The sequence below is a fragment of the Lacerta agilis genome, chromosome 5 (genome assembly GCF_009819535.1).
Source record: "Lacerta agilis isolate rLacAgi1 chromosome 5, rLacAgi1.pri, whole genome shotgun sequence".
NCBI lineage: Eukaryota > Metazoa > Chordata > Lepidosauria > Squamata > Lacertidae > Lacerta > Lacerta agilis.
This window is the reverse complement of record NC_046316.1, coordinates 33,586,377-33,647,564: the sequence shown is the minus strand read 5'-3', so window position 1 is coordinate 33,647,564 and position 61,188 is coordinate 33,586,377. Positions and strand designations below refer to the sequence as shown.

Genomic DNA, 61,188 nt, shown 5'->3' with positions numbered 1-61,188 from the left:
TTTCAACAGAACTACTCCATTTACATAAAACATCATAGAAAATCTAAGAAAAAAATGCTTTTATTGCATACCCCATGTCTTCCACACGGAGGCTTGCCTTATTCAAGAACCCCAAATCATGGTGCCAGCATTCTCGGTGTATCCCTTGTCAAGGCGTCCAGACTCTGATAACCACATGATAACAAATGCAGAATCAGTACTCTTTCCTAGTCTGTGTGAGGAATCTTGAAAAATCTATTCATCTGTAATGATGCTATACATCTATCCTGATTTTTAAAAATTACACTTTACATTTGGTGCTGTAGGCAGCTGCCTTAGGTTTGTATCAAACTACCACATTTAGGAACTAAATGGGACAGGTATTTGCATATGAAACAGGGATGGGTAAAAAACCAAAAACCTATGGTTTATTGTCTGAGCTCTGCTTCTCTAGGTTCTGCTTCTCTGCCAAGACATTCCCTGGCACAGGGCCAGCTGTTTAGCCACTCTGTTTAAGAAAAAATAGTTTTGCACAGACTTGTTCCAAATTGAGTTAATGTTTGTGAGAAGGATTGTAATTCCTTGTGAAGTTTCAACCAATCATAACCTTTTACCAATAACTTTATTTGTAGACTTTAAATGTCACCCCTTAGAATCCCAGCTCCATTACAGATGGGGTCATGATATCTGAAAAATAAATCTGTAGAAGCTACTGAAGATTCAGACGTTTCAATATTGCTTTGCATCTGAGCGGGAGAATTAAATGACGAGACATCACTCATTCTGCTTACAAGTTTTATTTACATAGGAATAGTTACTAGTGGTCTTGAATGAAGGCAAAATACCTTCTATTTACAATTTATATACATGTGTATACTTGAAAAGTAAGAAAACTGTACAAGAGAACCCAAATAGAGGACATACACGGGAACCAAGTAAGTAATACATACATAAGAAAAGAAAGACATTTTAACTTCAAATTGTATGTTGTAAGTAATATAAAGTGTAGTTTTAAATCTGATAACGATACATAAATATTCCAACATACTGCAACCCAAATCTTTAAAACCGGGTTCTGCAACTTCTTTTAACACTTGACAGCTGAAGTAGTCTCTCTTTTCTTTCAATTTTTTAATGCAATGATAAATTTCCACTTCATTTCCACGTACAGGGACCAGGTACAAAAAAAAATCATAATGCATTTTATTTACATTAATACTATCAAAATGGATTTAGAAAGAACAAGCATTAGCTGCTCAGAGTTTAAGAGGTATCCTTTCCATCTCCCTCCAGTTCAAATGTCATTTTTAAAATGTTTTGGAGTGTGAAGGAAGTTAAAGAGCTTCCATAGATCACATTTACAGTACAGTGCTGATGTTAGATGTGACTGACAGTATGGATTTAGGGTATTAATTATTGTACACACTGCAATTCAAAACTATTCCATTTTGCATTTAAGTGAGAAAGGTTTTAATATACAGGGACTCAAACTTTCACATTAACATTGCTTAAAATGTGCAAAAGCATTTGTCACTAGCTTATTAATTATACTAGTGTTTATCATCAAGTATAAGTCACTTTGATTTAAAAAATAAATCAAGAACTGATCTGATTTTCGTGGAATAGGAATCCAATTTTTCTGTAATGTAAGCAAGCTACCTACCAAGTACTCCAGGAAGCAAAATTCCAGAAACCCATCAGTTGCTTATACAAGCACACAGTTAAAATAGTTATCTTAACCACTGCCACCTTTAGGCCAAAAGACTTTTTGCCAATGACTTTGCGGCAAGACTTGATGCAGCATACTCTGTTCCACCTTACGTACATTCATTTAACCGAAGAGTGAAGCTGCAGTTTAAAAGGAGTCTAGCAAGACATATATAAGCCTCCTATTATCTGGCATGTATACCAAAGCAAAAAACTTATTTGGTCCTAAGAATTTCACTGGTTAATTTTGGAGGTATTTGTACCAAAATGTTTGGTTCCGGTAGCAGTTTTGGGCCTTACTTTTTAAACGCCTGCTTTCCTCCCAAAAGTGCCTTTGTGATCATCATAAAAAAGGTATCCCTAAAAATTTAAAGTACCAACAAAAGTTATTACAAATTTTTATTGCATTCAACTTTAAATATTAAATATGCATTAGCCACTTTCTCAGTTTCGTAAGTTTTTATTGTTTTGCTTCCTGTGAAAAGGGCTCCTCCCACAAAAAGCTCTTTAATACTGGCAACAGGGTGAACATTTCATCAAATTCCACCACTGTACTCAGTCAAATACTGTCTCTTCCCAAGCTGTTTCTTCTTAGTGGTTTTCATTGATAAGATGTTTAGAATCCTTTAACAAGCAAGTGGTTTCTTTATTATTTCCAATAAACTTGAAATTAACTTTTTAGTGCTGGGACTATGGTTCTTGTCTCCTTCTTTGCTATCCTTCATTAATGATGCAACACCTGCAAATTGATTTTAAGGTAAGTGTTAAAAATCAGACACTATTCAATTTCTCACTAACTTTTATAATACTGATTCCTCATTGCAGGTTCTTTGCATCCATCATAATCACTGAAGATTATTTCATTCCCACTCCATCTCTTTCCCCCCAAGTAACCCAATATAAAAAGTATCAATCCCCAAGTGATTAATGGAAAATAGGGAATGAAAAAGCACCATGACAATTGAAAAATGGTCTGCCTTAGAAACACATGAAGCCCGTCTTTCTGCTCTCCAGTCAACAAGGGTTATCCACAATTTAAAACAACACAGCTAATTTTCCATTTTAGTCTACAGAAGGGTTTAATATGGAAAGATACACTGTTCATTTTACACCACCTGCTCTTTTGGGACTCTTGTAGAGCAGGAGGCACACAAAGAAGGGCCTTAGATGATGACTGCGGGGTCAAGAATTTACAACAGAAATATTGCTGCACACTGTAGCACCATGGGGTTAAAATATAATGCTTTGAGTTTAAGGAAGTGTAGCTAAAGGTATTTCTCATTTAACAAGAGTTCAGTACACCACCCATGAAGTAGCAGAACCCTGCAGGGGCCTTGAACGGTTTCTCTCATCATGACAGCATGCCCCATTCCCTCCTGAAAATGACAGGTAGGCAAGTTGTACTGCCTCCCCATGCAGACCCAGCACATCTTGCAGGAACACACCAGGGCACTCATGAGACCTTCCCAGAACCTGCTAAGCAAGGTGGGAGATTTTTAAGGGGCTTGCCGATCAGAAGGTCAGCTGTTCAAATCCCTGCGACGGGGTGAGCTCCCGTTGCTCGGTCCCTGCTTCTGCCAACCTAGCAGTTCCAAAGCACGTCAAGTGCAAGTAGATAAATAGGTACCGCTCTGGCGGGAAGGTAAACGGCATTTCTGTGCGCTGCTCTGGTTTGCCAGAAGTGGCTTAGTCATGCTGGCCACATGACCCGGAAGCTGTATGCCGGCTCCGTTGGCCAGTAAAGCGAGATGAGCGCCGCAACCTCAGAGTTGTTTGCAACTGGACCTAATGGTCAGGGGTCCCTTTACCTTTTTACCTTGGTTACCAGCCTCTGGAAAGACATTGCAAGGCTCCCGAGATCTTGCGTGGGGTGCAAGGCCCACTCAGCACGCCAGCTTGGACAGATAGAGATGGGGGGTGGGGTCCTGTTCCAGGGGCACTCCTGATTTTATGTGATTTTGCCTTTGCACACAGATCCCCAGAGCCTATCCCCCATGTAAGCTGTGTGCTTACTGTATTTCTGCTGATGGTTTAATATTATTTTATGTGTGAATGTATATATATATATATAGAGAGAGTGAGTCTGTTCATATATTTTAATTCTTTACTGCGTTTATTCTCGCTAAGCTGTCCTAGGCGACATGTTTTTGAGGGCAGAAAATCAACAGTTAACGTGAGCCAATTTATTTATAATAAAATTAACACTTACCTGAGCCCATTTTTTGTTACTATTCTGCATCTGAATAGATGTAATACAAGTAAAGAAGTTCTCCGATGTGATGTCTTCAGGTAGCTTTGTTAGAAACTGTGCTATATGAATGAGTCCATCTGCAGAGGATCTCTTCATATAGCCAAGAATTCCTAATCCAGTTCTGAACAAAAATTCTTCTCCGTCTCTACAAAAGACATCCCAGACGCGACAGGCCAGATCAAGGGGTAGTGACTTGCTGTACAGGGTGAAGATCCTGGGGGGTGGGTTTTTTTTTTTAAATCAGAAGTATCAGGAACGTGAGGACAAAGTACATGCCATCAATTTTGTGCAGTGAACTTTGAGCTCCTTCACTGTCAGAGGTATTTTATTTAGAAGTCCATTAATACTTTGGATCTGGGAAAAACACACCAGTAGGTATCCCACTCACACAAGCTGACTCTGCAAAATTTCACTGATCTGCCCCCTCCCAATCCACTGCAGCCCCACGTACCAGGCTTTTCCAGGCTGAGGGAGCATGGTACAAGAAGCTGCGAGAGAGAAGGAGGGGTGGGAAAGCTATACTGCATGAGCAGACATTCACTCACGTAAGTTTGTTTAGACACCGAAAGTCTCAGCTAGATGGGAATTATGTTCCCAACTTGCCCCAACAACTGCTCACCGCCCCGCCCCCACCCACACAGAATGGAGAAATTTCTACAGAGCGCCCATTATCTGTATTATCAAACTTCAGCTGCAAGTTTATCCATTTAACAGGGAAAGCAAAACAGACCTATTCAACCAATCTTCCAACTTACCAGTCTATCAAGTATATGTCAGGGGTAAGTTTGTAGGATTTAAAATGATGAAACAATTTGGGGAGGTTTTCTTCAAAAAATACTTCAAATGCTGCAAAGTACTTCAGCATCTGTAAAGGAAAAAAGAGGGGGGAAACTAAGAAAGTCTAGTTCAGGGGGACGGAACCCACGGGGTGCCATAAATAATGAAGCCTTCAAGGAAGCTATACCCCTCTACAGGACATATTCTGCTGGTTTTAGTGAAGCGCAGCATACATCATTTAAATAGTAAAACTTCCAGTGCAGTGGCTATGACAACTGTAGTATCTGTACTTCTCCAGCAACAAATTTAGCCAACTACACTTACAGTGCAGACAGCAGAAAAATGAGTTAGTCTCTTTTTCCTTGCTTTCTTTCCATCCTGGCAAAACAAGAGATTGGCTGTAGGGTAATCATTAGCCCATTGTTTCCAGAAAATGAATTATAGGAGAGGAAGCTACAAGAACAGAATTCTGAAAGGGGATGGTAAATTTTAACAAAAGAAATAGTTGCCGATTTAATTCCAGAGACACAAGTACCCCTGCTAGTGGCAAGTATGAATGCAAAGCACTGTTCCTTAGGAAAGTAGAAATTCTACTGGGTGTAGACTGACACCCATTTCCTGCCTGTTAAAAAGATTCTAGTAGTCACAAAATGGTTTAAGTGAAATAGTAACAGTAAGTTACGAGACGCTGGAAATTGTATATACCATGCTGTGATCCACACGGAAAAAGGCCAACTGGCATGGCTTGTTCAGGAGGTTTGCAAAGGCAATGAACGCATCTGCCTCTTCCAGATTGAGAATAAGGACTGCAGCAATGAAGGACATTCCCTGCACCTTCAAAAAACAAAAGCAGCGAAAGTGCATTAAGTAAACAGTCTCATTTTTATATTAAGGTAGGGATCTATCTATAAGCTACAGTATTAGTAAAGACTAGAATGCAACCAAATTTATTTACAGTTGTCCCAATCACATGTCAACAGGATTTACAGACTCATCCCCGCAGGCTACAGTTGAGCCATTACCTCTAAACCAGGGCTGGGAAACATTTTCAGCTCCAGGACAGATTCTTAGCTTCCCCACCCACAACAGGCTACATCACTATGTCAGCTAACAGCAAAGAGGCTTGTCATCAGCACCAAGCAGCTAACACCGGTACCAGCAGAGTTCTGCTTTGACCATTTGCTGGTGCAGTTTGAATCCAAACCACATCTGCAAACAGACATTCATTTTCTGTATACCAGCAAAGCTGTCCAAACAGTTGGTCAGTGGAGGAAAACATCCCTTTGCTGATGCAGTTTGAATTTAAACCCAACTGTAAACATACAACTTCAAAGCGCCAATCAGCTGATCGATGCCATCAGCAATACCTCCTTGTCAAAGAGATACTGGAAGTGTACTTCAAGCTCCCAGTTGTTCCTTCGCTGTGACACCACATCTGATGTCAGGTGTGGAGCAGGCTGGCGTGTGTTGAGGAACATGGTCCTGTGAGCCAGAGTAGGACCCCTGCCAGATCCAGTTAGGCTCACTGGTTGGTGGTATCCCACCACTCCTCTAAATGCAACAGAGCAGTTGGATTATCTATCAAACTATCACCCATACATGAAGTAGCAGGCAGGATTTAAAATATAAGCAATGGATTATTGAAAGAATTAATGGTATCGGGTTTAGATAATAAAAACATATGTGTTTTAAAACAGCTAATAAAAAGGATTAATAAAATAAACATCAGTAAAGGAGGGGTAGGAAGTCAAAAAGAAGTTATGTATGTATGTATTAAAAAAAAACTATCGTTAAGTGTTTTGAAGTATCTATGGAGACGTGTGTGTGTGTGTGTGTGTGTACGCGCAAATATGAGAGACAGAACAACCTCTTCTACTGGTGCTACACAGGGAAGCTATATTGAGATAGTTTACTCAGCAAAAACTATTCCTTTAAACGTCAAGCAATATTTATATGAAACGTCATTATAATGAGAAGAACGGCAATGTTGTATGGATACTTACATATCCTACATCTGGTCTGTAACATGTATATGCTCCCAGGACACTGTGCAAAAGATCATGATAAGGGCCACCCTGAAGTGAAAACAATGGGGGGGGGAGTATATGTTAACATTTATTTTGTTTTTCTAGCTTTATTTTGAATTCAGAAGACTATTTCCACTGGGTCACAATATATTCAATCTATACAAGTTAGGCATGCCCAGAAGCTTGGCTATGTATGTGTGACAGCAGCACTGAAATTCCTACAAGTACATTTGTTCCTGACTGCATGGAACTGTAACAGCTGCAAAAGGCTAAAAAAAATCCCTCCACCCATTACCTATGAACACATGTGCAAGCGAGCATATATATTCTTCATTCTATTGTACTACCTTCAGGCAAACAAGGACCAGTGAGCTAAAGAGTCAACACTTAGGAACGCTGGCAGTCACCCCAGAGTGTGAACTTGGTTATTAGTATTCAGTTCCAAACTGTACAGACAAACTGCATTGTTTTCTCCCAATTTTCTCTGGACTACACGTACTGCTAAGAGCTGTTTCAGTGCTGACAAAATGTAACTCTGAATTCACAACAGTTGTGATCCAGAGCAAGCGTTTTAGATGCGGAGAAAGCCTTGCATACGACGAATTGTGTATTTTATTCCACCACTATCACCCTGTCCCAGATTGTGAAGAAGTTATTTTAGACAGATTCTTGGTCATTAATAGTTTCCTCCTCCTCCTCCTCTTTTTTAGTGGAGACATTGGGTCAGAGGTCACCAATATGTTGCCAACTGATACAGTGTGCCCACCTTTACCTCCTACGGCAGTGTTCCCCAACTTTGGGCCTCCAGCTGTTTTTGGACTACAACTCCATCATCCCTGAACACTGGCCTTGCTAGCTAGGGATGATGGGAGCTGTAGTCCAAAAACAGCTGGAGGCCCAAGGTTGGGGAACATGCCCTACAGCAGTGTTTTTCAACCACTGTTCCGCGGCACACTAGTGTGCCGCGAGATGTTGCCTTGTGTGCCGTGGGAAAATTGAAAAATTCAAGAGAATTACTTTATATATAGTCAATATAGACACAGAGTTAAATTTTTAACATTTTCTAATGGTGGTGTGCCTCGTGATTTTTTCATGAAACAAGTGTGCCTTTGCCCAAAAAAGGTTGAAAAACACTGCCCTACAGTACCCAGAAAGTGTCTCAGTAACCATCCCCTCAATATCCATGATACACTGTTTGCTCTTCCTGCTCAGTTCCTGCTTGGACTGACACAGCTTCCCCTAAACTGAACACACTCGCTTAAACATGTCTACATTTCCCTGGATGCCAGGATTTGACACCTACCCTCTCATCCGTTCTGAATAGAGATACAAACAGCTTCTCGTTGTAAGCAACTGCAGCAGTAGTTGATATTTGCATTCCCCCCCCCCCACTGATGAGGTGGCCGATGGGGGTGGGGCATGACAGCACCACATTGAGGGCCTTGTCCTTTCTTCTGCGCTTTTAAATGTGGCAGCGATTATGCCAAAACCCCCGACAGCAGCCACTGCAGCTCAGAAAGGTTGGCGACACTGCATTAGGTTATCATATAATGAAAATTACAGAAACTTTTTTGCAATTAGTAGTAGCAGGGGTGAGTTAACTAAACAAAACAGAAAGCCTCACACCTGAACATTCGTATTTCATCCTTTAGTACTCATATATTGGAGCTGAAATTAACTTTCGGGTTTGTAGGCTGTTCATTTAGGAATGCAAATTGGCTAAGCGAACAAAGAAGGGAAACTATCCAGACACAAAGTTTCAGGTGATGGTTGAGCAAGGCAAACTAACTCTGAGAGACAGCTCTCTGGGTTGTTGTTTTTATTATTCTGTCTAGTTGGAATGCACTTTCGGTTTCACCAGGAACAAAAGAGGAAGACCACTCAAGACTCTTGAGTAAATAGATCCTATTTTAACTCTGGGGATTAAAAAGCTTCTTTGGGTCAAGGGACCTGCTGTTTTGCTTGTTACGCTGTAAAAGCATACACAGAGATGGAACTATATAAACAAATGTGTATAAGGACTCTTCTTACGTGCATTATAGACTGGAATGCCAATACTGTACCAAAATTCCAAGTCCATAAATGTTAAGAGGGGCAGGCACTGTCGTTTTTCTATTAAAACATATGCAGAGGTCTGACATATATTTGAAAGGGGGTGGGTGAGTATATTTTACCCTTATACTACACCATTCATTTAGTTATTTGACATACTATCAAACAAGCTCTCTGAATTCTGTTTTGTAAGTATAAGCTGCCATTTTTTCATGTTTTTAAAAGCCAAACACTTAACACTTGCAGATTTGTATGCTTGTCTTTCTGCCAGAATATTGTTATTTGAACAGCCGTGGAACTGGCTTACTTTCCCAGTTGGCAGTGGTGAGCAAGCATAAACTCTAGCTGACCAGGTGATCTTTTGTTTGCAGTTATGCCGCACCCCCCAGAAACAATGGCTTAAGTCCTGTAAGACCTGCTATGTTTGCTCAGTGAATGAAGCAACAAGGTTTGCAAGCTGCTTTACATTCTATTGCTTTAGTTGGACACATCAATCAATCTCTCCCCAAATCCCAGCACTCACTCACCAGCCTGGAAAATGAATTTTAGCTTGCTTACTATAGCTGCTTTACTCCCTGCCACACTCCACCCTTGCAAGCACGTAAAGAAAGTCAAAGATCTAACTATTCGACTGCAGGGAAACAGATGCATAGACAGAACATTTGTTAACCTAGTCAGATAAAACACTCCCTCTAAGTATCATGCCAAGAAGATGAAGTTATAGAGTTTATACCTGATACACAAGTGCCTTTTCAAATTATTTTTGAGTCACACTACTATTAATGTAGCATGGAATTCTCCAGCTGCATGAATCCATGGCAGAAAATTCCATAAAAAAACAACCTTTCATTGACAGATTATTATTATTTTTAAAAAAGAAAACCAGCCACAGCGGGGGAAATGACCTCATGTTTAACATGTTTGCATCTGAACAAAGTCAAAAACATTTTACCTTCTGAAAATATAGAGGGATGGAAATGTGCGGGATATATCCAATTTTATTAGCTCCAAACTAGCCTCCCGATCAGCAACTGATACTCCAGCATCTACAGAAATTAAAGCATGCAGATTTATATATATGTATATGTCTGTAGAGTTATTTATACAGTAACGTAAGACTATGGCCATCTTCTATGTAGTCTGACTATTATTTCCAATCAGAAATTAAGAAAATACTAACTTAATTACAGAAAGCAGGAAAATGTGTAGAGAACAACAGGACAACTATTTCATTCAGCTATCATGTTAACCTATGAGTCGTGTTTGGTATACCCACAGCAAAAATAAAAGAAGGTTTTGTCTCAGATTTCCATCCTATAGTTGGCAAGGGCTTGGCAACCCAGGACAAGTATGTCAGACTATCTGAATTAGGCCTTCTACTGACCTGGGAAACAGAGTTCCTAGCCCTAAACGTCCAGGAGCTACAGACCCCTTGGACTTGCAGAGTCAAAAGCAACCGCATCCTAATCTAAATTTGGACAATACCCTGCTACTCATTAAACTGGCAATACAAAGATCCCATGGCCTTTTGACTACATGGAACCACACCATTCATTCCCTGTTTCAGAAAATAGCCAAAGATATCCACCCTTTTTGTTCCTCTGGAAAACACCTTTCAGCAGACTTCCTGTTTCCATTTAACAAAACTAATTGTTTTTAGAATTCTGGGGAAAGGACATCTCCTGAGAGCAGCCCTGCAAGCAGACACAGTGTCCAACTCATTCTGGTAGGTAACAGCTTTACTGTGCAGTAAAAGCTCTACTGCGTCCTGTATTTTTACTTTACTACACCACGGATCCTTCTCATCAGGCCTTCCTCTGTGATAGGGAAAAAACCTCAACTTCCATTAGTCTTTTCCTCCCTTTCTGCCTGTTTTGTTGTTGTTGTTGTTGTTGTTGTGTTGTTGTTGTTGTTGTTGTTTTGCTTGCTTCTTCTTCCTCTCGCTAATCCTTGCTCTGCCTCTACCTTCTCCCTTCAACTAGAACACAGTTGTGCAATTTGGGCTTGTGGCACTTGTCCTATTCTTTCTCCGTCCCTTCTCAGTAGCCTTCAACACTTGACTTGTGATTTTGGGCGTTATCATCATTTATTTTAAAACTCCCTTTTTCCGGGTTACATCCTGAAGTCTCAGTTGTTTCCACTCCTTATGGAGTGTTCCACTATTCGGACAAAGACCTAAGTTACCCAGTTTGTGCTCCTGTTTATTCTGCAAGCATGGTAGTTTCTAGGCCACACTCTTCTAGGCTGACAGCAGCCTGCTCTCCAGCACAAAGAGCTGGGGCCCATAGAGCAAACAGACTCTTCAGCACAATACTATATTCCCTCATCCATCTAGTTACAGGTAGGTAGCCATGTTGGTCTGCCATAGTCAAAACAAAATAAAAAAATTCCTTCCAGTAGCACCTTAGAGACCAACTAAGTTTGTTCTTGGTATGAGCTTTCGTGTGCATGCACACTTCTTCAGATACACCTGAAGGGCTTATTCCCCAAACATGAAATCATGTTTCAGACATCTTTAGAGACCATACTGTACTTCCCAAGCAAGCATGCTAAGATATCATCACGTCATAAATTTAGATTGGAAAAGGGCTTCTCCCCTCACCCCACTAATTCTGTACTGCTCATAAGGTTGGATCACAACTGGCCAGACTTACTCTGAACTGATATTGCCAGTTCTGTTGTTAAATTGGTATCCTCCCCACAAAACTACAAATGCAGACGATTTCTTTCTTTCTTTCTGAGCTGGACACTATTTAAAGCCTGTGACAATAAAATCTATCTTGCTTTTATTAAGCTCTTCCAGCTTCAGTTTTTATGCCAAATCCACCCGATCATAACAGTATTACATTCTCTGAAGGAAAACCCACATTTCAACGAGCAGACAATTTTAAGGTATCTGCTACTGTGCCTGAATCTCCAAACAAAGAGATTAATATTGGGATTCAACTTGCTCAGAACTATACCACATCAAACTGTAGTGTTAGTTGATGATAACGTTAGCTTTCTATGTGCAAGTATCAAACGTTTGATCCTACAATGAATGATATAGTCTCAAGAAGGCTGTGCTATATATCTGAATGTGTCATTTGGCTAATTGTGTGCATTCTACTTAGAAGAGTGTAAAAGCAGCAACAGGTATCATGGTAACCTACCTTCTGCATCATTCTCAGCACCCATCTCCCCAAAACTCTTCCATCGTTCCTTGGCTCTAGATAAGAAGATTTCATAGAGTTCTGCAAAACAGACAGCAAAATGGCGCCAAAGGGCAAATTTACAGGTAAGAACTATACAATTTTCACAGTAATCCTGTTTCTTATTATATGCAATTTAGTTATAAAAGCCAGGGGGGAAATCATACTGTGTAATATCCAGCTACTGACTCGGGACAGCTTCCCTGAAGTTAGCTTTAGCTTGAGACATGAACAAGCCTTTTGGCTGCCTGTATATCCCCCGTTGCACACACAAACAAACCACTAGGTACTCAATTCACAAATTTAACCAACTTCAAACCATGGCTTCATATTCCAGAACTGTTGAACACAGATTCCTAGTTAAGATTAACCAGGAAACAATTGTTAATGGAAACTCATGTAAAAGGGCTTCATGCTCAGCTAAAATGCTCCTTCGTGTATCTGGGTATTAATCCAAGACACGATTGTCCAAACAAGTACATAGAGATCTAGGCATGCTCCATACAAAAAATTGTGAACTGTTAGAATCTTTACGTTGTTCCAGTTCTTAAACCAGCTTTACTGATCTTTCTTGGAAGAGATTAAATTGAAACATGCTAAAATCTACTAATCAAGTGATTTCTTCCTAAAAAGAGTGAGTTTTCTTGAATATTAAAAACAGTCTCTTGAACTAAAATATTTAGTTAAGTCCCATTATTTAAAGGCTGTCTTCCCCCCATGACAAAACTATTAACAAGCTCTAGCTTTTTGAAAACTATTTGACAGCTAGAAAAAGTTGTCCCTTTCATTATCATCTTTAAATGGCTTCAATTTAAAATTGATATTGGGAGACTGTGCCAGTTTAGCTCTCCTGGGTGAAGCAAAATAGATACATTTGTGGAACTCTGAGGCATAAATTAATCTCTTCTAAAAGCAACTTCTTTCTGCATCAATAAAAGCTATTACAAACTCAGTGGAAGAAATGTTGGGTTATTTCTTGAGACCACCACCCTACTGAGATAAGAGTTTGCATGTTATAACACATACCAGGAGTGATATTCAGTTCATTTCCTACAGCAAGACTCCACACCTTCCCACGAACACTTGGCGGTAACCCTTGCCACCACAATTCTCGAACTCTCCTTGTAGAACGCCTAAAAAAGGAGAAGATGGGGGGGGGGGTTGGTAAGTACAGGTAACTTAGCTGCAATTCCTGGCATTTCCAGGTTGCCCCAGAAGCAAAGAACATCAGCAAGCTTGGGCTCCATATTGCGGAAAGTCAGTGTTTTCCCTTATGGAAGCCAGGTCACCTGAGAGGGCTATTGACACAGCTTTATCTCATTTAAGCCAACAGTGCCTTATGGTTTCTCCTAGATGCCACACCCAGGGAAACCCCCTGCCCCTGGAAGACTACAACTTCGCACTGGGTGAGCATTTAGACAAACTGCTAGTGACAACAATTTATTAAAGAGATTACTGAATAACCTCCTGTAACTGAATAGAAAAGGTAATTCTAGACTATCATGAGCCCAAATACATGTTTGAGAACAGAAAGAAAAACATTCAAGGCTTTTGAGGGATATAAAAGCCTGTGAAGCTTATATTTAATGCGTTTTCATCCTGCTCTTCAGTCAAAAGGGCTTCCATAGCAGCTAGCAAGTATCAGTAAGAAGGCTCCTGATGTTACAAAGTCATCTATACTTACATGCTCTCCCAATTAGGCAGTATTTCATTGACCCAAATCACCATAGCGCTAGCAATGTTCTCCTCTTGCTTGAAGCGTTCTTTCATTATTTTCTTCCTTCTATGTGCGTCCTTAATTTCTATTAAATCCAGAATATTCAGTAATTTTAATATTAAAATGTAATTTTCAAATCAACATTTCAAAAATGTATCAAGATAGAAAATGTTCTGGGGGTTACATTCTCCAGATTAAGTCACCTGCCAATTTTCTTGCACATCGGCGCTGTTGAGATTAGCTCTCGACAGAATATGAATCTCCCAATACTGTCAATTTCCCCATTTCCTCTTCCAAGTTTGCAAGACATAGTGGATGTCTGCAATTGTGTATATCTAGTAAGAGGAAGTAGGGCTGTACACTGACTAACCAACATCTCAAATAATGTTTGAATAAGCTATTCTAGAGGAGCTTCATAAGAAACCACTTGTTGCATGAACCATGACAAGCCAAGTTAGGACAGATGTTATTGGATGACTAATTAAATCTCAGAAAACTGGGAGAGTAATGTAATAGTGAGTTCTAAGGGAAATTAGAGTGAGCCAGCAGTTTAGAGCAAAGGCAAAATTACTGATTCCAAGTAGAATGACTGGAGTAACAAAGATTATTATTTTTTAAGCAAGAGATTACACTTTCAACTCCAACATTATCTTCCTCCCCCCCCCCAAAAAAATCCACCTTCTCAAATACCATCAGTATATAGAGGCAAAGATGAAACACAACAGCAAGTCAGTTGTTTTAGTCTCCAATCCTGTATTTTCCTATATCACATTAGAATTTGTGTTATTTATAGAATTGTAGAGTTGGAAGAGATCCCAAGGGTCATCTTGTTCAACCCCGTGCAATGCAGGAAGCTCATGGAAATCTGCCTTGCTTTCAGGACTTTCAAATGTTACTGGTTTTTGTACACAGGTATGGGTGACCTCTACAATTTCTCCAAACCCAATTAAGCCAGAGGGGTTCACTGAACCCTGGTGTTGCTACTGCCTGCTTGGGACAGGGAGAATAGGAGGGGTATGTCTTCCAAGTACCCACCACAATACAAGGCTGGTGGGGTTGTGTTTGGCAAGGTAGGTCATGAGGTCTGCAGGTTTGATGTAAAAGTGTCTATACCACACTGTACAACCTACATGTCACCTGCATACTTTCCTTATGTAAAGAATCCAATTCATGTAAGAAAAAAAAGCAATTTTATTTGACAAGCTGTTAAAACAAATTGTTGACTGCATTGACCAGCCAACATAGAAGCAAGCTGCCTTTGAGAAAATATTTTAATTGACGCTGGAGTGCTAATCTATTGCTATCATGGGTAAGCACTTGCAAGGGTGTAAGAAAGTTATGCACAAACATTAATAAACTTGCACAGCGTTATGGTTTCAACACTGGCACGAGCTCCGAGGGGTAGATAAGCAAATGTATCCTTTGTAAGGTCAAGGCCTAAAGTCTTTTAACTTGCACACAGTCTTGGTGCAGGATGACAACAGGTTTTAGGCTGAGGATAGAATCCACTAAACGCCATCTGCTGAAGTTGAAAAGGCAGTGATCACCTGCATTTCCATATACACTAACTGCACTGAATACCAGTTCAACAGCGTAACATACACAAATGGCACATATCTAAATTGTGACCCTCTCTAGCAGAACATAAGCTACCAGGCTACTGCTTTGGCTTTTTCTGCCATGTTAAGCTGCAGAGGTGAGTATAACAGTGAAATAGGTGGGTTGTGTGTGTAAGAGAGAAATATCTAGTTGTGTGTGCTTGTGTGTGTATACCCACAAAGCATTAACGAGTGTCTGTCTTCAGAATCCCAAGTACAAAGCAATGTATGAAACAAATGTGAAAGTTTCAGTGCCACACAGTGTGCTAAAGTATTAAATTGCAGCCATACTTTGAAGAACGAATTAAGTTCATTGTAAGACTGTACCTCTGTGTTAAAAGAAAGAAAGAAGAGTTTTCTTTTAGTCCAGGATAATTTGCATTCTATTTTTATATTCCTACATTTTCATTTTTAGAAAATAGCATTATGAACAGTAAGACTAGCCATACCTCTCTTTTTTGCTTCTGCCACCATTTCATCATATTCTTGTCTGTGACGTAAAGCCTCTTCTACAGATTTTGCAGGAAGGTTCCTGGGGGGGAAACGTAAGCAAAGGTAAGGCTAGATGAATCAAATTAAAGAGTTCTGTTTTGTTTCATTTCCTATACATGGGAATAAATTATTCCACTCTGCTTACTCCCAACAGGACCTTCCCTTCTGAGCCCTGCAAGATACCATAATTACCTTACTAAAGGAAAGATTTATGGCCAATATCTCAGGAGGCAGGCAGACTATAAATAAGGGGAAAGGTAAGACTGACCCACATTATACAATATTTATAGTACAAACCTTCATAGTTTGTTTCCGGACATACTTCAAGTTGCTGGGATGGATCTAGGAAGTCATTTACAACTTGGGGCAAGGATATCTGAAGGGCTACCTGAATGAACATTTCTGTGCACCACAAAAAACAACATTGAATTTTGATATGATCTTCAGGGGGAGGTAGGTAAATCCTTTCAGGCATAACTTTGGTCATAACAACCTGCTTTGACATGAAACTGATACTCTGCTTTCAAAAGAACTCGTAGCTACTTACGATGGTCGATCCTCCAAAATAAGAGCAGTAGTTGAAAGTGGCTCAAATTCAAAGTGTCTACGTCTTGTCGCTTGGGGTGCAGGTTTACATGCTTTTCCTGTTCGTGCTTCATACTCCTAAACAAGATTTGAATGATATTATTTTAGTTGATCCATAGATGGGATAAAAGGCAACAGTTAAGCTTCTATCAATGAAGCTATGAGTCGCCTAGGTAACGACAACTTCAGAGTCAGATGAATATTGCTAGCAGTCATGCACAGTATCAGCTTGAGACTCAGGACAGAGTGAAAGGCGCTGCATCTAGTAATCGTGTTGTAACCAACACAAGCTAAAAGAGTAAATGTTCTGCAAATTACAGCTTGTGGAAAGTCCATATAAAAGGAGGAAGCAAGACAAGAGAAATAATCTGCTACTTATTGAAAGTTACTGGTCCCATTCTGATGTAACCTAGTGATAAACAATGTTTTACCGTTATGGTTTGAAGTCCACAAGTTTCAACTAACCATAGTTAAGACATAACACTTAACTGTGATTAGTCTAAAACAGAAGTACAGTAAGTGCATTTGAACTACTCTTCCCAATCACACAGGAAGGACAGAAGGGGGATGGGAAAGTCCACAAGCACAAGGCTTGCTATAAGCTCATTCCTGTAATGAGAAACCATGTCTGAACGAAGCCACTGTCTTTACTATCTCAGTTGCCAGTAATATGGTAATCTGAATGTATACAGATAAAAATGTTTGATCAACTTAGGTGTGATATATCAGCTGTATTGTACATAAAATAATTATAAAGCATATGTTTCTTCCTCACCTACACACATCCTTGCTGATTGTATTAAAAAGTGAGGTGAAACATTAATTGTGGCCAAACCACAGTCTAAAAGGTTTGTATCAAAGAACTGTACCCACCGTGGTTTTGCAGTAACGACTACACTAGACGTTTGGCCACGTATTTCAATGTATTTTAATATTTGTTGGAAGCCGCCCAGAGTGGCTGGGGAGACCCAGCCAGATGGGCGGGGTACAAATAAATAATTGTTATTGTTATTGTTGTTGTTGTTGTTAAAGAGATCAAGGCAAAATACTGCTATATATTGAACCATGTTTTCCCAAAAAAGTATCTCAAATACACTGCTAAATTCCACAGACCTAGCCCATTTCAAAACGTAAAAAGCAACAAATCAGTTGAACTGAAAAAATATGCTATTCTAAATAACTGAATTTGCAGCAGCTACAGAGGTAAAAATTATATGCACAAAGAAGTACAAAGCAAGCACACTAATTTCCTCATGAAAACTTTATCTTCATCTTTAAAATGCATGGCTAGAACCTAAGAAGATCCCTTCTGGATCAGACCAAAGGTCATTTAGTCCAGCATCCTATTCTGACTGTGGCCAACCAGATAAAGCTCCTTAATTAATTTGATACACTTAAAATGTAAAAAAAATAAAAAAATACACCCAACTATTCAGAAATCCCTTCTGCCAAAATATCAATACTATACGAGGCCTAACAGAGGATACGCTTCCATAACGTAATAAAAGTTTGGTGCCACCTTTTAAAAGGAGTTTGGCTATTTTGGACACTGTTTGCTAGCATTCAGAATTGGAGAAAGGCACAGAAGGTTGGTGCTTCGCTTTTTCAAGCATGTTGGTTGTGGAACAAGAATACCACTTCATTTAAAGCATCCAATGATGGTAAGTTATTGTGGCATCAAATTCATCAGTTATGGTTTGGTCAGACAGCTAAAAGAGGGGTTCCCTGCCGGAAGTAGTGACAGGGTTGTATAGACTGCAGCACTTATTTGGCATCAACCCACAACATTATTATTGCTTTAGAGAATGCTGCTGGGGACAGTTACAGCATAAATGAAAAGGCCACACCATTTACATTACCATGTTTTTAGCACTATGTTAAATCCATTTATGGCAACTGCACAGATGAATTTTTTAGCCTAACATAAATATTCAGAAATATAATTTACATATTTCAGATGTACCAAATATCCTAATCTCAATTACTTGGGATGAAATGACTCACTAGAATCAGCAAGATTCAATTCTGCCAAGCATGGCTGGCCTTACCAGCTACTACCCATAATATTTCCAAGCTTGTCTTCACAACTACAAGGGCTAGAAGACTTCAACAGACCCATTAATGGGAGCTACAGTCCTCCAGACATGGTAAAGGTAACTGACCTTTGGACGTTTTCAGGAGGTCAAATTAAGAGGCTGTGAAAAGCATCTATTCAGAGAATGTTAGAAGCAATCAATACATTTTTATAAGCTATGCAATGGAGTGCAAAAAAGATAAATGCTGTGCCAGTGAACATATAAAAGTATAGACAGAAGGTTGCCAGGCTTATTAGTCAGTTAGGGCTGTGTATACTTTATGCTGTTAAAAGGTTTGTGCCAAGAAAATGCAAGATCTGCACCCTGCATGAATTCTGTTTGCTCACTCTGCTTAAATGTCTGCTAATCATAGATAGTGGCAGGAAACTCTTCAGTACAATAAAGCTTCACCCTGTGCCCTACCCTGCCTCATCTGTTTTGTTTGTTGTTGTTTTTTAATTTTTACCAGGCACTACCCACAATACTTCCAAGTTTATCTTCCCAGACACAAAGACTAGAAATTATCAAGCTACTGAATTCTGGACCCAATACCAGTTTCTGTGCCTGCACAGTGCAAACACCAGCTACACTCAGCCTTTGCTAAAGCAATTTTAGATAGGCTAGCTGAGACAGGTACCGGTGCCTCCTGCACACAGCAATTTCTTGACAATTGCTACTGTCTACAAGACAGAAAATCAATTAAGAATGCCATTTTGGACACATATTTCCTTGTGTCAGTACTGAATGCACAAAGGGCAAGAAAGGGATGCAAGACTCTGAACACTTAACTCCTTGTTTATTCTGTGATGTGACAAACTGAAAGCAAGCTTTTTGAATGCCTTGCTATTTGAGCAATAGTGTGTATTTCTGACTGTGTAAAATTTAAGTTACCGTATTTTTCGCTCCTTAAGACGCACCTGAACATAAGATTCACCTAGTTTTTAGAGGAGGATAGGGGGAAAGCCCTGTTTTTTTGAGGATCTGCTCAAAGTGGTGCAGCTTTTTTTTGCAAAGGGAAAATCCCCTTTTTTTGAGGATCAGCTGAAGTGATGCAGCTTTTTTTTGCAAAGGGAAAAGCCCTGCTTTTTTGAGGATCAGCTGAAGGTGGTGCAGCTTTTTTTGCAAAGGGAAAAAGCCCTGTTTTTTTGAGGATCAGCTGAAAGTGGTGCAGCTTCTTTTTCAAGAGGAAAAGCCCCGTTTTTATGGGGTCAGCTCACAATTCTGCAGCTTCTAGTCCTACAGCCATTTCTACAGTTTCTAGACAGATAATCTAATCAGCTAGTCACATGTCGCTGGGGAAAACAAACAGCCTTCCTCTGCATTCACAATGGAGGCCTGGGCAAGGGGGCGGGGCTGGAAAGGGAGCCTTATCTCTCTCCCTGATAACTTGCTGAACAGCTGTTCAGCAGCTTCCTTTCAATACCCCCCTTCTCTCTTTGTAAAAAAAAGAGCACGATCTGCTTTTGGCCCCTAGGCAATTCGGCTCCAGGGACCATGCATTCGCTCCATAAGACGCACAGACATTTCCCCTTACTTTTAGGAGGAAAAAAGTTCTCTTATGGAGTGAAAAATATGGTAACACTGTTGTCTTTAGTTACAGGCAGGTAGCCGTGTTGGTCTGCCATAGTCAAAACAAAATAAAAAATAAAAATTCTTCCAGTAGCACCTTAGAGACCAAACTAAGTTTGTTCTTGGTATGAGCTTTCGTGTGCATGCACACTTCTTCAGATAGGCTCTTGATAATTCCGACCGTCCCCCAATAAATTGAACCAGGATAATCCCAAGATAACGGAGGGAAGCAAAGAAGAAAACCCTTTGTCATAGTGTTATGAAAGTGTATTTTACATGATCTCTAGTAGGGGTGCACCATGTCACTCACTTTCCCCCCCTTGCTGTAAGTAGCATCATTTCTGGGATATGAAACAAAGACTGTGTCCACTACATGTTATATTCAACAAACTGAAACCCAAGTATTTCATTGTTCTTGAAAAGTCTACCTTGCCACAAACAAATAAGAACTTAGCTTGTTGTTGTTCCAAGGTGGGTTACAATAATAAAAGCACAATGTTTAAAAACAATTTAAAACAACTTAAAATTACAGAATAAGCTGGGTCCTAAAAATACATCAAGTGTCAAAAGCCAGTGTATAACTTAAAACCTTTTTAAGTTCAGGAATTTGCATCAGAGAGAGGAGTTGCTGATACATTATAGCAAAGGCAACTCGGAAGATATTAAAAAGCAAGCCTTATAAAGAGGTTTAAAGGAATTTGAAAAAGCAGAGTGTGAAAGGCAGTAGATATGGCAACAGACATACAATTACCCCAAGAAAGGGAAATTGGAGAGAATGAAAGATGAGGAAGCAGAGTCGGCCTATCAGCATTTCCCACTCTCTCTAAAGAAAACAATACCATTTCAGTGCTACTGATGATCAAGTTCCAATAGATCCAAGTGTCAGGATTCACAAGGCACTGCAACTCAATGCCATCCTTCCTCCCACCCCCACAGCAACAAAACACACAAAGGAGGGGGAAAGGGCGTTCCGTTTTTTTTAGGGTTAACATTTGTTTTTGTTTTTTTGTTTTTTGTTTATTATTTGCTTGAGGCCTTAACAAGCAAATAATAATAATAATTCAAAGAAAGGCACTCAAATATTTTAAAGGCAGAAAAGCATGCTTAACATAACCAAGATAAACAGGAAGAAAAGGGGGGAAAGGGACTAGCTCCAGCAATCTGAGCTCTCTTACATCTGCCAAAATATTCTTTTATTCTCTCAGCATGTGTCCAATTATGTTACTAACAGATGGGGATCCTGACACTTTGATCTAGTAGTGTATTTGACGAAGGGGAGAAAATAGGACTCCTATCTGACATGACCCCATTCAAATGCCAATATTCTTACTACAGGCTGTTCCCTGTTCAATGCTACTAACAAATGAATAGTTAGAAACTAGGGGATTAAATGGTTGAAAGAGGAAATAACATCTAAATGACTCATTAGTCAAGATGGCCTGAAAATCGGCTTTTCAAATACATACTACTTTAGACTGGGTTGGGATTAAGGTTCAAGATTATTAACAGGTTAATAAGCAGTGATCTACAGCCACCCTGAGTTTTGAGTGAACAAGAGAATGGAGGGGTACACATTTTTTAAGTAGATCACACCCCCAATTTAGATGACGTATTCGTTATTTAATCAGTTATCTAGAAAAGCACCAAGGCTTGTTGCTCATAGATAATAGTGGCAGAACAGAGAGAATAGCTGGCCTTAATACAATGGAAAAGTATTGCTCCATGAATAAGAGCTTACTATGAGTAGAGCCAGTCAAGAAAAAAAACGAGTCCTTTGCTTTTAAGGAAGTTCTCCTTGCACTATAATATAGCTGCAGCCTTTGCCAAGCTCAACTCTGGCATATTTTCCCTTCACCAGTCCACTTGGAATGGCGACCTTTAACATTGGAAACTGTTACAATTATTTAATTTCACTATACAGCCAGACGTTAGTGAAGTTGCTGAAAACATTTGTAGACTATTGCTTAAAATTGCTGAAAGCACATGCTAAGTGAACAAGAATGAATATTTCATTCAACTGCAACAATTAATCTGGATACATTTTCAAATGAAAGAAACAAAGCAAAGAGATTCATATCAAATTTGCAAACTGTGAACAAGGGAAATGAGTAAAACTTGCTTTTCAATAATGGTATTCAGTGACTTGATGAGTTAGTACTGTTAACTCATGCTACAATTATGTGATATGCCATCTAATTCAATGATTGCTAAAAAGATCCCATGCATGGCATATAATGTGATAGAAAAATATTAAATTTCATACCCCTGTGTTTAATAGATTGAGTGTAGATACTGATGCAACACTGCCAGAACTTTCATCCTAATGAGAAAAACAGAAGTAAATCCTTAGAGAAACAATTGACAGTCATTAATATACAGCAACATGCATGCAAACTTTATGTTCTTTACAGTTTATATGGACCACCAGTGCGTACTGCTTTTTCAAGCATGCTCATGTTCAATTCCAACGCAGATTGAGGCATTGGACAGATTTAAGACATATACCCATACTCTATATTAAAAGCTAAAATTCAAAGCTTCTATCAAAAAGCCACCGAGAGTTTAAGGCACAGATTGTATAATATGTAAAGAGGGCAAAAATAATAATCCGTTATGGCTTTCCTAGCTAAGTCATGCCCTAGGCAACAGTCTTCAGATCTTCTCAATTAGAAAGACCCACTCTAAAAGGTTAACATTTATATAAACATACATTTGGCTTCTCTCTGGTATTTTTCATAAGCTCACCTTTAAATTCTACTAGTTTTAAATCTTTTTAGTGAGATGCATATGTTTTAGATAGCTAAAATGAATGGTTCCATGAGGACTAAGCAGGGAAGAAAGTCGACAGGAAATGATTTGCATGTTTAAATTCAGATCTATCTTAGCATTCATTTCTGTTTATGAAGCATTTGGCACAGCAGTAAAGATGCATCAAGGGACCAATGTCCTAGACTAGCAGAGCAATTCAAACCTCCTTTGGGCCAGGCTGGCAGCGACTGCATTGGGCAAATGCACCTCCACCCAAATCAAAACCCTCCCAACAGCGCTGCTGGTCTCTTACCAGCCATCCACTGGCAACTGCCTCTGGAGTGAAAGCAGTGGAGCTCCCCTTCCCAGGAGTGGGGAAGGGGCTGGCCTGGCCAGGATAAATTACAGTATTTTCCTGTGTATAAGAGGAGGTTTTTATATTAAAATTAATTCTTAAATTTGGGAGTCGTCTTATACACGGATAGTGCAGAGGGGGAGGTGCGATTGGTGGCCGCAAGCAGTAGATTGTAATCAGCCATTGGGCGGGTGATTGGATGGTGCAGCAAGGCCTGCTGGCGATTGGTGGCAGCTGGCGGCAAGCGGGCAGACAATCGGTGGCTTCGTAGAGGCATTTGTTTGGCAGTGACGGTCAGGCGGGTAAGCAATTGTTGGCAAACCCCCCCCCCCCCAATAGAAGCTCAACAACTCTGGGCAATCTCCCCCCATTTCCTCAATTTGGAGTCTCAAAAAATAGGGGTCGTGTTATACACTGAAAAATATGGTAGATCCCAAGCCATCCCTGCTGATGCCACGTGGCCTTGGGCCCCATTTGGGACTGATCGCTGCTGCAACTCCAGACTGGCACAGCAATCTGCCTGCTTGCACCCCCCCCCCCCATAAAACCCGTTTGTGCTAGGGAGGAGTTTAGATTGCTCCCTATATAACTAGCACAAAAACAGACTGCGTCACACCTGAAGCAGTACTGAAAAGGCTGTACAAATTGACTAATATTACATCATCACGTATCAGGAGGGGCAGAAACAGGGGCTACTGAGAATAAGATGTAAACAGTGCCAAACTAATAGCAAGGTGACCAATCGTATACTTCAAACTTAGAGAGGTTTGCCATGCCAGAGAAAGCGTATGACCTCGATATGAACACTGGTTGGCGAATCAACTAGCAGCCTTCCAGGGCCCAGCAAATTTCTCTCTAGTTTCATTTGTCCTTGGGAGATCTAGTGACAGATCAGCCACCCACTATGGCAACATTATTCCAGAAAGTCAATGAATATGGGATAGGTAGTTTAACTAAGATACCAGGAATCTTGATAGCAAAAGCTCACGCGCCAAGCGTGCCAAGTTATCTAGGAATCTTTTCCCATAACCTTGGAAGCACCTCTCTGATGGGAAAACATTTCCCCACATTGTGTCAGTGTAGTAGTAGGTTCTGTTAGCAAGCAAGGAACTTCGTTAACTGGTTTAACATACTTAGTTGCTGGTTTAACATACTTTCACTGATCTTCATTGTTTGCGGGAAATAAACCATGCTCATTTATGGGTAACAGATGTTACAGAATACCATAGGTCACAGGATCAATATGAATGTTCCAAACAATTTAATTGAAAAGTGTCAATTAACATCACCTTTGCTGAGCTATTTTAGACGTTCCATGGAGCTTGGACAGAAAGACAGACTTTTTCTTCAAATAGCAAACCGATGTGTCCTTATCATGTAGCTTTTTGAAATACCACTATTCAATAAACTCAAGCTCAAACCACCCTTGGACACCCTGCAGTGTTAGAAACTGAGATATGAAAGCTTGGAGCTAAACATCACCTTAAACTTAGGTTATGGGTGCAATAATGGAATGTCCAGGCACACTTTTTATATCAAGAATACAAAACTGAAAATGAATGAACTACAGCTAAAATATTATGTTCCTTTTTCACATGGTCTAGTCCTTCCCCTACCCACCTCCCTAATATTCTTAAGAGGGTCTCTTCTCAGAGAGGAGCTAGATGTGGGGAGGCGGAAAAGGGTCCTCCTTTCCTCCCACTCTGCAGTTTTAATCTGAAATCTTAGGGTGCAGTATTGCGCCTAGAGCTCAGAAACTGCTCACGCTAATGAAATTCCCTGTCGCAAAATGCGCCAAGAACAATGGGAGTTTCGAACACTGACATACACCCTGTCCAATTTCCTATGACTAGTACTATTCAGCTGCTTTTAAACTAATTTCTAAGGAAGCCTGACACTCTAGAGATTGCTAAAGAACTTTAAAATTTCATACACATTTATAGTGAGAGATTACCAGGACAGTGAGAGAAATAAAAGGACATGGTGAGCAAAAAGGAGGAGAGAAAAGTCAAGCTGGGTTTTTTTTTTTAAGGAAGTAAAATTGCTGATTTTAGGAGCTGCAATTATTTCCATCCCAAACAAAAACTGCTAATGAGGCGCTTTGAAAAACCTATGTGATAGACTGCATTCTTTAGATAGAGGAAAAAACATGAAATGTTGCTCTATTCATCACATATTTCAATCCATGCTGATGACATGACAAGTTTTTAGAAGTAACTGGTTGTATGCAGAAGAAGAAAAACATGTTCTTTTTTTCTGCCAGATGATATACTGATTATTTTTTTAAGGGCACAATCCTATGGACACAGGGAGGGATCTGAGCCCATAAAAATTTCCAGATCTTCCTCTCTGCAGGCAAAGAGAGACTACCTTGTTACAATCAATGAAATCACATATGCTGTTACTCTTCTGCCTTCAGTTCTCTGGCAGCAGGAGTATGTACCATATTTCAAGGGAGTGTCAGGGAAGCAAAGTGTCCTATACTTGTCATGTTGCTGGAATGAGGGGAAACCAATGGGAAGAAAAGTTTTTAAAAGATGAAAGATGCAGGGGGGGGGGGAGAAATGCAGATTACACACACACACACACACACACACACAACAAAAATTATTTTGCTCTGCTGGCACAGGCTTGTCAGTTCTTCCACCTTTGCTCCTCCTTACCCAACCATAGGATTGTTCTGCCTGATTCTTCGGTGGAGATCAAAATAGCTGCTTAGTCTCATGCAAAGTACAGGTGGGTAGCCGTGTTGGTCTGCCATAGACAAAACAAAATAAAAAATTCTTTCCAGTAGCACCTTAGAGACCAACTAAGTTTGTTCTTGGTATGAGCTTTCATGTGCATCTGAAGAAGTGTGCATGCACACGAAAGCTCATACCAAGAACAAACTTAGTTGGTCTCTAAGGTGCTACTGGAAAGAATTTTTTATTTTGTCATGCAAAGTAGTGAGTGATACAGATGTTCCACTGGGCTTGCATTATTATTTTTTCTTTGAACAACCTTTCTGACATTATCGCAAACTGTTCTCTGTTTAAAAAATTGTCATGCAGCACAGATGAGGAGGAAAGGAGAACAGACGAAATAAAAGGAGGAAGTGGGAATGGAGAAGTGATCAAAACTAATTTCATAGCACTCTGGACCCTGACCATTATCCTGAAGCAAAGCAACTGAAACATGACCAGACCTCTGACATAAATGATTTTTCTGCAGCTTTGCTTGTAAACTTATAAAAGTCCAAATCATAAACAGTGTAATCCTAAACATGCCTTTTTGGGAGTAAGTCCTGTTGAATTCACTGGGGATTACCACCAAGTAAGTGTACCCAGGACTGCAGCCTTAGTCACTGGTAATATGCTTTTTACCCTCACTGATAGCTATTCTACAGGAAACTATTCACATTCCACAGAAGTGTCCTGCATTTTGATTCACTATTTTCTAACCACCAAACTATTTCTAGAAGTCAGCTGAATGCTTTCCCAGAAACCCTGGAAGTCTCGGTAAGTCTTGATTGAAAGAGAATAAGTTACATAAGAGCAATTTCTCTGCCTCCAAAAGCAATGACTTTTGAGTTCGTTGTCATTGTGGCAAGTCACTTTCTAACTATACAAAGCATAAGGTACATGCATAACTCTTTTAAGCCATGCATTCAGAAAATGTAATACTCCTGTTTAAAGAAAATATTAGAACAAAAGGAACAATATGCAAGTTAAAACATAAAACTTATTTACTATTTACTGTTTTTAACTACAAAAAAATACATTTCACACGGTGCAGAAAAAAATGCTACTACTACTTTTATTTTTTTACCAATGACAGTATATAGCCACATGTGTTGTGCCAGAGATTTTAAAATCCAGTTAACAAAATCCATCACAATGATAAATACATACAACTTCAATATCTGAAATATTAACTTCTACTAAAGCACTTCTGCATATAAGTTAATTTCATAGTGTCTGTATTCAGCTTCAGCTTTTAATCTTAGAATATCTTACTATATATAGATTTACTAGATTTGGGGTTCAAGTGCAAGGTAACAGTAAATGGCGTGTTTATTCACAGAGAAATGAGACCATAGTATGAATAACGTATTGAGGTTAAAACTTCAAACGAAGCTATTACAGATGGATGATAGGGAAATGGTTCAGAGAAAGCTACAAGTAAAATCTTCCGGCTTTCTCACAAGGGATGATGCACTTTACCAATTGCTTTTATTCAGAATTATATTTTTATTTCTTTTTTTTAAAAAAAGAACAAAATGAACATTTACAACAGCATAACAATTGCTTTTAACAACCTAGCAGCCAAAAGCAAGTTGCACGCCTCAATGTTATGCATCCAATACACAGCTGATCAACAGTCAGATTTGCCTTAGTGTTGTATGGAAAGTAACACAGCAACACTGGTTTAAAAGTTGAAACACTGACTGGCAGTAGAGATCAAAAGCATGGATTTCATTCTCAACATTACTGAAGTTCTATGCAAAGATAAAAGAGACCTTGCTTCAACACAATAATGGATTATCTTCCTTTCAGGAATTACAGGCAAAGGATTGTATCCAACACTGTCTGAACACGAGTGGGACATCCACTTCCACAACAGAACTTCACTTTCCTCTCCTCCCCCTACAACCCCATGCTCACCCCCAAAATTTGCTACCAGTCACTCTGATGTCACAATGACATCAGGTGACGGACACATCTCAAAGTGCAGTGCTGAAGCACCTGATAATCAGCTAGTTGTTGGGGGCTTTGGAACCTCTGGCCCACAGGCCAGATTTGCCCCACATCTTCCCATTTGGTCTGCGGAGTCATTTCAGAAATGATCCGCCCTTACCAGGGCAGGTGGACATAGCTTGGTCAAAACAGCCTTGTGGGCCAAAAGAGAAGCCCTGGTGGGTCAAATCTGTCCCACAAGTAGATATTTGGGACGCGGGTGGCGCTGTGGTCTAAACCACAGAGCCTCGGGCTTGCCGACCAAAAGGTCGGTGGTTTGACTCCCCGCGACGGGGTGAGCTCCTATTGCTCGGTCCCAGCTCCTGCCCACCTAGCAGTTCTAAAGCACGTCAAAGTGCAAATAGATAAATAGGTACTGCTCCGGCGGGAAGGTAAACGGCATTTCCATGCACTGCTCTGGTTCACCAAAAGTGGATTAGTCATGCTGGCCACATGAGCCGGAAGCTGTCTGTGGACAAACGGCGGCTCCCTTCGCCTATAGAGCGAGATGAGCGCCGCAACCCCAGAGTCATCTGCGAATGGACCTAACGGTCAGGGGTACCTTTACCTTTTTACACCAGGACAGGGGAACAATTTTAGTTAACACTGTAACCGCTAAGCAATGAAGTACTGAATGAACATGGATATACTGTATGTGCCAGACCCCAGAAACTGTCAACAAGCAAGAGCTTGCATGTGTGAATGGGATATCACAGGCAACAGTGAATAAAACCCATAGAGCAAGGGGTGCTGGACACCAATTCCCATCAACCCCAGCCAGTAGTAAGAGACAATGGGAGTTGGGAGTCCAGCAACATCTGGAAGGGCATGTAGTTTAAAGCCTACATGTAAAATCTCACCACCATTTAGCAGAGAGAGTGAAAGAGTTAATAGTTGCTTTTCTGTGTAAGAATGAACTGTAATGCAAAAGTCTGAGAAGAAATACTGTAAATAACAAAGACATGTTTTTGGCTTCCTTCCAGAGTGGGATCACGAAGTTGTCAAGGGCTCTAGGTTCCAAGAGAGCCAACTCGTAGCTCATCAGTATCATCCACCAAACCCATACGAGAAATCTTGCGTTTCTTGTGTGTCCTCTAACTGCTGCTGCAAGGTTAAGCTCACAATTAAACTGCAGTTAAATTTACCGATCTTGCGCTGCACTGCTGTTTTATTGTTTTGGTAGTTTTGTAATATTTGTAGCAATACCAGCCAGCCACTGATGTGTGAGTTACAAGTTTCATAAACAAACAGACTACTTGAGTTCTGCAACATGTTCAGCTGCAAATTATGAATATTTAGGACTACCAAACACACACCACAGATATTTACTTCTGCCTAATAACAGCCAGCTGTTACACATCTACAAAGTTCGAGACAAAGTTCTTAACAGTCCAATCCCATTGATAAACCCACTTTGTTCAATGGGATTTGTTTCAAGATGAATATAAATGTGCCTGGTCTCTAAACCAATACAATTATGCGGTGCAAAAAGCATAGATTTTTGATGATGTTTCTAGGTTGCATAAAGAGATGAGTGTCACACTCGGAATGGGCAACACACTTGATTCCAGTGGGTCCAAGTATAACTAACATTGAATAGCATCCTCTGTTCTAGCAACTAGCTAAGATGCATGTTGCTTCAGGAAATATATTAATTTCAGAACAGGAAAACTAATTTAAAGCCATTCTTTTCTTGCAGGTTTTAATTACTTTAATATATTTTACCAATAGATCTCTTCAATGGACTACGTTCACACATGCAGCTACCAAGCAACAACTGTGCAATGAAGTGTACATTCATGTAAGAACTAGCCTATCCATTTAAACTTAAATTGAAGCCATAACTTGAACCCCTGCCACAGCATTCTATGCCTCATCTAACCCAAATTAGTTGTTCCCCTCCTCCACAGGTGCAGAAAGTTAATTATTTTTATGCTTGTAGACTAAAAGATTTTTTAGGGTTCTGAGTAAACTATTCAACTGCAAGTGACTGCCACAAAGCACTAGCAACTTCTGTTTACATTTCCATCCATTTGTTAAGGTGAACATATACTCAAAACTATTATTTAAAAGTTTCAGCTGCGGTTTCTTTTAATTGTTTTAGGCAGTGCTTTTTTCTGGAGGTACGCATACCCCTAAACATTTTGTGAATCTAAGTTTGGCCTCATTCAGGGGCAGTATTTCAACATGAGTAGGATAATGAGAGTACCCTTAAACATTTTTTTAAGGAAAAAAGCACTGGTTTTAGGTACTCTGGGAACTCTTCAGGATTGAAGAGCAGAGTAAAAAATGATTATCTTACTATATAATATTTTTGTAAGGAAAAAAGTTGCCATGCTGCAAGTCACACGGCAACAGCAGGCAGATCCAGCCAGCAAAGCAGGCAGGCTGAGGGTGTGAGTGGCCAGACCAGCACAGCGAGCAAGTGAGGGGGCAGTCAGGTAGCCCAGGAAGACCTTTCCATGCTCCTTGTGTCACCACCCGGCACCCACCCTTTCTTTCCTTTGCACCCACAACAGGGGTCTGAACGTGCAAGCGGCCCAGTTGAGCAAGCAGCCAGGTAGAATGAGCAAGCAGGCAGGTCTTCCCATGCTCCCCACCCTTGTTGCTGCCGCCACCACCCACAATTCACTGAAACCTCCCCACTCTGCATCCCCAAATAACTTGCTCCAATCTCAAGATCCCACTGCTATTTGGAGAGAAGAAGAGAAACTCTCCTCTTCACCCCGGACAAATGCACACTTCATTCTGTTGGCATCACAGAGCATGGGTAGAAAGACTTTCTCCTCTTCATTCCCCTCTCCTCTGCAAGGGGCAGAGCAGCAGGATCTTGAGATTGGGGTGATCTGTGAAAGGGTGGGGAGGAGAGAGTTTCCAGCAGACTGTGGGGGAGAGGAGAGTTTGGGATAAACAATGGGAGAGGAAGATTGGGGGATGGGGTGGCAGGCGGGGTGCTGAAGTAGCTGTGAGGGGTCTGGGAGGGCTGAAGGGCCTGGAAGAGACAGTGGGGTTGGCGGAGTAGGCAAGCAACACTAGCAGGAGTGGCAGTCCCTACTAAATAAATTAACATTAAGCAGGACTACCTTACAGAAGCCTGCTCTATGAAATTCCAAGGACAAAATGGGAGAAGGTTTGCACATCATTTTACAGATACTCACCTGCTGAATTATCTTGGAGTCTTTCTGTAGGTTTTCTTTCGGTGGGACTTTTCCAAACAACTTCCAGCCAGGAGCACTGTGGACAGCAGGTTTGAGTTCCTTTGTCCTTTTAGCAAAGAAGTTCCTGTTTAAAACAACAACAAAGAAGTTTAAAATTGAAGGTGTGTTTGCTGGAGTTGATGTCAATTTCTTAAACCTAAATATTAAGATTAACAGTTAATCACAGCTCCTTTCTACAGATTTTTTTTCAGGGTGGGGGTGGTAAGGAGAGGGAAAGAGACGGCTATGTCAAAACTTATGAAGCTAATATTTTTAAAACTTTCCCTTGGTCAGGCCTAGTTAACAGTACACCACTTAGGAGGAGGCAGGTGACTGGGGGCTCCAGGTGAGCTGTGGAGAAGGAGTCAGGACACGACAGGAGAGCACCACATCAACTATCCTGCTCTGCAGCTGCAGCCCACGTCACACCAATGCTGCCATGTCAGAGGAGAGAGGTGGGCGGGTGGCCCAGGCAAGCCATGGAAGAACAAATCTAAGGCGAGAAGAGTTTGGCGTGCTGTAACGGGAGGGGGTTGGTGAGAAAACTGACCTAAGTCCCATCTCCTAGCCAAGTAATATTGGAGTAAGCAGTTACTCTTACTTTTTGGTCCACATTTGCAAAATAAAAGGAATAATGGCCTCCCTGTTGGAAACAAGCATTTGTATGTTAAAGATTTCTGATTTATAGCATCTTGCTGAAGGGAAGCCCTTTATCATTAGAGTGAGGCCTATTATCATTAAACAGAAATACTGGTATTTCAATGTATTTTTCTTTTTGCTTCAAGGTATACATTCTAGCAGAGAAAGGGCTAGGAAGACATACACAAGTCAAAAACAAGTACCAGTTTGCCTAGCTATCTTTAAATAAGAAATATTTTGGGGACTAGATTCTGAAATTTGATTGTGGTTTCTGTAAGATTTAAATATGTGGGCATGGCAGCAAAAATAATCCATGCGCAGTTGGGGGGGGGGCAGGTTCCAGGGAGAAACAGTAATCTAATGTTTGGCAAGTATTTAGCACTTGTATCGACATGAAATTGAGCTTGTGTAATCAATGTTATATGGTTATGTATCTTTAGTTGGCTACCTGGTTCTGCAAGTCAGCATTTATGCCTGATGTGCAATTTCTCATTCTGCATGGGCAGCAACAGTCTTCCCCCGCAGGGCACCCACGACGGTCTCCACCTGCCCCTACACTCTGGGCAAGAACATGAAGACTGAAAATGAGTGCTCTATCATGTTGTTAAAGTGACATCAGTCACTTAACTCAAAGAGGCTATGCTATGCACACAGCTTCCACAGTGCTGTCTTGTGTAGTAGAGTTCTATAGAAGCTGCTTGTGCCAATAACCATTGAACAGAAAAAGCCACAGCACATACCAAATCCATTCTTCACAGTGCTATTTTATAAAGGCTACACACGAAGCACTCTCCTACTATTTAAGAGCCACTAGCCCTATTAATGTGGAGGCATGCACACAACCTTAGTAGGTTTCCGAGCACAATTCAAAGTGTTGGTGTTGACCTTTAAAGCCCTAAACGGCGTCGGTCCTGTATACCTGAAGGAGCGTCTCCACCCCCATCATTCAGCCCGGACAATGAGATCCAGCGCCGAGGGCCTTCTGTCGGTTCCCTCACTGCGAGAAGCAAAACTACAGGGAACCAGGCAGAGGGCCTTCTCGGTAGTGGCGCCCGCCCTGTGGAACGCCCTCCCATCACAGGTCAAGGAGATAAACAACTACCTGACATTCAGAAAATACCTAAAGGCAGCCCTGTTTAGGGAAGTTTTTAAACTGTGACTTTGTATTGTATTTTGGTATTTGTTGGAGGCTGCCCAGAGTGGCTGAGGAGACCCGGCCAGATGGGCGGGGTATAAATAATAAATTATTATTATTATTATTATTATTATTATTATTATTATTATTATTATTATATCCATATTTAGCACAAAGCAATGCTCTGAATGCTGCGTGTGGGGAGAGCCAGTGTCGTGTAGTGGTTAAGAGCGGTAGACTCGTAATCTGGGGAACCAGGTTCGTGTCTGCGCTCCTCCACATGCAGCTGCTGGGTGACCTTGGGCTAGTCACACTTCTCTGAAGTCTCTCAACCCCACTCACCTCACAGTGTATGTTGTGGGGGAGGAAGGGAAAGGAGAATGTGAGCGGCTTTGAGACTCCTTCGGGTAGTGATAAAGTACGATATCAAATCCAAACTCTTCTTCTTCTTCAATGAACTAGCATCAAGAATGCTAACTGAAGTGGTGGCAAAGAAGCAAATATTCCCCTTGCTAGCAGTGTTAGAAACTGAGATATGAAAGCTAGGAGCTAAATGGCACCATAAACCTAGGTTAAGGCCACACCAACAGAATGTCTAGGAGCGCTTTTATATAGCAAAAATACAAAGCTGAAAATGAATGAACTGCAGCTAAAATACTATGTTCATTTTTCACATGCTCTAGTACTTCCCCTGCCCACTCCCCTAATATTCTTAAGACAATAAGGTCTCTTCTCCACTCTTCAGAGAGGAGCTAGAATTGGGGAGGCAGGAAAGTTTCCTCCTTTCCTTCCACTCTGCAGTTTTAATCTGAAATCTTAGGTGCATTATTGCACCCAGTGCTCAGAAACTGCTCATGCTAATTAAATTCCCAGTCACAAAATGCGCCTAGAAGAAAATGCTGGTTATTTACATGGCTGATGTACAAGTACTAATTTTATGAACTATATTTCCTTTCCAACTGAGAACACGGGAATGTTCTTCTTGCTTCCTTTTTGTTGGCAAAAAGTACATAACACATACAGAATAGCAGAATTAGCCTTCCTTCCATAATTTTCTATGGGAAAGTGAAAATACACATTCCAGTTCTGTGGGAGGAGGATGAATGTTTTAATGCAAAGAAGCAACCACAGCAGAGAAGCCTACCAAGCAAGTCCATGAGAGGAATATCCATCACTGCAAAAACCCCTAGACAGTGATAGGAAATCTGTCACCTACACAGAATATAGTACAAATGATAAACCTTGGTGAATCCATCCAATTTCAGCCTACCTGTACAGTCCATATATTTTGCTCAGGGCTGAAAGCTCTAAAGTTGATGCAACATATGCTGTTCTGCTCTTGTGAACATTTTATATTTGCATGGGCTCCAATTATTAAGTAGTTTTGATTTAACTATTTTAGTGTTTAGTAGTAACTTAACTGGCATTTATACTAGGTAGAAAGAGGTAAACCAAGAAAGCATGTTTTTTTTCACCATCTATGAAAATGTAGGCACACCTTTGCCAATTCTGTAACATCAAAATACTGCCATGGCCTTTAAAAAACTTTCAACTACAGATAACCTGCTCTAGCAGACACAACGTATAACATTTTTAAATTTTATAGAAAGAATTGGCATTGCATTGGAACATTAGTCACCCAACTAAGCAAGCAAAAAACACACACCAAACAAACCAATATTTCAGGTCCAAATAAAACATTTTGTAGCACTTATAATGGGGTATTGTCACCTATCAAAGTCAACCTGACCACATAAACAGTAACCAGCTGTGGCATCTCTGCACAGTCTTGCGTGTCAACAGGCCCCTCCCTTTAATTCTTTTCTCACTGGCAGCAGATATGAAGTCAGGGAAGGCGCATGAGTGTGTATTAGAACATGGGAGGAGGGGAAGGAAAGTGGAAAGGTGAAGAAAGTATGCATAAGCAGCCAGAATGGTGCTATAAAGCTCTTTCTATGTAGACCAGTACTCCCAGCCATATCTAAGCTGCCAATCCAGGCACTGGAAAATGGACAGAAATCTTGAAAGTGCAATGACAACATGAGTCTTATTTTTCCAGCTCAGTCGTCACCATCTGCCCTGCCCCAAAACTTCTAAGCCCCACCACATGTGGGGATGAGGCAACATGTTAAACCCTGAAGAACACTTTGCAGGGAGAAAAGCTATGGTTTGGTGGGAAAGAATGCCATGTCATGGAAGGGAGAATGAATCATATTCTGTTTTAACTGACCTATATATGAAATATTTAATGCTGCTCCTATTGCATTTTTTTTGCATTCTGGTTGTTGTTGTTTTTGTACTGCGTAAGCCATCTTGAGGGGACTATGTTAAAAAAAATCAACCCACTATTTTATAAACAAACAAACAAAATGTACAGGTTGACCATTTCTGCCACATTTAGGTGTTAGTCCCCAGCACCATGGAACTGCTTGCATGTTTCTCATTAAGAAATCAGTAGAGCAAGTCACAGAATAACTCTAACCTGAACTCTTGAGTTTTGGTTCCAAAGGTACGAGTATTATGTCACACACACACACACACACGGAACAAAGTCACCTTTTACACATTGTAATGAAGCTATTTGAACTTTGTTTCACGAAGCTGAAGTAGTTCAGAGTGTTTTATTTTTGCTGTTAACAAAGCTTCTGCTCCATCTAATCCAAGGTTATGATCCAGAATTAACCTCCCACTCACTTGCCCTGGCAAGCACCTACAAAGGAACCGCAACAACCGGGCACTTAAAATGTGCATTGACCTAGGTTAGAATAAATGAGTGAACCTGAATCTGCACCCAGATTTGTGGTTCTCTGTTATAACATTAACTAGAAAGACCAGGTGTGCAGAACCTTTGGCCCTCCAGAGGTTGCAGAACCTCAACTCCTATCATCCCTGACTATTGGCCATGGTTGCTAGGGCTGATGGGAACCATAGTTGAGCAACATCTGGAGGGCCACAGATACCCCACACCTGTAATGGATCAAAGTCAAGAAGAGGAATAAGCAATGTTATGTTCTCTTCTTCCAGGTCATGACTTGTGTTTAACAAAACACAGCACTAAACTGCCTGAATGTGCAGTTTAAATGTTATTTTTCCTAGTTCCCTGGCCTAGTTCTCAGGAAGGTAGTAAGGCTATGTCTGAATGAACAGTTGTTGTTGTTGTTGTTGTTGCTGTGTGTGTGTGTGTGTGTGTGAGAGAGAGAGAGAGAGAGAGACAGACAGACAGACAGACAGACAGACAGACAGGACTATGTTTTTCCATGTAATATGTTTGTCCCACAAAGAAATTGAGTATGGGGATGGGGGAGAGACTGTAGCCTAGCCCTCTCCAACATGCTGGCTTTCAGAGAGAATGACATCATTGTGGCATGCGGGCAGGAGGAGAATATCTCCAAAGAGCACAGCAGTTGGGTATCTTCTGGGCAGCTTTTAAAGTTGAAGGAGAACATTCAGGGGAAAAGGAAGATGATGTAGGGAGTTGAGTCTGCGTTATCTGCTGAATTTCCTTCTCTCCCTGGCACTGATACTCTTTAGGGTTGCCAATTAACTTGAAAAGTCCCAGTCTGTCTGCTCCTGTACCTTTAACAACCATAAATTATTATTTGGGGGGGGGGAAGCAGGGGTAACATTAATAGGGGGTCATGTTGATTCCCATGCCCTATGTCACCCAATGAGCTGGTTGTTAGGTGTAGAAAAGAAAAAGCAGCTGCCAGCAAATTCACTTAACAGCCTTACAATAGGAATCTTGCAGGTCCATTTGTACCCTCTTAAATTATGTGTTATTTCTTATTGATGAGGTTATTTCTTCCTCTCTTATTAAGGGCATTTCTACCACGCTCTACAGTCAGGAAGACTCCTAGAGTGGCTTGCATACAGTCTGTTTAAACAAGACAGACCCTGCCTGCACTGCAGGCTGACAACCTAAAAGACATAACATACAAGGGAAAGAGGAAAAAGCAAACTCAGCTGCCAATTCTTAAAATTTAATAGTTCTTATAACCAGATGGAAACAGTTCATGGGCCTTTCAAAAGAGCTGATGGAATGAGTCCTGCTTCTCATCTCACTGAGTTTTCTCATTTTCAAGTTTGCCCAGTAAGAGAATTGTCAACACAGCCTTCTCAAAACATAATAAAATGCAATTAACAAAAAAGGGCCACCTGCTTAACAGATGCATTTAGGCAATATGGGTATGAAACAATATGCTATCCTGTGGTTAGTTTCAGCCTCATCACTACCTTGGAATTGGACGGCTGTCATTGTCAGAATAATGGCTCTTACTCCCAGGAGTCTGTCCAAATTAAGCTACCATTCCACATTACAAGTATCCAACTGGTAACTAATTATTTTATTTCTTTATTTTTAAAAAGATGTATAAACTGCTATTTCACATGAAGAAACAGCAAAGCGGTTTACAATCAAAAATACATAAAACCAGTGTTTTTTTCTTTAAAAAAATGTTTAGGGGTACTCTCATTTTGACTCAGGAAAATCACCATTTTATAATTCAAATCAGGAAAAATAAATACAGTAAATGGACAAAAGTACAAAGATTCAGAAAATGTTTAGGGGTATGCGTACCCCTGTGTCTCCCCCAGAAAAAAGCACTGCATAAAAGCATAGAGTAAAAACCATCACAGGTATTTCACTTTCTATTGTCTAACTCTAAAGGAAAACATACACTTGTGCTTCTTACATGACTTCTTTAGTACATCAGAGCTAAATGGGAAACACAGGAAGAAGCCTAAAAAGAAGAAACACAGCAGAGAATTCTGCCCCTGCATTCAAACACTATCACCAAGAATTACTTGCAGAGACATTCCATCAAAGTACCGGTAAAAAGTGAGGAAGAGCTCTTAAGTATGCCCCTAATGCACCTCTAAAGTAATTAAGGTAGAACCCCTGTGTTTACCAATGCACATCATAAGGAGGCATGGCTGGTTCTTCAGATGCAGTTAAGCTTTATATCACGTTATATCATGTTAATCCCCTTCATGGATCACTGCCTTGTCGTGGCGAAGGGGCTTGAATTACTCAGGAAGCTATGGACAGGTCAAGATGGACAGGTCATAGTGGAGAGTTTGGACCAAACGTGATCCACCTGGAGGAGGAACTGGCAAGCCACTCCAGTATCACTGCCAAGAAAACTCCATGGACAAAGACAACAGGCATATAAAAGATATGACGCTGGAAGATGAGCCCCTCAGGTCGGAAGGCGTCCAACATGCTACTGGGGAAGAGCGGAGGACAAGTACAAGTAGATCCAGAGCTGATGAAGCGGCTGGGCCAAAGCCGAAAGGACGCACAGTTGCTGATATGCCTGGAAGCGAAAGGAAAGTCCAATGCTGTAAAGAAAAGTATTGCATAGGAACCTGGAATGTAAGAACCATGAACCTTGGAAAGCTGGATGTGGTAAAAAATGAGATGGCAAGAATAAACATTGACATCCTAGGCATCAGTGAACTAAAATGGACAGGAATGGGCGAATTCAGTTCGGATGACTATCATATCTACTACTGTGGGCAGGAATCCCGTAAAAGAAATGGAGTGGCCCTCATAGTCAACAAAAGAGTGGCGAAAGCTGTACTGGGATGCAATTTCAAAAATGATAGAATGATCTCGATACGAATCCAAGGCAGACCTTTTAACATCACAGTAATCCAAGTTTATGCACCAACTACCAGTGCTGAAGAAACTGAAATTGATCAATTCTATGAAGACTTACAACACCTTATAGAAATGACACCAAAGAAGGATGTTCTTCTCATTATAGGGGATTGGAATGCTAAAGTAGGGAGTCAAGAGATAAAAGGAACAACTGGCAAGTTTGGCCTTGGAGTTCAAAATGAAGCAGGGCAAAGGCTAATAGAGTTCTGTCAAGAGAACAAGCTGGTCATCACAAACACTCTTTTCCAACAACACAAGAGACGACTCTACACATGGACATCACCAGATGGGCAACATCGAAATCAGATTGATTATATTCTCTGCAGCCAAAGATGGAGAAGCTCTATACACTCAGCAAAAACAAGACCTGGAGCTGACTGTGGCTCAGATCATCAGCTTCTTATAGCAAAATTCCAGCTTAAACTGAAGAAAGTAGGAAAAACCACTGGGCCAGTAAGATACAATCTAAATCAAATTCCTTATGAATACACAGTTGAAGTGAAGAACAGGTTTAAGGATTTAGATTTGGTGGATAGAGTGCCTGAAGAACTGTGGATGGAGGCTCGTAACATTATACAGGAGACAGCAACGAAAACCATCCCAATGAAAAAGAAATGCAAGAAAGCAAAGTGGCTGTCCAATGAGGCCTTACAAATAGCGGGGGAGAGAAGGCAAGCAAAATGCGAGGGAGATCGTGAAAGATACAGGAAATTGAATGCAGATTTCCAAAGAATAGCAAGGAGAGACAAGAGGGCCTTTCTAAACGAGCAATGCAAAGAAATAGAGGAAAATAACAGAATGGGAAAAACCAGAGATTTGTTCAAGAAAATTGGAGATATGAAAGGAAGATTTCGTACAAAGATTACCACAATTAAGGACAAAAGTGGAAAGGACCTAACAGAAGCAGAAGACATCAAGAAGAGGTGGCAAGAATACACAGAGGAATTATACCAGAAAGATATGGAGGTCTCATACACCCCAGGTAATGTGGTTGCTGACCTTGAGCCAGACATCCTGGAGAGTGAAGTCAAATGGGCCTTAGAAAGCCTCGCTAACAACAAGGCCAGTGGAAGTGATGATATTCCAGCTGAACTATTTAAAATTTTAAAAGATGATGCTGTTAAGGTGCTACACTCAATATGCCAGCAAATTTGGAAAACTCAGCAGTGGCCAGAGGATTGGAGAAGATCAGTCTACATCCCAATCCCAAAGAAGGGCAGTGCCAAAGAATGCTCCAACTACCGCACAATTGCACTCATTTCACACGCTAGCAAGGTTATGCTTAAAATTCTACAAGGCAGGCTTAAGCAGTATGTGGACCGAGAACTCCCAGAAGTGCAAGCTGGATTTCGAAGGGGCAGAGGAACCAGAGACCAAATTGCAAACATGCGCTGGATTATGGAGAAAGCTAGAGAGTTCCAGAAAAACATCTACTTCTGCTTCATTGACTACGCAAAAGCATTTGACTGTGTCGACCACAGCAAACTATGGCAAGTTCTTAAAGAAATGGGAGTGCCGGATCACCTCATTTGTCTCCTGAGAAATCTCTATGTGGGACAAGAAGCTACAGTTAGAACTGGATATGGAACAACTGATTGGTTCAAAATTGGGAAAGGAGTACGACAAGGCTGTATATTGTCTCCCTGCTTATTTAACTTATATGCAGAATTCATCATGCGAAAGGCTGGACTGGATGAATCCCAAACCGGAATTAAGATTGCCGGAAAAAATATCAACAACCTCAGATATGCTGATGATACTACCCTGATGGCAGAAAGTGAGGAGGAATTAAAGAACCTTTTAATGAGGGTGAAAGAGGAGAGCGCTAAATATGGTCTGAAGCTCAACATCAAAAAAACTAAGATCATGGCCACTGGTCCCATCACCTCCTGGCAAATAGAAGGGGAAGAAATGGAGGCAGTGAGAGATTTCACTTTCTTGGGTTCCATGATCACTGCAGATGGTGACAGCAGTCACGAAATTAGAAGACGCCTGCTTCTTGGGAGAAAAGCAATGACAAACCTAGACAACATCTTAAAAAGCAAAGACATCACCTTGCCGACAAAGGTCCGTATAGTTAAAGCTATGGTTTTCCCAGTAGTAATGTACGGAAGTGAGAGCTGGACCATAAAGAAGGCTGATCGCCGAAGAATTGATGCTTTTGAATTATGGTGCTGGAGGAGACTCTTGAGAGTCCCATGGACTGCAAGAAGATCAAACCTATCCATTCTCAAAGAAATCAGCCCTGAGTGCTCACTAGAAGGACAGATCCTGAAGTTGAGGCTCCAGTACTTTGGCCACCTCATGAGAAGAGAAGACTCCCTAGAAAAGACCCTGATGTTGGGAAAGATGGAGGGCACAAGGAGAAGGGGACGACAGAGGATGAGATGGTTGGACAGTGTTCTCGAAGCTACTAACATGAGTTTGGCCAAACTGCGGGAGGCAGTGAAGGATAGGCGTGCCTGGCGTGCTCTGGTCCATGGGGTCACGAAGAGTCGGACACGACTGAACGACTGAACAACAACAATCATGTTAATAGGCCATCACTGCATCACAAAACAAAATTTCCATACATAATGAACCCATTTTGCTAAATTTTCCATGCTACCCTGAAAAAAGTGGATTCATGTCCTTAGATATCTGCAATTGTAAGCGTGGTATACAACAGTGTTAAGCAATTTTCAGCAGTTTATTCTCCCCACACTGAAGCCTGCCACTTCATCCCCTATATCTGCTGTAGAGGGGGGGCAAGGGGGGAAGAGAGAGATGGACAGACAAATTGTGGAAGAAGAGTAAATGAGTGGTGAGCATCACAGGGACAATAAATAGTATATGACATCTTCAGACGCTCCCATTGTTGTACTACAATCACCAGCTACAATCCTATGCATTGTTTCTACTTAACTGTGCACAGAACTAAAGAGAAACAACTCTCACCAACACGTAACAGAGGTGTGGGGAACTTAGATCCAACAGAACTTAGATATCCAACAGATATCTGTCCCCTAGCTCCCATCAACCTTAGTCAGCATGGCCAATGGCCAGGATAAATTAAGTTGTGGTTAAGCGACATCTGGGGGCCACAGGTTCCCCACACAAAAAATCGAAGTTAGTTTTAAACTTACTAAAGTTTGCAGAGTTGGGGGGGGGCGGAAATATTCATAGCTCCTACTATTCACCCCTACACATGTTTCTGGCAGGCCAGGGCATTTTCCAGCACTCTGGATCAAGTTGAGACAAAGGTGAAAAGAATACTGTTTACTGCATGTAATATGTTTAGGGAAATCATCATGAAAATGATTTATAGATGGTATTTAACTCCAGTTAAGTTAGCTAAGATGTATCATGGTTTGTGTAATAAATGCTGGAAGTGCAAGCAAGTAGAAGGTACCTTCTTTCATATGTGGTGGACGTGCCCAAAGGTAAAGGACTTCTGGGAGAAGATTTATAATGAGCTTAAAAAGGTGTTGAAAAACACATTTACTAAGAAACCAGAGGCCTTTCTGCTGGGCATGACCAACTATGAAATTCCCAATAAAGATAGAACATTTTTAATGTATGCCACAACAGCTGCTAGGATTTTGATAGCTAAAAACTGGAAAACTGAAGAACTATCAACAGTGGAAGACTGGCAGATGAAGTTGATTGAATACATGGAACTCGCAGAACTGACCACGAAACTCCGAGACCAGAGGGAAGAAACGGTGCAGGAGGATTGGAAGAAATTTAAAGACTAAATGATGTGAAAAGATAGACATTTGAAATTAAAATCAGAAGGACATTTAAGGCTACAGTATTGCCAGAAGTTAGTTTAAGATAGGATATAAGAAGTAGTTAGAAGCATGTTATGTGGATTTTATTATGATTATAATAGAGTTAAATGTTAATCAATGGTTATGATAATATTAGGTGAGAAAGAAGATTTTACAATGTTACAAAGTTACTAAAGAAGATTAAAAATGTACGCAGAAGAGAGGATGTGAGGAGGTCCCCAAATAATGTTAGGAATAAGATAAGGTTAGTTAAATAAGTGTTTGTTTGTTAAGATTTTTGTATTTATTGTAGTTTTGTAGTTTGTTTTTGTAGTTTGTTGTATTTTGTATTTTGTGTGTGTCTTATTGTTAAAATTTAATAAATTCTTATGAAAAAAAAAGAAAGAAAAGAATACTGTGACAGTCATTCAGCGCACAGGTAAATACTGTCTCCACATATAGGAAAGAGAAACATTTATACCAGGGGAAAGTTTCATCTATGAGCAATATGAATTTAAATTTCAAAACATTTCATCTTTGCTACCAGAACTGACCGCATGAAATATCTACTGGCATATGCCAACCCCTTGGTTTCATGTGGTGTGGCCATCTACATATTACAGGCCCTGAAACTCAGAACCATCTTTTTGGCTAACTTCCCTTAGCCTTAGTCTTATGTATATTCCTGACATGGACACCGTCGTCATGCCCGCTAGTGCTTTTTATTTTATTTGTTTTATCCAGTACGATTTTACTTCCAATCGTTTTAACTGTATCTGTTGCATTCTTTGCATAATCGTGTCAGGCTACTGCCTGGTCTTTTACTATGTGCTATGGCCATATGGCTAATGCAATAAATAAATTGATTGATTGCTACCAGAACAACACTAATAAAATACAATGGCAGGGGACCACCAAGAAAATAAATTATGGCTTTTAGCCTCTTTTTGTGCCATTCTAATTTGTTTTAATTGGAACAAAATTAGATTCCCGAAGAACCACAACTACAAGCTAGAGCACAGTGAAACATGCTACTGCACATTATACTACTTCAACATTCAAGTTTAACAACTTCTCAAGTAGGTTACGTGGAGTACTATCCTCATACAAGCCTGTAATTGAATGTGGAAAACAATTTCTCACCCATTCCATTTAAAGCAGGTAAGACTAGGTAAGACTATTTAGAACACATGTCTGTGTATTTCTCTGTTGTCTTAGAGCACTAATAGATATGTTTTTAAAAACTTAGCAATGGGAAATGAAATATTTTGCATGTTGTACTCAGAAGTCCTACCATGTTCAACAGGGTTTGTTCCCTAGTAGGTGTGTTTAGGACTGAAGTCATAGTTACAGATTTCACAAGAATACAGGAAAGGTATAATAGCTAGTGTGAGGAAAACATATATTATACATATTATGATATCTTTGTTTGAAACGGTCTTCATAAGATGTCCAAGAAAGCATAGTATAGCTTTTAAGACTTATATTTAAACATTTATGCTTTTGTTCATAAGCTCAAAATCCCAATGTGCAGCCCTGTGTGATTAATACTGAATTTTCAATAAAAGTATTGAAAAGAAGCAGCTTTATGTCAAATCAGAAAAGTGTAAGCCAATTTAAACAGTAAAACACTTGCCACAATTAGTGCTCACGTGGCAGGATACTTTAAGTGCCCCAACAATTATTTTCATATTTTTAGATATTCAAAATAAACCCTCTAGAAATCAAAATGCAATGTCAATACTGAGACACAGTTGCCCCAAGCTTCTGAGCAAGATTCAACGGCTTTTTTAAAATGTCAAATACTGAAATATAACTTATTTCATTGAGTCCTAATTTTAACATCCTAAATGTTATAAGTCTCTGTACCAGGAATCCCAGTGCTTAATTAGCAATAGGATTGTGGCACATAGCTCGTGTCCTCGGAACCTGAGACCCCTAAAGTTGCTGTAATGCAATTGCTAGGAAGAATGCTTGAGAGACACTCACCAGTCAATCTCCAGTGACAGAATTATTATCCACCACTAATACAACACATGGGTCAGAGATAACCAGCTTCCAATACTGATTCCAGAATTCAGACTCAGCAGATATTTAGTAGGTTTGTGCCTCTATTTTCAGCTGTAAAAATGACCTAACCAAATGAATTAACCTAGATATATTGTATCTTCTTCAAAAGTCAGATCACCACTTACATTTACAAAATTCAGCAAGTACTGTATCAACATAGCTCCACCCATGCACAAGAGGGAGGCATCAAGGGGCTCAGAAAAACCACACGGTTTGCAGAAGTACAAAACCTTAGAAAAAAACATGAGGAGGGAACCTCACAAACAGCTCAATAAGGACTAAGCACACTCAATGGCCACAAAATGCTGCCTTGACTATTGAGGGGATAGAAAACAGAGGAGGAGACAGAATAGAGTGGCTAGGATAATGAAAAGGAGTATTCCACACTACAATTACTTTGTTGTACAGAAGCACTATCAGGGAATGGTTTAACAAGCTATACAACTCAAGCAAATGTATTCCTCTTCTACATAATGTTAGTTGTAAGCTTCTGAACTACCATGTCTCCTCAGAGTTGACCAAAAAGCCCCAAAAGGAATGTGGTTGGTTGTAGGAAGAACAGTGATGCGAATTTTCCCTGAACATTTTGAATTGAAAGATGCTTCCTATACAAATTAGGGTAATTTGGATACGGTAATTTGCATCAGAGAATTACCCTAGCTGCCAAACTTGCCTAATATTTATCTGTAGCTACGTCAGTTTCATTCTGTCAGTTTCACAAGCATCAAATCATAAATTTGCTCCATTTTTATGGACTTTTAAAAAAAACAACCCATAGCATTTAATATTGTACAAACCCTGGCTACAGCTCAAGGTTAGACATGGAGTGCAAGTCTTGGTTCAAGTCACATGCTAATTTTTTTACTTAGCTTGGTGTGGTGCAAAACTGGGGAAGAGGAAAGTGAGTGTACACCCCTCGCTGAGCGTCTGGACGATCTCAATAAGCCATAGTTTAGTTTACTGTGTCATATGAACCAAGTCAGCATGTCACAACCATAAAAAGATAGCCATAAGAGAATGCAAAGAGCATTCCAAGTTTTCCCCGGAGATTCAATGGAATATAGCATCTCTTCCTGTTCTATGAACAAAGATTGAAGCTACTTGACATCATCACCTATATTTATTTTTAAAAAGCCTTTTTAAAAGTGATGTTTTCCTATTGGAACTCGCCAGACCATGAAAAATTTGTTGAATACAAAATGAGGAATGAGAACAACCAATTTTTGTGATGCCTTTAGAATCTTAAAGACCCAATATTTACACAGACTTTTGGTATCTGAGTGATTTCCCCAATAAATTATCATCATAACTTTACTTATACTCAGGAAATGCAATCAGAAAGCATCAATGAAGGATACTGAAGGAAGTACTAAAAAGCAGATCAGAACAGAGTTTAGGATTAGCAACAGTACAATCCTACAACCACCTGTTAGGAGATAATGGCATCTAGGGAAATGTGCACTAGCACCTTCTTCTACCATACAAAGTTGTATTATGAAGTGGTGAGCATTTCAGTTCAGGCAGAGAGGAAAAGTCAAACCAGTAATTAATACTAGAGTAGCTATTCAAACACATTTGAGGTGTGGTGAGAGCCAAGCTAGAAACTAGAAAAACTTACCAGTAAATAACAGAATGGCATTAAAAGTTACCCAACACAAGACCTACACACTATGATGCAGCGTTTACTTTCGCCAATCCTATCAGGGCAATGACATAACAGTTTGTAATCTGTGAGATATTCAATTGGGCTTGTCCATTCTAGCATCTCCCAGCCCTTTCAGTAATGCTAAGCTTGAGGGAACTAACTTGCACCCTGTCAGATGCCTTACAAGTGTAACACAAGAGTCCACAGTATGTGGGAAAGAATAAGGCATCCCTAACATTATTTCACATAACACCAAAATGCTAAAATCAGCATTGAGCATCTGCCATAAACAATCAGTACTAAGACATAGTTTCAATATCCAGGAAGCAAATGATGCTTTTTGAAAACTGGCAGATGAGAGAACTAAAACCCCTTCGGGAAAAATGAATAATTTAAAATGGTATATTACTTGCATTCCACTATAACAACCTCAATACCCATCAAGTGTTCCATCATTGTGACTAGAGAAACCAGCTATGAATAAAAATGTGTTGATTCTTCAACTCCAGGCTACAACATAGCCACAAAACCTTACTTCATTCTTGGCTAACAGTTGTTCAACTTGGAACATCTCATTTCTTCTTGCAAAAAAGAAAAAAGAAAAAAAAAGAATCAAAGTTCGCTTACGAAGGGAAAATTATCTTCCCCATTATTATAAAAATAATAAAGTTGAGTTTTGAAATTCACATGCAGCAAAGATTAAGGAGAAATAATCAATTGCTATACAGCAAAATATGCACAAGGCAGGAAGTTATAATAATGCCATTAGCATTTTAACTAAACAAAATAAGCATTTCTCCCAGTGGCTACTCAACTGTTCTTGGATGGTCACTCCAGAAAAATGCAAAGGCACTAGACAAGCCCAATCAAATATGTGCTAGTTATTTGAGCAAAAGATTCCTGCATTGCAGGGGGCTGGACTAGATGACCCTTGTGATCCCTCCCAGCTCTTGTGATTCTATGATTCTGTTTATCAAGGTGTGTTCTTTAAGGATGCCACAAAGAGCATTGTACACTTGGGCAAGTACATGATACATTCCTCTTTTGTGACACCTAAGAACAATATTTTACTAAAGAGCAGTATATAAATGTTTGTATCACTATGCTGAATTGTTTCCCTTTCTCTTCTAACTAGACAATTATTTAATCAAACATAGGAGAAAAGATGCAACAACAGGCAGCTTTAGTATTCAATATGATATGTGTAGTAAAGCAAACAACTTGAGACTCAACTATTTAGCAGGACATTTGCACAGAACGCCATCACAATTTATTGTTGACATGGTAGTCTTCAGTTCAGAAAATAGATTAGTGAAGCCGAAAAACATAAAATGCTACTGCATGCTTAGTGAAATAGATTCAATTGACTAGAGACAAAAGTGTCATAGAAAATGTCATCCTTCATGTATGAGCATTAAATAAGATACCAAAAAAAAAATATTACTACATCATTGCATTCATACCTCACCTTTCCTCCAAGGAGTTCAAGGTGGCATAAAGAGTTCTCCCACTTCTCCATTTTATCCTCAACAAGCATGCAAGGTAGGTTAGGCTGAGATGTAGTGACTGGCCCAAGGTCACCCAGTGACCAGAGGTCACTAGGTGAACAGGGATTTGAACCTGGGTCTCCCCCTTCCTAGTCTAACACTCTAACCACTATGCCAGACTGACCATACTTTGGATTTAGGCTACCCATGAGCTCAGTAAGACAAGGGCAAATTGTCTCTGAAGGTTCTTTACACATACACACCTCATCTTTAAAACCTTCTCATCAAAAACAGATCCATCACAAAGGGTGCTTAAACATACCTTGGCCACTGCTACTTTCCTCTTCCAAAAGAGTTATCACAACCGTTTTAACTTTTTAAAAGGAGTTCTTGTTGCAGATCAGTTTCATAAGACTTAACGATATACAGTACCAAGCTACAATTATACTAACCAGGGGAAGGGGGTGGGCAAAAAAGCACACCTCGGTAGTTCACCTGGGAGAGTACACTGCAGGTAATGGATCTGAAGGGATACAGAGTCAAGACACCTTGACAGTAACGGCCACAACTCTCAAACAAGAGGTTTAAGGTTTAAAATTGCAGGTAGGTAGCCGTGTTGGTCTGCCATAGTCAAAACAAAATAAAATAAAAAAAATTCCTTCCAGTAGCACCTTAGAGACCAACTACCGGTAAGTTTGTTCTTGGTATGAGCTTTCGTGTGCATGCACACTTCTTCAGATTTAAAATGACAGCTCCGGCACCGTTTCAAAGCATGCTTCCAGAGTGGGTGGGGAGGGGGATTCCGGCTGGTTTCCTCGCCTACTAAGTTACAAGGTTACGCTCTCCTCCCGCATGCGGCACGCGCAGCGCCTTTTCCCCGCAGGAGTCCCGGGGAGCGGCCGCGTGAGTCACTCACCTTGTGAAGAATTCGGCGAAACTGGAGCTAGCGAGGCCTCCCAGCCGCTTCGCCCGGTCCCCTTGCTCGGAGCCGCCGGCAGCGGCGGCGGCAGCAGCAGCTGCACTGGCGCCGGAGGCGAGGGCGGGCGGCTGCGGCTGCGGCTGCAAATGCTCCGGGGCGCTGCGTCGGCGGCTCACCTCGAAGGTGTTGCGGGAGTTGAGGTTGATGTCCATGAAAGCCAGCGAGGGCAGGCAAGGGAGAGCCCTCGCCGACGGAGATGCCAGGCTCTCCGGCTCCTCGGAAGCAGGAGAAGGGCTCCCTGAAGCGGACGACGACGACGAAGAGGGCGAGGGAGACATGGCCGGGGCGGCGGCGGCAGCGAGGCCGCAGCTCTTCAGCGACAGAGGAGGCGGCGGCTCCTCCTCGAGACCAACCGCGCTCTGGGCCACCGGCAGGAAAAAGGCGCAGCCGCCGTTGTGGAGCGTCGTGCTTTGCGAAGCCGGCGGCTCCGAGGGGCTCGACGTGCCCCCCTGAGGAGGAGGAGGCGGAGGCGGCGGCGACAGGAGGAAGCCGGCGTCCCCGTTGGTCATCCTCCCTGCGCCGCAGGCGTCCCCGTTGGGTGGCCTCTTGCCGGCCAGGTAGCGGCGCAGCCGGGGCCCGGGGCCCTCTCGGCTGCCGTCCGCTTCCGCGTCGTCGTCGTCGCTGCCGCCCTTCTCCTCCTCCTCCGGCGACGCCGCCTTCTCCTTCTCCCGGCCCGAGGGAAGCAAGGATGCGCCGCCCTGAGCTCCGGCATCCTCCGGCCCAACCATTTGCCGACGCAGAACCCCCGGGGAGCCAGCGGCGCGGCTGGGAGCGGGGAAGGGGAGCGGGGAAGGGCAGGGGGAGGAGGAGGAGGAGGCGGCGGCGGCCCGGCCCCTCACGTTGGCGCAGAGGGACCGACGGGGCGGGGCGCCGGCGGCTGCGGCTGCTGCGCTCCTCGGCTCCACCAGCCGGTACCGCTCAACGCAGCCGACTACGGTGATGGTGGCGGCGGCGGCGGCAGGAGCGGCCTAAGGGGGCCCGGCTCGCGCAGGCGCACGGGGGCCTCTCGGCGGTCATCGCCGCCGACCATAGAGACGACGTTGCTGGCGCGGAAGTGGCGCCTTGTAAACATCCGGCCCTCTGACGCCCATGACGGGCTGATGGAAGCCTCGCAGGTTTACCGTATATCATCTAAGGCTCTCGCCTATAACAAAGGGCGGTACGGTATTGTTACATATCCCTCTTGGTTACCAGCCTTTTGGGCAGCTCAGCCAGCCTTGCCCTGTTTCCTGTATTCCACTCGCAGTGCGCGTGTGTAGCGGGGAGGGACACACATAACCGTCTTTTTTGTCCCCAGTAACCCAGGTGACAGGCAAGGTGTCAACTGCTTCTTAGTCTCCCTCTGCAGAGTTCATTATCCAGCCATCGGAGCCCATTGATTTGGGCGTCAGGTATCACGTGCTACGGTATGGGGCTGGAGACCCAGATTAGCTGAGCATAAACTGCCCTCGTAACCCTGCTTAACTCAACATGACTTGCTTCTGAGTAGAACCTGAGTAGAACCACTTAAACTCCCACCCGTGGAGTTAAAGAAATTACTGACTTGCTCCACTAATTTCCCGTGTAGCCTCACCTCAACTAAAAGTGCAAACGTACTGCGTGTCCGTAGAACACAGGTATGCCTGTAAAGGATTGCGAGCTTCGTCTGCATCCAGCTCAAGCATCTCCTGCTAACATCAAAATAGGTAACTTTGTCTATGTAGGCAGTGAGGTACCAGAACTCAAGCAGGGGGTTACAATTTCTGGATGCCCCCAGCCACCCTGTGTAATGAAATCCCCTGCAGTTAGAAACCAAACACTTATTGTAAGGATAAATAAAGGTTCTAGCATAACCCTCTCCCTGCCTGTCTGGTTTTCTGCTTACAGGGAATGTTTTGTTTTACACTGGAAGGAATCAAAACATGATCTCTCTTCCCTTCATTCTGAATTACTTCATTCTGTCACATTGGGACAGTGAACTCAGCCCATTTGACCCAATGGGAATTTTAAACTTTTGCAAATCAGTCCTCTTTAATATATTTTTTCCTAGAATAATATTGCATTTGTAGTATAAAAGCAAATACTTTGGAGAAAGGAGCATTCTACTCAATATAACAGGCCAACATACAGTATTCCTCATATAATTTTACACTGCAGGGAGTATCCTGTTGCAGAGAGGCCAAAACAAGTTTATCCTGTCTACAGCCAATCTTGAGTGACAAACTCAATGTCACCTTTATTATTTTGTTTACACTTCATCTAAGAACTTCCCTTATCCTGTGTTGCATCTCTTACATTGTTATTCAGGAGCCGTTTGGCTTTAATGTTACAGTGCACTGTTTCCACAGGTTTATAACTCAGCCATGAAAGTGCATTCCAGAGTGAAACTTGTCATAGTATACCCCCATTTGGAAGTTAAATAGTTCACAGGTAATTTGGAAACATTCAGATAAAACTTCCAAAGGGCTAATCCTATTAGGCTGAAATCCTTTGCACACACTTACCTGGGAGTGTGGAAGGCGAAATATGTCAATTTCAGTTTCCTGCAGTTTCTCATTTTCCCAGTCTTAACTTTGGTTCTCCACATTTCCACATCAGTTTGCATTTTTAGTGCCAATGACACTAACAGCCACACTTTTACAAAGCATTTCCCCTAATATGTGTTTTGGTAAGTTATTTTCACTAATGTGTGTATTTATAAGCACACTTTAGTATGGCTGGAGAACTGTGTTGCAAAACACAGATAAGTGCAACTTTTTGAAAAATGGTCATGTATCAGTCTTTGTATTGCTTTGGAAGGTGCAAATTTTGTAAGTTCACCTTGAAATACAAATTGAATTGAAAATCCACACACACCTCATCCCTATATGGGTGTATCACTGAACTCAGTAGAACTTATTTCTGAATGTATATACGGTACATAGGATTCCATTGTTAAAACCCATCTGCACTATACGTCCCGGTATTTAACAGTCATGGCTTCCCCCAAATAATCATGGAACTAGTAGTTTGTTAAGGGTGCTGAGAGTTGTTGAGAGACCCTTATTCTCCTCGCACAGCTGCAATTCCCAGAGAAAGGCTGCTGTGAGGATATATGTGAAAGTTTTTAACTGGGAGCTGTAAGTGGGAAGTGGTGTTTGTGTAGATCTGATAATGTCAAGTTTGCAAGTTCAACCCCCTCCTATATAGGACAGCTGCATATTCCTGCATTGCAGGGGGTTGAACTAGATCAGGCATCCCCAAACTCGGCCCTCCAGATGTTTTGGGAATACAATTCCCAGCATCCCTAACCACTGGTCCTGTTAGCTAGGGATGATGGGAGTTGTAGTCCCAAAACATCTGGAGGGCCAAGTTTGGGGATGCCTGGACTAGATGATCCTCAAGGTTCCTTCTAACTCTACAATTCTTATTTTTACAGATCTGGAAATACCATACTCAGACTACACATTAAACTGGGAGTGTGTCAAGGAAACTTACTCTCAGGAGACATTCATAGGATTGCACTGTCTACTGAGGATTGCGCTTCTCTCCCTCTCCCCCCCCCCTTACACACACACACACACATTTATCCATGATGCACCTAAATACATGCCTACCATTCAACAAATCATTCAAAACCCACTTAACAGGCTAGATACACCTTTAGTGCAAAAGGTGCTTGCTGGTGTCTACAGCCACTGGCTGCTGTGCACAACTAATTGTGTATGACGATAGTTAAGATCAAGACCAAATTGCTAACACTGTTATGTATTGCCGGGGAAGAGGCACCTTCCATGCTTTCCATGGGCTACAACTAGCAAAGGGAGTCAAAGAAGGTACTAACTTACATTTGGTCAGCTGTGTGTCAGACTTCATTTCAGAAATGTTGCTTCACATTATCTGCTTTCCCCCAGCGCCCAGTACACTCTCGGCAATAAACCCTTTAGCAGACCTCTTCTTCCAAGGTGGCTGCTTCAGTGCTGTTCTTACTATGGAGTTTCCCAATTCTCCTTTTTTTCCTCTTTTTTTTTACAGTCAAGTCTCCTTAGGAGTAGGTTCCCAAACCCTCTGGAAAGTCAGGATCCTCACAAAGCTGCCTCAAGGTTCCAGGGAAAATTCTCTCCCCCACCAAAGAAGACAGGTGTAGTCTATCTCAATGCCCTTGGCAGGCTTAAACCCAGGGCTCCTATACCCATGGAGTGGGGTGGGTAGATGCTAGGTAATCATAGGCTATGGGTGTGCTGTATCCAGCAGCAAAGCAAAGATTATACACAGCCTGTGTGGAAGAGCCTTATTTGATCATCTCCTTTACCCACACTCATCCCTGGATCTTCACTGAGCTTCTGCCCCTTCTTCCCTCTCCCCGAGGCATTTTATAGCCTCCCTGTCTCCCCACCCTTCATTCTGCCTAAGGTACAGCAGTTGGGCTCCTTCCTGTCCCACGCTTCTTCTCCCATAGGTGAAGTCTCCAGGCACTATCCAAATGTGTTCTCCTTAGGAGCCATTACCTGGTTGGTGCCTACCAGGTCCTACTTAGATGGCCAGGTGACAACCCAGGAGCCCTGGTGCCCCATCACACACTCAAATAAGAGCTCCTCCATCAAGCTCCCACTTTTTTCTCACTCGGAGCAGCTTATATTTAAAAGGATACCCTTTGTCTTTCACAAACCTTTCCAAAAAAAACAGTATTTCAGCAAAGCTAGCAGAGATATTGCTAGATGCCCACCTTGAATTACCAAAACCTGTTGAGCTCATTTATTATTGATTGTTTTAATTACAATAGTGTCTGTAAGAAGGATCCAGTCCGCATTGTACAATGATACCACCACACACACAGTTCCTATTTCAAGGCTGGTAAAGTCAACAGTATTAAGTTCTCACATGAATTTTAATTCCCTTCAAGGAAGCTGGTGTTGTCTAGATAGCTGCTGGAACCATTTCTATCAAAGCTGTTTCCACCATGTCCTAAATTCGAAGCTGCCCTGCAGAAAAAGAAACCTCACTGTTTTACTGGCAGCAGCAGCAGCAGCAACTTACATATATGCAGTACTATTTTTCTAGAAAAAGAGGTGTTGGTCTTTCCATCTCTAGGCTAGTAACATCCGGGTGACTGTTGTTCCATACATAAAAAGAAGACCAAGTCCCTATCAGAGAGGAGTGGCAAACCAAGCGGATGGACTATGCCGAGATGGCAAAACTGACTGGTAAACTCAGAAACCAAGAGGATAAAAACTTTATAAAAGAATGGGGGGAAATTATAAGCTATTTAGGAGACCACTGTAAGCAGATGGAAATGTTAGCAGGATTTTGATTTCACTTGTAGTTTAAAAATTACCATGGATAATGTGGTCTGATATAAAAGTTGGAGTATAGAGAAAAATAAGCAGTATTAAATGTTCATAATGGGACGGGACCCCATGGAGGGGATGGGGGGGGAGTCCTGAGATTCGGAGGAATCTCTTTATACGGATATACTTTTTGATTTTTTGTTTATAGCTTTATATTTGTAAAACCAATAAAAATGATTTTTTAAAAAAGAGGTGCTGGAACTCACCATGAACCCCTCCCTTGTTCTCTTATAATTGCAATGGCAACCACCTGAGAGGTGCCAGAATTGAGTTCTGGTGAGTTCCAGCTGGGGGGGGGGAGCCCTACATATATAGTTTCCAGAGGAGTATCCACGTGTTAGTCTGCTGCTGCAAAACCAGCAGAGACCCTCATCTGCACTATACATTTAAAGCAGCAGCATAACACTTTAAACAGTCATGGCTTCTGCCAAAGACGGCGACTGTAGTTTGCGGAGAATTGTCAGAAGTCTCCCAATCCCCTGACACAGCTGTAATTCTCAGAGTGGTTTAACAGCCAATCCTTCTGGTAATTGTATCTCTGAGATCATTCCACAGCCATGGAGACACCACCACTGAAAAACCTCCTCCTCGTCTGCCAGTTGGGATGGCCATTCATCCACTTTGCATACATCAATGTCAATGGCTGCCCCAGCTAGAAGGAGAATTGCCTCACAACAGCCACATAAAATTTCTGTTTGCTTCCCAACAGCCTTGAAGGGAAGACAGATTCCAGATGCTAAAGAGTTACAGGAATACCATCATTTCTCAAATAATGTATTATCTGTAAAGGCTATTTGTTATTGTCAGTTTCCTTCAAACCTAGTCTTTGCAGGATTTTTCCAGTAAAAATAAAAAAAACCTTAACATACAGGGACAGAAGTCTCAGAGGTTTCATTTCATTTCATTTTATCTATTTATTCAGAGCAAAATTGTATTAACGTATAAGCAAGTCTTTAAACTTTGCCAGATCTCCTATACTAACAGCATGCTAATAAAAGGAAATAAAATTGTTTGCAGACTGGGGTGGGGGGGGGGATCAAAGAGTTCCTTTGTTCAGATAAAATGACTGCTCTCAATAATGTTAAATTCCATGCCTCAAAGCACCCTGGAGAACTGCCTGGCTGTGAGCCGGGGCTCAATTCCCAGGCCTCTTTCACTATTCTGCATAAACAGCTGGATTGGGTTCCTCAGCTCTACAGCAGCCCTGCAAAGCTCTGAACACGTGGATGGCTCTGGTGCAGCACAGTGGCTGAGCAGCACATGACCTGTGAATCAGAAGTTCCCACTTCAAAGCTTGCTCAGCCCCTTAATTCACGTGAGTGCCCTGAAGCAAGCCTTCACAGCTGCTTCCAATCCCTACCAGCTATCCTGGGGTTGTCATTTTGGTAGCAGGACTGTAGTACAATTTTCAAATATATTTTTATTAGATTTGAACACTTAAAAAAAAAAGCACTGTGTATGCACAGCTTCATTACACTTTTACCCTGTCTTTCCTCCAAATAACTCGTTACCAGCTACTAAAGGCACAGAAACCTTAGCAAAATGTTTTGCCCTTCCTTCATCCGTTTGGTGCACTGTGGGGTTTGATTTTGTTTTAGTCCCACCAATTCACAGGCAATCCTTCGCCTTCTCTTTTATTGCCTTCAGCTGAGGAGTGGTTCTGGTACATGAGGAACGATCGCTCTGTTTGCGCCAGTGTTGGGCAACAGGAAGAGCTTCCTCGTTGCAAGAGGCAAAGGACGCCTTCTTGCAAGATGAGTAGCTCATGAAGGCTTCTTTGAACTATTTCTACAAGGCAGCTGCTGCGTGCAGGAAGCAATTTGGGCCCGCTAGTTATATGGCCTCGTGCTTGGTGTGTACATCCAGCCACCTAAGGGGAGCCATGCAGTGAGGTTGCACATGCACGCAGGCTGAATCAATCTGGCAGCTACCACAGAAAGGCACTTTCAAGAAATCTGTACTGGCTTATTCACACCTTTCTCACATCCGGGACACTCCTGTGATGAAACAGGAATGGGCTCGGTCCCCAGTGTCCTGCCTCCTGGACTAGCCAATGTCTGTGTGCTGAGTGCTGTCATCAGCAACGAAACACTTAAGAATTGCCCCCCCCCCAGATTAATAATTAGAGCCATGGTTCCCAATGTGGGGCACACGCCCCATAGGTGGGCAATTTGATTTTTAAGGGGGCAATTTGGAAGATTGCTTAGACCAAGTAAATGGCTTTTTAGGCTTCCTCCACGTGAATAGGAATTCACTTTTTGAATAATAAGAATTATATGTCACGGGGGCGGGGGGCTCAGAATTTTAGAGATGCTTAGGTGGGGCATGACCAAAAAAAAGGTTGGGAACCACTGAGTTAGAGGATGGAGACAGCCCAAGCAATGTGGCATATGTGAGATGGGAAGGGGCCCATTCCTACATCAACAGAGGAACCACATGCAAGTAAAGGATGAACAATCTTGCATATGACAATCTTGCAATGTTGCTTTCTAAAGCATGGGTACCACTTCCCAGCACAGAGTAATATAGGATGCTGCCTTATAGCAAGTCAAACCATTGGTCCATCTTGCTCAGTATTGTCTATACCAGCAGTGTCATGTGATAGGGTGTCATGTGAACCTCTCCATTGTTCTCTGTTGTGAAATAAATTATAATAAGCTGAGTCAACTCAAAATGAGAGGGAATCTCAGGCCCTAGAAATGGTGTGTGTGTGTGTGTGTGTGGGAGTTTCAAGAGACACTTACTATAGTTTGTCACTGCAGAATATTTTTTGTCCTTCTATAGCTCTTTGGTGACTCCCTCAGAGGAACAGCCTGTTTACAGTAACTAAGTGAAAAGGGAGAGAAAAAGCAACATAAAACAAACAATGTAAAAGCAAAACATCGGTATATGTAGGTATATGCTGCAGATATACTAGCCCTACAAGGCAGGCTTAAGCAGTATGTGGACCGAGAACTCCCAGAAGTGCAAGCTGGATTTCGAAGGGGCAGAGGAACCAGAGACCAAATTGCAAACATGCGCTGGATTATGGAGAAAGCTAGAGAGTTCCAGAAAAACATCTACTTCTGCTTCATTGACTACGCAAAAGCATTTGACTGTGTCGACCACAACAAACTATGGCAAGTTCTTAAAGAAATGGGAGTGCCGGACCACCTCATTTGTCTCCTGAGAAATCTCTATGTGGGACAAGAAGCTACAGTTAGAACTGGATATGGAACAACTGATTGGTTCAAAATTGGGAAAGGAGTACGACAAGGCTGTATATTGTCTCCCTGCTTATTTAACTTATATGCAGAATTCATCATGCGAAAGGCTGAACTGGATGAATCCCAAACTGGAATTAAGATTGCCGGAAAAAATATCAACAACCTCAGATATGCTGATGACACTACCTTGATGGCAGAAAGTGAGGAGGAATTAAAGAACCTTTTAATGAGGGTGAAAGAGGAGAGCGCAAAATATGGTCTGAAGCTCAACATCAAAAAAACTAAGATCATGGCCACTGGTCCCATCACCTCCTGGCAAATAGAAGGGGAAGAAATGGAAGCAGTGAGAGATTTCACTTTTTTGGGTTCCACGATCACTGCAGATGGTGACAGCAGTCACGAAATTAGAAGACGCCTGCTTCTTGGGAGAAAAGCAATGACAAACCTAGACAGCATCTTAAAAAGCAAAGACATCACCTTGCCCACAAAGGTCCGTATAGTTAAAGCTATGGTTTTCCCAGTAGTAATGAACGGAAGTGAGAGCTGGACCATAAAGAAGGCTGATCGCCGAAGAATTGATGCTTTTGAATTATGGTGCTGGAGGAGACTCTTGAGAGTCCCATGGACTGCAAGAAGATCAAACCTATCCATTCTCAAAGAAATCAGCTCCGAGTGCTCACTAGAAGGACAGATCCTGAAGTTGAGGCTCCAGTACTTTGGCCACCTCATGAGAAGAGAAGACTCCCTGGAAAAGACCCTGATGTTGGGAAAGATGGAGGGCACAAGGAGAAGGGGACGACAGAGGATGAGATGGTTGGACAGTGTTCTTGAAGCTACTAACATGAGTTTGGCCAAACTGCGAGAGGCAGTGAAGGATAGGCGTGCCTGGCGTGCTCTGGTCCATGGGGTCACGAAGAGTCGGACACGACTGAACGACTGAACAACAACATACTAGCCCTGAATATGAAATTCAATAATGTACCGGTACTTGTCAGGTGGTTTAACTGTCTCCATTGGCATTGCATGAGGGGCAGTTGCCCCCCTAAATAAAGTAAATGAATAAAAATACTTAACTGACCAACTGTGTCACAAATAACTCAGTAATAATAATGATATTATTAATAATAATTTATTATTTGTACTATGCCTATCTGGCTGGGTTTACCCAGCCACTCTGGGCAGCTTCCAACAAATATTAAAATACATTTAAATATCACAGATTAAAACTTCCCTAAACAGGGCTGCCTTCAGGTATTTTCTGAATGTCAGGTAGTTGTTTATCTCTTTGACCTCTGATGGGAGGGCGTTCCACAGGGCGGGCGCCACTACCGAGAAAGCCCTCTGCCTGGTTCCCTGTAGCTTTGCTTCTCGCAGTGAGGGAACCACCAGAAGGCCCCCGGCGCTGGATCTCAGTGTCCGGGCTGAACGTACTGGGAAACGTACTGGAAGCCAATGTAGATCTCTCAGGACAAGTGTAATGTGGTCACTCCCAGTCACCAGTCTAGCTGCCGCATTCTGGATTAACTGCAGTTCTGTCCCGTCCCCCCGTCCCCCAACATAAACCCTGGCTACGCCCATGACAGTCTCATGTGCTTCCACCACCAATGCCGAAAACATTGGACTATATACCAGATAGGTAAATGTATGTCTGCTAAAACTATGCACTTTAAATTCAATAAATATGCATGGAACAAAAAAATTCCATTGGTCTAAATCATGGAACTGAGGGGTGTATGGGAGAGACCTAGTTACTTGAGAATAATTTTTTATTTTATTTTCTAGGGTGAAATCCTACAGCAGAGACATTCACTTCTGCATAAACATGTCTTTACTTATTATTTCCATTTGTTATCTGCCCTTCCTCCCTAACAAGACCACAGAGCAACTAGCAATTAAAAAAAAAATCAGTAAGAGCATTTTAAAGCAGCACTTCAACATATTTCAGACAACCGTTTTGAAAAAGCAGTTTAGAAACTTCATGAAAATGGTGAGCCAAATCCTGGATTGTTAAAAAAAAAGAAAAGAATTTAAATGTTTCCTAAATATGAGCAAGTATTTATTTATTTATTTATTTATTTATCTAAAATATTTATTCATTAGGCTGCTATTATTATTTACTATTCCTCCATGCTTAAGCTGGAAATATATAATTGCAAGGCTATTTTGCAACAGTCTATGTCAATTTTATAACCTTTTTTTAAAAAGAGATTACTCATACCAGATACACATTTTCTCCTTGCCTCTTGTATCTGTCCAAAATGATTTGCAGCTTCAGTTTGTCTTCTAACAAGGCCAAGAGAAAGCGAGCATTAAAAAAAAAAGAATTATTTTTGCTTAGACTAGAATATTAATTTAACAAGAGAGGAAGTGGTTTTCGAGGGACAACCGTTCAGACAGAATCGGGAGCTTTGCATAAAGCTGAGCACACCACCTAGTGGTAGCTTGTGAGATTTGCACTTTTCATTTTGTCTGCATTTCCGCCTTTTCAACGCTGTCAAAGGTGCAGAAGGTATCAAACAGTAAACAGGAAAAAAAAATCAAAATTCGAGAATTTGTGCTTTATCCGTTTCCCCTGACATCGTTTGGCTGAACAAAATGTTCATCTGCATGCGTGCATATACCTCCATTTACAGATGTTCTGTGTTTTGAGGCAGGGGTGAGCACATGCTGTCTGGCGCCAATTGTCATCAAAAACATCTGGAACGGACCACGTTGGCAAAGGCTTGTGGATCAGGATCAGGCCGTTAAATGGTTAATCCTGTCCCCTGTGGCTTCTCCTGACCCAGGCAATAGCCATGTAATAGTGGGTTGACTCCTCCATGAGATCCACTCAGAGTAGACCCATTGCAATGGGTGGTCAAGACTAGCTTGTGCCCATTAATTTAAATGGGTCTTCTGGGAGTAGAGCTTAGATACAACCCTTAGTTTTATCCCTCCCACGTTCTGGATGGGAGTGGAAAAGGCACTGCAGTTGCTGCAGGAGACCTATGAGTAATGATGAATGGTGAAAGTAGTTACCAGAAAAGGTGGAGACAGTAACCTAATTCTTGCTGAGGTGATAAACCTGTTTCTGTGGTCAGGTTCACTATGAACGCCCTTGGATAGCCCCAGGGCCCAGCACCTGACAGGACCTACCTGAGCTGATGCCACCTAGGGTCCCTGGCACTAGGTGTCGGGAGGCCATTTTAAATTTCCCACAATGCTCTGGGATGCCCAACATTGCATCACTAGGGAGCATGGTAGGACATTTAAAATGGTAGCTCTCAGGGGCCCACATTCAGCGCTAGGTAGTCCACCTAAGTGGGCACCTCCACACTTTACCAAGGGGCCCCATAACCCCGGAGCTGGTCCTCTCTAGGACTGCAGATGGTGCCTTTTATGATGGAATGCTCTTCTGCCAAATTATGTTTCCTGCATACTGAATTCTAAATCTCACAGAAAGTGTTCAGGCCTAGCTCTCTCCTTGACATGCTAGTTTTCTATCTGAAGGGAACTATTTCGCTTGAATTCAATGAGATGTCGTCTCTAATCTGAATTGTTTCTGAGGCACGGGCTTAGGGCATGGTCAGAGGCAACATCATGCCCTAGAATGTTTGAGCTAACCCTGATCTGCAGATTCTGAGCACTTCCAGATTGTCACTATATTTGGCTGGAATTCAATCACATACAAGCATGTTTAGGTTGTGCAATAAAAATCGATTTGGCACTCTTGCACAACAAAACCACTCCTCTCCCCAAATACAGGTCACTTTGCAGTAAGGAAAGTGATGAGAAAACGCATTGGAAAGTGTGGGATAGCAACTGCTTGGCAAAATATCATGTAACCTCCCAGCAAACAAATCAGAACATATCCTCAGGTCATCTGGACATGGTCTCTGATCAGTTATAATCGAGCACTCACTTTGCTCTGTGGAAATGACCTTTTTGCACAGAAAAACAATGCTCAGAACTTTCCCAATACACTTTCCTTGCATCTCCCAGTCCTAAAACAGCAGCACTTAAATCTAAAATTAGAAAAAACGCTTAATTGGGCCATAACAAACCCATTGCTTTACAAAGTAAATTCTTCGTGATTAAATTTTCCCAGAACAGTGCTACAGTCCGCATTACAATACTTATTAGTGTTATCAGCAAAGCCTCATTTCCTGCATATTTAATACATTACATTTGTGTTTCTGAGAGTACACAATGTATCTAGCCTAACAGAAAACAAAAAACACTATTTTAAGAAACAGTTTATTCTTCTAAATTTGTTTGCTGTGATGTTATAAA

General features: G+C 41.4%; 1 protein-coding gene across 1 annotated transcript; it reads right to left on the bottom strand.

The window, feature by feature from the left end:
• Nucleotides 1-757: 757 nt before the first annotated feature.
• On the bottom strand, nucleotides 758-49,246 carry TBC1D12 (TBC1 domain family member 12). Its single transcript, XM_033149249.1, is given in 14 exon segments — nucleotides 758-2,425; nucleotides 3,896-4,151; nucleotides 4,693-4,802; nucleotides 5,420-5,548; nucleotides 6,718-6,789; nucleotides 9,739-9,839; nucleotides 11,946-12,026; nucleotides 13,011-13,117; nucleotides 13,669-13,786; nucleotides 15,749-15,831; nucleotides 16,339-16,454; nucleotides 22,284-22,340; nucleotides 30,997-31,120; nucleotides 48,342-49,246. Coding segments are annotated over 14 exon segments (2,160 nt in total). The 5' UTR covers nucleotides 49,133-49,246; the 3' UTR covers nucleotides 758-2,410.
• Nucleotides 49,247-61,188: the final 11,942 nt, after the last annotated feature.